The 72089-nt window shown below is 43.3% G+C and overlaps 2 protein-coding genes and 1 pseudogene across 7 annotated transcripts; all 3 read left to right on the top strand.

Annotated features, from left to right (window-relative positions):
* Nucleotides 1–43091: 43091 nt before the first annotated feature.
* LOC125544330 (tryptophan aminotransferase-related protein 3) lies at nucleotides 43092–49762 on the top strand. Of its 2 annotated transcripts, none has more exons than XM_087547351.1 (5): nucleotides 43092–43457; nucleotides 48085–48382; nucleotides 48476–48771; nucleotides 48842–49128; nucleotides 49202–49762. In XM_087547351.1, the coding sequence occupies exons 1-5, from the start codon at nucleotides 43117–43119 to the stop codon at nucleotides 49420–49422; spliced, it is 1443 nt and encodes a 480-aa protein (XP_087403477.1). In that variant the 5' UTR covers nucleotides 43092–43116; the 3' UTR covers nucleotides 49423–49762. The 2 variants fall into 2 exon arrangements, with proteins under 2 accessions (XP_087403477.1, XP_087403478.1); XM_087547352.1 differs by lacking the exon at nucleotides 43092–43457 and adding an exon at nucleotides 47710–47839.
* A 9537-nt stretch (nucleotides 49763–59299) lies between these two features.
* On the top strand, nucleotides 59300–62743 carry LOC125544331 (uncharacterized). 5 transcript variants are annotated; one of them, XM_048707978.2, is made up of 5 exons: nucleotides 59300–60908; nucleotides 60998–61404; nucleotides 61522–61587; nucleotides 61678–62455; nucleotides 62539–62743. In XM_048707978.2, the coding sequence occupies exons 1-2, from the start codon at nucleotides 59839–59841 to the stop codon at nucleotides 61137–61139; spliced, it is 1212 nt and encodes a 403-aa protein (XP_048563935.1). In that variant the 5' UTR covers nucleotides 59300–59838; the 3' UTR covers nucleotides 61140–61404; nucleotides 61522–61587; nucleotides 61678–62455; nucleotides 62539–62743. The 5 variants fall into 5 exon arrangements, with proteins under 5 accessions (XP_048563935.1, XP_048563931.1, XP_048563933.1 ...); XM_048707974.2 differs by having other exon boundaries at nucleotides 59300–59670; nucleotides 59837–60908; nucleotides 60998–62455; XM_048707976.2 differs by having other exon boundaries at nucleotides 61522–62455.
* LOC147980078 (uncharacterized) lies at nucleotides 61509–62453 on the top strand (annotated as a pseudogene).
* Nucleotides 62744–72089: the final 9346 nt, after the last annotated feature.

Below are 72089 nucleotides of genomic sequence, written 5' to 3'. Positions count from 1 at the left end.
TAATAAGTTGCCCCGTCGATGTCGCATATGTTTCAGTCGACTCAATTCCATGCTTCTGAGGCATTCTAACGGAGTCTGGTAATCATGCTGAGGCTTCAACCTTGTTTCAGTCGCCTTTATCAATTCATAGGTCGTCGAGTGAATTATGCTGATAATCTTCGAGTGTTGTTCTGGCACGAAACCTTTGGCGCGATTGGTTGCTCTGCGGTTCCCGGATCTCACGGGATTCGAAATTTTGGAGAAGCACGCGGGACGGAGCTTGCCGCATTAATTGGAGCGGGTGGACAAGGGTGCCTCGATCCCCGCGCCGCCTTTTTCGCCACGTATCGGGTGAGTGACTGTTGTGGGATACGACATGATTTCTTGGGCCCACGGGTCAGCCACTCGGAAGCAGGCCCATAAAAGGCGTCGAGGCCGATGTGATGCACAGTGTGCCTCCTTCAATCTTCTTCTGCTGCTTCTCCACCGCGTCCTCTCCTCTCTCTACACCTCCGCTCAGCCTATCCGCATTCCGCCTCCATGGGGAAGGACAAGACGGCGACCTTGGAACGCACAAAGAAGGCGACGGCGATGGTGAAAGGCAAGAAGACGGCTCGGGGGACAACGTCGCGGTCCGGTCTGCCGCCGGGTTGGATCCAGGGGGACTGGATCTGCTCCACAGTTGAGCGGAATGACCCAGAGGGGCTCGTTGAGGACGGCATGATCGACGTTGGATCTTGGAGGCTGTCGGGGGAGGAAACTGAGCCCCAGCCGCGCGAGGGTGAGCGTGTCCTCCACACCACTCATGTCGACCGAGGTCTTTCTCTTCCTTCACATCCGTTCCTTAGGGGTTTCCTGAACTTTTTCGGTGCTCAGATTCATCATTTCCCTCTAAACACAATCACGTATCTTGCTGCTTTAATCTCGTTGTGTGAAAATTTCTTGGGCTGTCAACCACACTGGGGTTTGTTCAAACACATATTCACTTGCCGCTCTTAGTCGGTGAAGAAGGCACATTCGACTGATGGGAAGACGCATGTGATCCAGATGTGTGGGGGTTTAGGAATCCAAACTAGGGGTAGGAGCACTTTTCCTTCCATGACCCTTCCCGAGTCAGTTCGGGGATGGCAGTCGACCTGGTTCTACTACAAAGATGTCCCGACTCCTGGTCAGTCGACCGGTCTCCCCCCTTTCACTATGGAGAGACTCCGTCAACCTTCTTCATTGACTGTGACCCCAGAGGAGAAAGGCGAGGTGTCTCTTTTAGTCTACCGGGTTGTTGACTTAGTCCGGGAGGGTGTGACTGGCATGGACCCGTTGAAGGTGTTCCTCAGTCGACGCATCTAGCCTCTCCAAGCCCGAGACCACCCGATGTGGATGTACTCAGGCCCTGGAGACACCGCTCGGGTCCACCCAAAGGAGGTCGCCAAGGATACGGTGGCTCAGTGGCTGCGAAGCATCACCGGAAACAAGGATAACCCCAGGGGGTCCAGGAGAGTTCGGCCATTCGATACCAACCACGAGCTGGAAGAGGTCAGGCTCAAAATGCCGAGTATTTTCTTATTTCAATCTGCAATTGCTCTTGAATATGATTAACTCTTATTGACTTGTGCCTTGCAGATTTGCACCAAGATGTACTCGATGCCGCACGAGGAACAACTCCAAGAGGGAGAGTGAAGGAAATATGCCCTAGAGGCAATAATAAAGTTGTTATTTATATTTCCTTATATCAAGATACATGTTTATTATTCATGCTAGAATTGTGTTAATCGAAAACATAGTACATGTGTGAATACATAGACAAAACTGAGTGTCCCTAGTATGCCTCTACTTGACTAGCTCGTTAATCAAAGATGGTTAAGTTTCCTAACCATAGACATGTGTTGTCATTTGATGAACGGGATCACATCGTTAGAGAATGATGTGATGGACAAGACCCATCCGTTAGCTTAGCATAATGATCCTATGACTATGAGATTATGCAACTCCTGAATACCAGAGGAACACCTTGTGTGCTATCAAATGTCACAACGTAACTGGGTGATTATAAAGATGCTCTACAGGTGTCTCCGATGGTGTTTGTTGAGTTGGCATAAATCGGGATTAGGATTTGTCACTCCGTATATCGGAGAGGTACCTCTGGGCCCTCTCGGTAATACACATCACTATGAGCCTTGCAAGCAATGTGACCAATGAATTAGTCACGGGATGATGTATTATGGAACGAGTAAAGAGACTTGCTGGTAATGAGATTGAGCTAGGTATGATGATACCGACGATCGAATCTCTGGCAAGTAACATACCGATGATAAAGGGAACAACATATGTTGTTATGCGGTTTGACCGATAAAAGATCTTCGAAGAATATGTAGGAGGCAATATGAGCATCCAGTTTCCACTATTGGTTATTGACCGGAGATGTGCCTCGATCATGTCTACATAGTTCTCAAACCCGTAGGGTCCGCACGCTTAACGCTCGATGATGATTTGTATTATGAGTTATCTGATTTGATGACCGAAGTTTGTTTGGAGTCCCGGATGAGATCACGGATATGACGAGGAGTCTCGAAATGGTCGAGAGGTAAAGATTCATACATTAGAAGGTTACATTCGGACACCGGAATGGTTCGGGTTGATTCAGATGAGTTTCGGAGTACTGAGGGTTGCCGAACCCCCTCGGGAGGTTAATGGGCCACCATGGGCCTTAGTGGAGAAGAGAGAGGGCCGGCCAGGAGGTGGCACGCGCCCCCCTTGCCAATCCGAATTGGGCAAGGGGTGGGGGCGGTGCCCCCCTTTCCCTCTCCTCCTCCTCCTCTTCCCCCCTTTTTGCTACTCCAGAAAAGGAAAAAGGAGAGGGGAATCCTACTAGGACTAGGAAGTCCTAGTAGGACTCCCCACACTTGGCGCGCCCCAAGGGGGCCGGCCTCCTCCCCTCCCACATTTATATACGGAGGTGGGGGTCACCCCAAAGACACACCAAGTCTTCTCTTAGCCATGTGCAGTGCCCCCCTCCACAGTTACACACCTCGGTCATATCGTCGTAGTGCTTAGGCGAAGCCCTGTGCCGGTAAATTCATCATCACCGTCGCCACACCGTCGTGCTGACGGAACTCTCCCTCGTCCTCAACTAGATCAAGAGCTCGAGGGACATCCTTGTGCTAAACGTGTGCTGAACACGGAGGTGCCGTACATTCGGTGCTTGGATCGGTTGGATCGCGAAGATGTTTGACTACATCAACTGCGTTACTAAACGCTTCCGTTTTCGGTCTACGAGGGTACGTAGACACATTATTGCCTCTCGTTGTTATGCATCTCCTAGATAGATCTTGCGTGATCGTAGGAATTTTTTTGAAATACTGCGTTCCCCTACAGTGGCATCCAAGCCAGCTCTATGCGTAGATGTTATATGCACGAGTAGAACACAAAGTGTTGTGGGCGATAATAGTCATACTGCTTACCAGAAACGTCTTACTTTGATTCGGGGGTATTGTTGGATGAAGCGGCCCGGACCGACATTACATGACCGCATTCATGAGACTGGTTCTACCGCACACATGTGGCTGGCGGGTGTCTGTTTCTCCAACTTTAGTTGAATCGAGTTTGACTACGCCCGGTCCTTGTTGAAGGTTAAAACAACACACTTGACGAAAAATCGTTGTGGTTTTGATGCGTAGGTAAGAACGGTTCTTGCTAGAAGCCCGTAGGAGCCACGTAAAACTTGCAACAACAAAGTAGAGGCCGTCTAACTTGTTTTGGCATAGCATGTTGTGATGTGATATGGTCAAGACGTGATGAGATATAAATTGTTGTATGAGATGATCATGTTTTGTAAAATTTATCGGCAACTGGCAGGAGCTGTATGGTTGTCGCTTTATTGTATGAAATGCAATTGCCATGCAATTGCTTTACTTTATCACTAAGCAGTAGCAATAGTGGTAGAAGCAATAGTTGGCGAGATGACAACGATGCTACGATGGAGATCAAGGTGTCAAGGCGGTCACGATGGTGATCATGACGGTGCTTTGAAGATGGAGATCAAAGGCATAAGATGATGATGGCCATATCGTATCACTTATTTTGATTGCATGTGATGTTTATCCCTTATGCATCTTATTTTGCTTAGTACGGCGGTAGCATTATAAGATGATCCCTCACTAAATTTCAAGGTATAAGTGTTCTCCCTGAGTATGCACCGTTGCTACAGTTTGTCGTGCCGAGACAAGACGTGATGAACGAGTGTGATAAGCTCTACGTTCACATACAACGGGTGCAAGCCAGTTTTGCACATGCAGAATACTCAGGTTAAACTTGACGAGCCTAGCATATGCAGATATGGCCTCGGAACACTGAGACCGAAAGGTCGAACATGAATCATATAGTAGATATGATCAACATAGTGATGTTTACCGTTGAAAGCTACTCCATCTCACGTGATGATCGGACATGGTTTAGTTGATATGGATCACGTGATCATTTAGATGACTAGAGGGATGTCTATCTAAGTGGGAGTTCTTAAGTAATTTGATTAATTGAACTTTAATTTATCATGAACTTAGTACCAGATAGTATTTTGCATGTCTATGTTGTTGTAGATCAATGGTCCATGCTACCGTTCCCTTGAATTTTAATGCGTTCCTAGAGAAAGCTAAGTTGAAAGATGATGGTAGCAACTACACGGACTGGGTCCGTAACTTGAGGATTATCCTCATTGCTGCACACAAGAATTACGTGCTGGAAGCACCGCTAAGTGCAAAACCGCTGCAGGAGCAACTCCGGACGTTATGAACGTCTGGCAGAGCAAAGCCGATGACTACTCGATAGTTCAGTGTGCCATGCTTTATGGCTTAGAATCGGGACTTCAAAAACGTTTTGAACATCAAGGAGCATATGAGATGTTCCAAGAGTTGAAGTTAATATTTCAAGGAAATGCCCGAATTGAGAGATATGAAGTCTCCAATCAGTTCTTTAGCTGCAAGACGGAGGAGAATAGTTCTGTCAGTGAACATATACTAAGAATGTCTGGGTACCACAACTACTTAACTCAACTGGTAGTTAATCTTCCTGATGGTAGTGTCATTGATAGAGTTCTTCAATCACTGCCACCAAGCTACAAAAGATTCGTGATGAACTATAGTATGCAAGGGATGGATAAGACAATTCCCGAGCTCTTCGCAATGCGAAAGGCTATGGAGGTAGAAATCAAGAAGGAGCATCAAGTGTTGATGGTTAACAAGACCACTAGTTTCAAGAAAAAGGGCAAAGGGAAGAAGGGGAACTTCAAGAAGAACGTCAAGCAAGTTTCTGCTCAAGTGAATTGTATTAATCAGAAACTTAGTACATGTGTGAATACATACATAGACAAAATGAGTGTCCCTAGTATGCCTCTACTTGACTAGCTCGTTAATCAAAGATGGTTAAGTTTTCTAACCATAGACATGTGTTGTCATTTGATGAACATGATCACATCATTAGAGAATGATGTGCTGGACAAGACCCATCCGTTAGCTTAGCATAATGATCGTTTAGTTTTATTGCTATTGCTTTCTTCATGACTTATACATGTTCCTATGACTATGAGATTATGCAACCCCCGAATACCAGAGGAACACCTTGTGTGCTATCAAACGTCACAACGTAATTGGGTGATTACAAAGATGCTCTACAGATGTCTCTGATGTTGTTTGTTGAGTTGGCATAAATCAAGATTATGATTTGTTACTCCGTATATCGGAGAGGTATCTCTGGGCCCTCTCGGTAATATACATCACTATGAGCCTTGCAAGCAATGTGACTAATGAGTTAGTCACAGGATGATATATTACATAACGAGTAAAGAGACTTGCCGGCAACGAGATTGAGCTAGGTATGATGATATCGACGATCGAATCTCGGGCAAGTAACATACCGATGACAAAGGGAACAACGTATGTTGTTATGCGGTTTGACCGATAAAAGATCTACGAAGAATATGTAGGAGCCAATATGAGCATCCAGGTTCCGCTATTGGTTATTGACCGAAGATGTGTCTCGTTCATGTCTACATAGTTCTCGAACCTGCAGGGTCCGCACACTGAACGTTCAATGACGATTTGTATTATGAGTTATGCGATTTGATGATCGAAGTTTGTTCGGAGTCCTGGATGAGATCACAGACATGACGAGGAGTCTAGAAATGGTCGAGATGTAAAGATTAATATATTGGAAGGTTATATTCATACACCAGAATGGTTCAGGTTGATTCAGATGAGTTTCGGAGTACCGGGGGTTACCGGACCCCCCGGGAGGTTAATGGGCCACCATGGGCCTTAGTGGAGAAGAGAGAGGGCCGTCCGAATTGGACAAGGGGTGGGGGCGGCGCCCCCCCTTTCCCTCTCCTACCCCTCCTCTCTTTCCCCCTTTTTTCTACTCCGGAAAAGGAAAAAGGAGAGGGGAATCCTACTAGGACTTGGGAGTCCTAGTATGACTCCCCACACTTGGCGCGCCCCAAGGGGGCCGGCCTCCTCTCCTCCCCTCTTTATACACAGGGGCGGGGGGGGCACCCCAAAGATACACCAAGTCTTCTCTTAGCCGTGTGCGGTGCCCCCATCCACAGTTACACACCTCGATCATATCGTCGTAGTGCTTAGGCGAAGCCCTGCATCGGCAACTTCATCATCATTGTCACCATGCCGTCATGCTGACGGAACTCTCCCTCGTCCTCAACTAGATCAAGAGCTCGAGGGACGTCATCGTGCTGAACGTGTGCTAAACACAGAGGTACCGTACGTTCGGTGCTTGAATCGGTTGGATCGCGAATACGTTCGACTACATCAACCGCGTTACTAAACGCTTCCGCTTTCGGTCTACGAGGGTACGTAGACACACTCTCCTCTCTCGTTGCTATGCATCTCCTAGATAGATCTTGCGTGATAGTAGGAATTTTTTTTGAAATACTGCGTTCCCCTACAGAGAGAAGAGCGCAGACGAAAGCACCGACTGGCAATCCAGAGATGATAGTGAAGATGCCAGTGACGACTCGGGCAGTAGCTAGGAGGTCGACTCACCGCCCCGTTCGGAGCATCGTTTCAAACAATCCCAAGACCCTGCGGGTGGACGTAGCAAAGCAGCTCCACCAAGCATGCAAGTGTCAAAGCGCACTCAGACTTCGACTCCAGATCCATCGGAGAAGGCTGCTAAGCAGCCCAAGGTTGTCCAAACAAAGCCTCGGAAGGCCCTGCCCAAGATCAAGGTGGATGTCCCTGTTGCTTCTGCGTAAGTGTTTGTTTCTTCTCTTTGTCTTCTATGTTATTTTCGACTCATCAGCTTGCTTGACCGAGTGAGTTTTGGAACTTTCAGTGCTGCTACTTCTGGGATGTCCATGGATATCGACAAGGAGCAAGATGACGAGGAGACTGCAGATGTGGCCACTTCTCGAGCAGGTACAACTCCACAGCCATGCTCTTACTTTGCCAATTGTCCTGTCGGTCGACTGAATTCTTATGGTCGAATGTTTTGTAGAGCCACCAAATGTTATTGAACTTCCATATGACGATGACCATGAAGACGTGCCACGGAAGAACACAGGGAGAAGGGGTAGGACTTCGAGCAAGAAGGTGTCTGCCAGCAAAGTGTCTCACTCAACCTCAGCACCAGAACCAGTAGTTCAGCAATCCAGAGATCCAATTCAGACTTCTGTTTCTTTTGCTGATCCCGTGTCGACTGATCAACCTTCGGCGTCGACTGCTCAAGCCCTTGCTTCGACTGTGCAACTCGATGCTTTAGATCCCCTGGCTGCCTCGTCTGTTCTACCAACTACACTCTTTGTTACCCATCATGTCCTGGAGGACCAGGTAGGCGCTGCTAAGGAAGCCATCGCATGCCTCACCCACCGAATGAAGGTGGTGTACGAGGCCAGCAAGGATGCCTATGATGCTAGCTCTGCCCTTCAAACTAACGTCCAGGTAAGTGGGATTGTAAGTTGATTTCCGACTAGCTTTCAGTTTGATCTTTGCTCTGTTAGGATATGGTACTTGAAAGCTGTTGTTTTACTATTTGTAAGATATCCGTGGATGAGCGTTTTCAAACCTTATATGCATCTATCATGAATTTGCACTTTGCATTTGTTCACCCGCTGGGTGCCTTCTTTTTCTTCGTAGATTTTTCAGTTGAATCGACTAGGTTGTGTCGAGTGAACTCTTGAACCAGCGGGGGCATGCTAAGTGCACCCACTGGGTGTAATCCCCGAGACCGCTGTCGAATGTTTGATTTGGCGGGGGTCTTTTCCAAAGTGTTATTTCACCACGGGAGCCTTAGAACTTGTTTGTTTGTAGTACATTCACTCGGTCATAGACGGATCGTGTCGAGTGAACTTTGAGCCAGTGGGGGCACGCTAAGTGCACCCACTGGGTGTAGTCCCCGAGACAGTGGTCGACTGCGGGCAGTCGGCGGTGGTCTTAGAACAAATGTTGCTGTTGTTTTACTCCTTCCACTCGGGCTGGACGGGCCATGGCGAGTGGGAAATCAAACCAGTGGGGGCACGGAAAGTGCACCCACTAGGTGTAGTCCCTGAGACTGATGTTGAATGTTTGATTCGGCAGTAGTCTTAGAACTCTTTTTGTCGTAATAACTTGAACTTGTATCTTATCACTCGGAAGCAACCGATCTTTGTTTCTGTCGACTGACGTGTCTTGTTCATTGGCTGTAGAAATCTTGTGAGCTTGGGGCCCAGTTTGTTGAATTGTAGAGGAAACAGATTCAACTCAACCTCGATCTGGAGCTGGCCAAGGAGAACTTAAAGAAGGCCCAAGACGAAGCAGCCATTATGGGAGGTAACAATTATGTCGACTGTTAGTCTTGCCATCTTTTCTTTTCAACCTTTAAACCAAGTGATTCCACTCGAATAGATGTGCATAGTGAAAATCGTCAACTCCAAGCTCGTTTGAAGAATCTTATTTCTTTAGACAAAATGAAGCAGGCCCTGGAGCAGAAGGACCTTGACCTCGCCGCAGCACAGAAGACAACGCGGGAGAAAACTGAACTTGCCGACAAAAAGTTGGCTTTAGTCGGCAAGTTAGAAGAAGAGAACGCCAAGTTGAAAACCGCTGTCGATGAAGCCAAGAAGGAAGTCATGCGGCTGAAGGAGGAGAAGGTGGCCTTGACAAACAGAGTCGGCGATCTCACTCGGAAGAGGGACGAGCTGAAAACTTATCTGGGAGGTCTTGCCAAGAAGATGTTCCTCATGCTTGAAGGCACCTTTCTTTATCTGACTGACTGCAAAGAACTTTTCCATTCTGTCTCTGTCATTTCAACACCTTTTTTTGTGTGCATAATTCTGTCATAACTTTGAGGAAGAAACCGGGCGGATCGAGACAAGCTTAGACCCCATCAACTCCCCATCAAGGACGAAGCCGCTATGAATGTACTGTTGGGCAACGTAGTAATTTCAAAAATTTCCTACGCACACGCAAGATCATGGTCATGCATAGCAACGAGAGAGGAGAGTGTTGTCTACGTACCCTCATAGACCGAAAGCGGAAGCGTTAGCATAACGCGGTTGATGTAGTCGTACGTCTTCACGGCCCGACCGATCAAGCACCGAAACTACGGCACCTCCGAGTTCTAGCACACGTTCAACTTGATGACGATCCCCGAACTCCGATCTAGCAGAATGTCGGGGAAGAGTTCCGTCAGCACGACGGTGTGGTGACGATCTTGATGTTCTACCGTCGCAGGGCTTCGCCTAAGCACCGCTACAATATTATCGAGGATTATGGTGGAGGGGGGCACCGCACACGGCTAAGAGATCAATGATCAATTGTTGTCACTATGGGGTGCCCCCTGCCCCCGTATATAAAGGAGAAAGGGAGGGAGGCGGCTGGCCTAGGAGGAGGGCGCGCCAAGGGGGGAGTCCTACTCCCACCGGGAGTAGGACTCCTCCTTCCCTTGTTGGAGTAGGAGAGAAGGAAAGACGGGGAGAGGAACAAGGAAAAGTGGGCTGCACCCCTTGTCCAATTCGGACCAGAGGGGGGGGCACGTGCCTCCTTCCTTTTGTCCTCTCTCCTCTATTCCCGTATGGCCCAATAAGGCCCATATACTCCCCGGCGAATTCCCGTAACTCTCCGGTACTCCGAAAAATACCCGAATCACTTGGAACCTTTCCGATGTCCGAATATAGTCGTCCAATATATCAATTTTTACGTCTCAACCATTTCGAGACTCCTCGTCATGTTCCCGATATCATCCGGGACTCTGAACTCCTTCGGTACATCAAAACTCATAAACTCATAATATAACTGTCATCGAAACCTTAAGCGTGCGGACCCTACGGTTCGAGAACAATGTAGACATGACCGAGACACATCTCCGGTCAATAACCAATAGCGGAACCTGGATGCTCATATTGGCTCCCACATATTCTACGAAGATCTTTATCGGTCAGACCGCATAACAACATACGTTGTTCCCTTTGGCATCGGTATGTTACTTGCCCGAGATTCGATCGTCGGTATCTCAATACCTAGTTCAATCTCATTACCTGCAAGTCTCTTTACTTGTTCCGTAATACATCATCCTGCAACTAACTCATTAGTTGCAATGCTTGCAAGGCTTAAGTGATGTGCATTACCGAGAGGGCCCAGAGATACCTCTCCGACAATCGGAGTGACAAATCCTAATCTCGAAATACGCCAACCCAACAAGTACCTTCGGAGATGCCTGTAGAGCACCTTTATAATCACCCAGTTATGTTGTGACGTTTTGTGGCACACAAAGTGTTCCTCCGGTAAACGGGAGTTGTGTAATCTCATAGTCATAGGAACATGTATAAGTCATGAAGAAAGCAATAGCAACAAACTAAACGATCAAGTGCTATGCTAACGGAATGGGTCAAGTCAATCACATCATTCTCCTAATGATGTGATCCCGTTAATCAAATGACAACTCATGTCTATGGTTAGGAAACATAACCATCTTTGATCAACGAGCTAGTCAAGTAGAGGCATACTAGTGACACTCTGTCTGTTTATGTATTCACACATGTATTATGTTTCCGGTAAATACAATTCTAGCATGAATAATAAACATTTATCATGATATAAGGAAATAAATAATAACTTTATTATTGCCTCTAGGGCATATTTCCTTCAGTCTCCCACTTGCACTAGAGTCAATAATCTAGTTCACATCGCCATGTAATTTAATATCAATAGTTCACATCACCATGTGATTAACACCCATAGTTCACATCGACATGTGACCAACACCCAAAGGGTTTACTAGAGTCAATAATCTAGTTCACATCGCTATGTGATTAACACCCAAAGAGTACTAAGGTGTGATCATGTTTTGCTTGTGAGAGAAGTTTAGTCAACGGGTCTGCCACATTCAGATCCGTACGTATTTTGCAAATTTCTATGTCAACAATGCTCTGCACGGAGCTACTCTAGCTAATTGCTCCCACTTTCAATATGTATCCAGATTGAGACTTAGAGTCATCTGGATCAGTGTCAAAACTTGTATCGACGTAACCCTTTACGACGAACCTTTTGTCACCTCCATAATCTAGAAACATGTCCTTATTCCATTAAGGATAATTTTGACCAATGTCCAGTGATGTACTCCTAGATCACTATTGTACTCCCTTGCCAAACTCAGGGCAGGGTATACAATAGGTCTGGTACACAGCATGGCATGCTTTATAGAACCTATGGCTAAGGCATAGGGAATGACTTTCATTCTCTCTCTATCTTCTGCCGTGGTCGGATTTTGAGTCTTACTCAACTTCACACCTTGTAACACAGGCACGAACTCCTTCTTTGACTGTTCCATTTTGATCTACTTCAAAATCTTATCAAGGTATGTACTCATTGAAAAACTTATCAAGCATCTTGATCTATCTCTATAGATCTTGATGCTCAATATGTAAGCAGCTTCACCGAGGTCTTTCTTTGAAAAACTCCTTTCAAACATTCCTTTATGCTTTGCAGAATAATTCTACATTATCTCCGATCAACAATATGTCATTCACATATACTTATCAGAAATGTTGTAGTGCTCCCACTCACTTTCTTGTAAATACAGGCTTCACCGCAAGTCTGTATAAAACTATATGCTTTGATCAACTTATCAAAGCGTATATTCCAACTCCGAGATGCTTGCACCAGTCCATAGATGGATCGCTGGAGCTTGCATATTTTGTTAGTACCTTTAGGATCGAAAAAACCTTCCGGTTGCATCATATATAACTCTTCTTTAATAAATCATATTAAGGAATGCAGTTTTGTTTATCCATTTTCCAGATTTCATAAAATGCGGCAATAGCTAACATGATTCAGACAGATTTAAGCATAGACAAGTGAGAAATTCTCATCGTGGTCAACACCTTGAACTTGTCAAAAACCTTTTTGCGACAATTCTAGCTTTGTAGATAGTAACACTACTATCAGCGTCCGTCTTCCTCTTGAAGATCCATTTAATCTCAATGGCTCGCCGATCTTTGGGAAAGTCAATCAAAGTTCATACTTTGTTCTTATACATGGATCTCATCTCAGATTTCATGGCCTCAAGCCATTTCGCGGAATCTGGGCTCATCATCACTTCCTCATAGTTTGTAGGTTCGTCATGGTCAAGTAACATGACCTCCAAAACAGGATTACCGTACCACTCTGGTGCGGATCTCACTCTGGTTTACCTACGAGGTTCGGTAGCAACTTGATCTGAAGATACATGATCATCATCATTAGCTTCCTCACTAATTGGTGTAGTAGTCACAGGAACATATTTCTGTGATGAACTACTTTCCAATAAGGGAGCAGGTACAGTTACCTCATCAAGTTCTACTTTCCTCCCACTAACTTCTTTCGAGAGAAACTCCTTCTCTAGAAAGGATCCATTCTCAGCAACGAATATCTTGCCTTCGGATTTGTGATAGAAGGTGTACCCAAAATTTTCTTTTGGGTATTCTATGAAGATTTACTTCTCCAATTTGGGTTCGAGTTTATCATGTTGAAACTTTTTCACATAAGCATCGCAGTCCCAAACTTTAAGAAACGACAGCTTAGGTTTCTCGCCAAACCACAGTTCATATGGTGTCGTCTCAACGGATTTAGATGGTGCCCTATTTAACGTGAATGTAGTTGTCTCTAATGCATAACCCCAAAACGATAGCGGTAAATCAGTAAGAGACGTCATAGATCGCGCCATATCTAATAAAGCACAGTTACAATGTTCGGACACACCATTACACTGTGGTGTTCCAGGTGGCGTGAGTAGTGAAACTATTTCACATTGTTTTAACTGAAGGCCAAACTCGTAACTCAAATATTTTACTTTTGCGATCATATCGTAGAAACTTTTATTTTTGTTACGATGATTCTCCACTTTACTCTGAAATTCTTTGAACTTTTCAAAAATGTTTCAGACTTGTGTTTCATCAAGTAGATATACTCATATCTGCTTAAATCATCTATGAAGATCAGAAAAATAATGATACCTGCCGCGAGCCTCAATATTCATCAGACCACATACATCAGTATGTATGATTTCCAACAAATCTGTTGCTCGCTCCATTGTTCCGGAGAACGGAGTCTTAGTCATCTTGCCCATGAGGCATGGTTCGCAAGCATCAACTGATTCATAATCAAATGATTCCAAAAGCCCATCAGCATGGATTTTCTTCATGCGCTTTACACCAATATGACCTAAACGGCAGTGCCACAAATAAGTTGCACTATCATTATTAACTTTGCATCTTTTGGTTTCAATATTATGAATATGTGTATCACTACGATCGAGATCCAACGAACCATTTTCATTGGGTGTGTAACCATATAAGGTTTTATTCATGTAATCAGAACAACAATTTATTCTCTTACTTAAATGAATAACCATATTGCAATAAACATGATCAAATCATATTCATGCTCAACGCAAACACCAAATAACACTTATTTAGGTTCAACACTAATCTCGAAAGTATAGGGAGTGTGCGACGATGATCATATCAATCTTGGAAGGACTTCCAACACACATCGTCACTTCACCCTTAACTAGTCTCTCTTCATTCTGCAACTCCCGTTTCGAGTTACTACTCTTAGCAACTGAACCAGTATCAAATACCGAGGGGTTGCTACGAACACTAGTAAAATACATATCAATAATCTGTATATCAAATATACCTTTGTTCACTTTGCCATCCTTCTTATCTGCCAAATACTTGGGGTAGTTCCGCTTCCAGTGACCAGTCCCTTTGCAGTAGAAGCACTTAGTCTCAGGCTTAGGACCAGACTTGGGCTTCTTCACTTGAGGAGCAACTTGCTTGCCGTTCTTCTTGAAGTTCCCCTTCTTCCCTTTGCCCTTTCTCTTGAAACTAGTGGTCTTGTTAACCATCAACACTTGATGCTTTTCTTGATTTCTACCTTCGTCGATTTCAGCATCACGAAGAGCTTGGGAATCATTTCTGTTATCCCTTGCATATTATAGTTCATCATGAAGTTCTAGCAACTTGGTGATAGTGACTAGAGAACTCTGTCAATCACTATCTTATCTGGAAGATTAACTCCCACTTCATTCAAGTGATTGTAGTACTCAGACATTTTGAGCACATGCTCACTAGCTGAGCAATTCTCCTCCATCTTGTAGGCAAAGTACTGTCAGAGGTCTCATACCTCTTGACACGGGCATGAGTATGAAATACCAATTTCAACTCTTAGAACATCTTATATGCTCTGTGGCGTTCAAATTTTTTTTGAAGTCCCGGTTCTAAGCCGTAAAGCATGGTGCACTAAACTATCAAGTAGTCATCATACCGAGCTAGCCAAACGTTCATAACGTCTGCATCTACTCCTGCAATAGATCTGTTACCTAGTGGTGCATCAAAGACATAATTCTTCTGTGCAGCAATGAGGATAATCCTCAGATCACGGATCCAATCCGCATCATTGCTACTAACATTTTTCAACATAATTTTTCTCTAGGAACATAATAAACTGGGAGCAACATCGCGAGCTATTGATCTACAACATAGATATGCTAATACTATCAGGACTAAGTTCATGATAAATTTAAGTTCAATTAATCATATTACTTAAGAACTCCCACTTAGAAAGATATCCCTCTAATCCTCTAAGTGATCACGTGATCCAAATCAACTAAACCATGTCCGATCATCACGTGAGATGGAGTAGTATCAATGGTGAACATCAATATGTTGATCATATCTACTATATGATTCACGCTCGACCTTTCGGCCTCTGTGTTCCGAGGCCATATCTGTTATATGCTAGGCTCTTCAAGTTTAACCTGAGTATTCCGCGTGTGCAACTGTTTTGCACCCGTTGTATTTGAACGTAGAGCCTATCACACCCGATCATCACGTGGTGTCTCAGCACGAAGAACTTTCGCAACGGTGCATACTCAGGGAGAACACTTATACTTTGATAATTTAGTGAGGGATCATCTTATAATGCTACCGTCAATCAAAGCAAGATAAGATGCATAAACGATAAACATCACATGCAATCAATATAAGTGATATGATATGGCCATCATCATCTTGTACTTGTGATCTCCATCTCCGAAGTACCGTCATGATCACCATCGTCACCGGTGCGACACCTTGATCTCCATCGTAGCATTGTTGTCGTCTCGCCAATCTTATGCTTCCACGACTATCGCTACCGTTAGTGATAAAGTAAAGCATTACAGCGCGATTGCATTGCATACAATAAAGCGACAACCATATGGCTCCTGCCAGTTGCCGATAACTTGGTTACAAAACATGATCATCTCATACAATAAAATTTAGCATCATGTCTTGACCATATCACATCACAACATGCCCCGCAAAAACAAGTTAGACGTCCTCTACTTTGTTGTTGCAAGTTTTGCGTGGCTGCTACGGGCTTAGCAAGAACCGTTCTTACCTACGCATCAAAACCATAACGATAGTTTGTCAAGTTGGTGCTGTTTTAACCTTCGCAAGGACCGGGCGTAGCCACACTTGGTTCAACTAAAGTTGGAGAAACTGACACCCGCCAACCACCTGTGTGCAAAGCACGTCGGTAGAACCAGTCTCGCGTAAGTGTACGCGTAATGTCGGTCCGTGCCGCTTCATCCAACAATACCGCCGAACTAAAGTATGACATGCTGGTAAGCAGTATGACTTATATCGCCCACAACTCACTTGTGTTCTACTCGTGCACAACATCAACACATAAAACCTAGGCTCAGATGCCACTGTTGGGCAACGTAGTAATTTCAAAAATTTCCTACGCACACGCAAGATCATGGTGATGCATAGCAACGAGAGAGGAGACTGTTGTCTACGTACCCTCGTAGACCGAAAGCGGAAGCGTTAGCACAACGCGGTTGATGTAGTCGTACGTCTTCACGGCCCGACCGATCAAGCACCGAAACTACGACACCTCCGAGTTCTAGCACACGTTCAGCTCGATGACGATTCCCGGACTCCGATCCAGCAGAATGTCGGGGAAGAGTTCCGTCAGCACGACAGCGTGGTGACGATCTTGATGTTCTACCGTCGCAGGGCTTCGCCTAAGCACCGCTACAATATTATCGAGGATTATGGTGGAGGGGGGCACCGCACACGGCTAAGAGATCAATGATCAATTGTTGTCACTATGGGGTGCCCCCTGCCCCCGTATATAAAGGAGCAAGGGAGGAAGGCAGCCGGCCTAGGAGGAGGGCGCGCCAAGGGGGGAGTCCTACTCCCACCGGGAGTAGGACTCCTCCTTACCTTGTTGGAGTAGGAGAGAAGGAAAGAGGGGCAGAGGAACAAGGAAAAGTGGGCTGCACCCCTTGTCCAATTCGGACTAGAGGGGGGGCGCGCGCCTCCTTCCTTTTGGCCTCTCTCCTCGATTCCCGTATGGCCCAATAAGGCCCATATACTCCCCGGCGAATTCCCGTAACTCTCCGGTACTCCGAAAAATACCCGAATCACTTGGAACCTTTCCGATGTCCGAATATAGTCATCCAATATATCGATTTTTACATCTCAACCATTTCGAGACTCCTCGTCATGTCCCCGATCTCATCCGGGACTCCGAACTCCTTCGATACATCAAAACTCATAAACTCATAATATAACTGTCATCGAAACCTTAAGCGTGCGGACCCTACGGGTTCGAGAACAATGTAGACATGACCGAGACACGTCTCCGGTCAATAACCAATAGCGGAACCTGGATGCTCATATTGGCTCCCACATATTCTACGAAGATCTTTATCGGTCAGACCGCATAACAACATACGTTGTTCCCTTTGTCATCGGTATGTTACTTGCCCGAGATTCGATCGTCGGTATCTCAATACCTAGTTCAATCTCATTACCTGCAAGTCTCTTTACTCATTCCGTAATACATCATCCTGCAACTAACTCATTAGTTGCAATGCTTGCAAGGCTTAAGTGATGTGCATTACCGAGAGGGCCCAGAGATACCTCTCCGACAATCGGAGTGACAAATCCTAATCTCGGAATACACCAACCCAACAAGTACCTTCGGAGACGCCTGTAGAGCACCTTTATAATCACCCAGTTACGTTGTGACGTTTTGTAGCACACAAAGTGTTCCTTCGATAAATGGGAGTTGCGTAATCTCATAGTCATAGGAACATGTATAAGTCATGAAGAAAGCAATAGCAACAAACTAAACGATCAAGTGCTATGCTAATGGAATGGGTCAAGTCAATCACATCATTCTCCTATTGATGTGATCCCATTAATCAAATGACAACTCATGTCTATGGTTAGGAAACATAACCATCTTTGATCAACGAGCTAGTCAAGTAGAGGCATACTAGTGACACTCTGTTTGTTTATGTATTCACACATGTATTATGTTTCCGGTTAATACAATTCTAGCATGAATAATAAACATTTATCATGATATAAGGAAATAAATAATAACTTTATTATTGCCTCTAGGGCATATTTCATTCATGTACTATGACTGGAATCTCGTCTCGCTAGTGTTTTGGACTACCTTGGCCGACTGAAAGTAACGGTGTCGCAAATCGACACGGAGCTCTGGCCTGGTGTGACATTCTAGAATGACCTCGAGTCACTGATGACTCAACTCAATGGCATCCCTGAACGAGTGCATACGTGGAAGAAGTCATCTGCTCACTACGGTGCTGACGTGGCTCTGTCGCTGGTCCAGGTCCATTGCAAGGAAGTTAAAGAAGAGAAGTTGGCGGCTCTCAAGGTTGCCAACACAAAGAAGCTTCAATTCCAATCTTTCATGGAGACCTTCTTCGATGCTGCAACTCGTATTGTAGATGGCATCGACCTTGACATTTTCGTCGAGCCAGCAAGTCCTATTCCTGCCAAGTGAAAACTTGATAACTTGATTTTATTTGACTCGGAATGCCGAGTGATCCTATAATCATTAAAACTCTTTCAGGCTTGACGCTCGAGTACTTCTGCCGGTGGTTCTGAACCTTCATGGATTAATTCGAACTTGGTTTTTCTTTTGAATGCGGTTGCTTTGTCTTTATCACCTTCAGATTTCTTGACTCGAGCGAATTGGGAATCATAACTGAATCTTTGAGTCAAAGGGTCGTTCCCCACTCGGAGTTGACATTGTACTTGTGGCGCAGCTCCGAGTGCAACCATATGTTGTACTTGTGGTGCAGCTCTGAGTGCAACCAGACGTTGTACTTGCGGAGCAGCTCCGAGTGCAGTCGAACGTTGTACTTGTGGTGCAGTTCCAAGAGCAGCCAGACGTTGTACTTGTGGCGCAGCTGCGAGTGCGACCAGACGTTGTACTTGTGGCACAGCTCTGAGTGTAGCTAGACATTGTACTTGTGGCGTAGCTCAAGGTGCGCGGTCGAGCTTCCGAGTGAGAAGGTTGTTCTTTACCCAAAGTATATTTTGAAACTTAGGCGAGTACGGGGTCGTAGGTAAGCTCGCGAGTGGGAGGATTACTCTCCACTCGGAGTACTTTTGTAACTTAGGCGAGTACGCGATTGCAGCTAAGCCCCCGAGTGGGAGGATTGCTCTCCACTCGGAGTAGTTTTGTAACTTAGGTGAATACGGGATCGCGGCTAAGCCCCCGAGTGGGAGGATTGCTCTCCACCCGTAGTAGTTTTGTAACTTAGCGAATACGGGATCGCGGCTAAGCCCCTGAGTGGGAGGATTGCTCTCCACTCGGAGTAGTTTTGTAAGTTAGGCGAATACGGGATCGCAGCTAAGCCCCCGAGTGGGAGGATTGCTCTTCACTCAGAGTAGTTTTGTAACTTAGGCGAATACGAGATCGCAGCTAAGCCCCCGAGTGGGAGGATTGCTCTCCACTCGGAGTAGTTTTGTAACTTAGGCGAATACGGGATTGCGGCTAAGCCCCCGAGTGGGAGGATTTCTCTCCACTCGGAGTAGTTTTGTAACTTAGGCGAATACGGGATCGCGGCTAAGCCCCCGAGTGGGAGGATTGCTCTCCACTCGGAGTAGTTTTGTAACTTAGGCGAATACGGGATCGCAGCTAAGCCCCGGAGTGAGAGGATTGCTCTCCACTCGGAGTAGTTTTGTAACTTAGGAGAAGACGAGATCGCAACTGATAACCCACAAGTATAGGGGGTCGCAACAGTTTTCGAGGGTAGAGTATTCAACCCAAATTTATTGATTCGACACAAGGGGAGCCAAAGAATATTCTCAAGTATTAGCAGCTGAGTTGTCAATTCAACCACACGTGGAAACTTAATATCTGCAGCAAAGTATTTAGTAGCAAAGTAATATGATAGTAGCAGTAACGGCAGCGAAAGTAATAGTTTTGGTTTTATAGTGATTATAACAGTAGCAACAGAAAAAGTAAATAAGCGAAGAACAATATGTGAAAAGCTCATAGGCAATGGATCTGTGATGGATAATTATGTCAGATGCGATTCCTCATGCAATAGTTATAACATAGGGTGACACAGGACTAGCTCCAGTTCATCAATGTAATGTAGGCATGTATTCCGAATATAGTCATACGTGCTTATGGAAAAAAAAACTTGCATGACATCTTTTGTCCAACCCTCCTGTGGCAGTGGGGTCCTATTGGGAAACTAGGGGATATTAAGGCCTCCTTTTAATAGAGTACCGGACCAAAGCATTAACACCTAATGAATACATGAACTCCTCAAACTACGATCATCGCCGGTAAGTATCCCGATCATTGTCACTTCGGGGGTAACGGATCATAACACATAATAGGTGACTATAGACTTGTAAGATAGGATCAAGAACTCACATATATTCATGAAAACATAATAGGTTCAGATATGAAATCATAGCACTCGGGCCCTAGTGACAAGCATTAAGCATAGCAAAGTCATAGCAACATCAATCTCAGAACATAATGGATAGTAGGGATCAAACCCTAACAAAACTAACTCGATTACATGATAAATCTCATCCAACCCATCACTGTCTAGCAAGCCTATGATGGAATTACTCACGCATGGCGGTGAGCATCATGAAATTGGTGATGGAGGAAGGTTGATGATGACGATGGCGACGGATTCCCCTCTCCGGAGCCCCAAATGGACTCCAGATCAGCCCTCTCGAGAGAGATTAGGGCTTGGCGGCGGCTTCGTATAGTAAAACGCGATGAATCCTTCTCCCTGATTTTTTTCTTCCCGAACGTGAATATATAGAGTTGGAATTGAGGTCGGTGGAGCACCAGGGGGCCCATGAGGCAGGGGGGCGCGCCTAGGGGGGTAGGCGCGCCCCCACCCTCGTGGACAGGGTGTGGGACCCCTGGCCTTGATTCTTTCGCCAGTATTTTTTATATATTTCAAAAATATTCTTCGTTGATTTTCAGGTCATTCCAAGAACTTTTATTTTTGCACAAAAATAACACCCTGACAATTCTGCTGAAAACAGCGTCAGTCCGGGTTAGTTCCGTTCAGATCATGCAAGTTAGAGTCCAAAACAAGGGCAAAAGTGTTTGAAAAAGTAGATACGATGGAGACGTATCAACTCCCCCAAGGTTAAACCTTTGCTTGTCCTCAAGCAATTTAGTTGATAAACTGAAAGTGATAAAGAAAAACTTTTACAAACTTTGTTTGCTCTTATAGTTGTAAATATGTAAAACCAGCATTCAAGTTTTCAGCAAAGATTATGAACTAACCATATTCACAATAACATTTAGGTCTCATGTTTACTCTTATCAATGGCATAATCAACTAGCGAGCAATAATAGTAAATCTCGGATGACAACACTTTCTCAAAACAATCATAATATGATATAACAAGATGGTATCTTGCTAGCCCTTTCTGAGACCGCAAAACATAAATGCAGAGCACCCCTGAAGATCAAGGGCTGACTAGAAATTGTAATTCATGGTAAAGGAGATCCAGTCAAGTCATACTCAATGTAAACTAACAATAATACATGCAAATGACAGCGGTGCTCTCCAACTGGTGCTTTTTAATAAGAGGATGATAACTCAACATAAAAGTAAATAGATAGGCCCTTCGCAGAGGGAAGCAGGGATTTGTAGAGGTGCCAGAGCTCGGTTTTGAAATAGAGATGAATAATATTTTGAGCAGTATACTTTCGTGTCAACATAACAACTGAGAGATCTCGATCTCTTCCATGCCACACACATTATAGGCGGTTCCCAAGCAGAATGGTAAAGTTTATACTCCCCCACCACCAACAAGCATCAATCCATGGCTTGCCCAAAACAACGGGTGCCTCCAACTAACAACAATCCCAGGGGAGTTTTGTTTGCAATTATTTTGATTTGATTTGAGCATGGGACTGGGCATCCCGGTGACCAGTTATTTTCTTGTGAGTGAGGAGCGGAGTCCACTCCTCTTGAGAATAACCCGCCTAGCATGGAAGATATAGACAACCCTAGTTGATACATGAGCTATTCGAGTACACAAAATAGAATTTCATTTCAAGGTTTAGAGTTTGGCACATACAAATTTACTTGGAACGGCAGGTATATACCGCATATAGGAAGGTATGGTGGACTCATATGGAATAACTTTTGGGGTTTATGGAGTGGGTGCACAAGCAGTATTCTCGCTGTAGCAACCAAACCTCAAACGGTCCAATCTCTGTGCTCAGGTGTCATCCCTGGATCATTAATGCTAACACCACACAGTACTTGAAGGATTTATAACAAAGTAGCAATCACACACTTATTACATCGAAAGTCTCAAAAGAGAACTTATTACAATAAATATGGCTTAAGGCCATCTAATAACGATAACATCGGAAGGCTTGGAAGATAAGTGAGTCCATCAACTCCAACGGCATCACTGAGTATAGAACCACGACCTAAAAACTCCTTAATCGTCGTCTGAAAAGTCTGCAACATTAACGTTGTAGCCCGAAACGGGTCAGCACATGGAATATGCTGGCAAAGTAACACATAGAGAGTAATGGAATGAAACAGGCTATTCTACATGCATATTTGGCTGGTGGAAAGCTCTATGGTTACAGTTTTTCGTAAAGCCAATTTTTCCCTACTGCAAAGGAATAAATTTTATTTAACTATCATGGTAATTGTTAAACATTGAGAATGGTTGACAGCATTATCAATCCCAATTAAGCATCATCATTAATCAAAACCCAACAAAATTAATTTTAGAGTAACATGTTGAGATTCACATGATAATCCAGGTACTAGATACTCAAGTTGTCCATAACCGAGGACACGGTAATCATGATTAGCTTATACACTCTGCAGAGGTGTGCGCACTTTTCCCCACAAGACTCGATCGCCTCCGTTTGGTTTCTCGCACTGCATGGTGTTTGAGAAGAAGGATGACCGAGACATAGTCTTTCAGAAGCGCTAGCACCTTACGATCGGGTAGACCGAAACACCTACTTTCCCCTACATCTGCTAGTCTACCACTGTAAGAGTTCACACAACTTAATCAACGATGCTAGAGCCCATAATAGCTTGTGGCTACACACGGAAGTTTCTAGCATGAATAGTCTCATGATCCCTTTGAGCCTGGGTGGCGGTCCAAAAGAAAAACAGGCAATCGCTGGAATACCCAGGTGCTTCAATCCACACAGATGTGTGTTTAAGTTGCCACCTTAAATAAACCATTAATTAACAATCTCACATCTGTCATGGATACACTCACCCAATCCACGTCTACTTGCATAGCATGGCATAATAAGCAAACGTAGAAGTAACTCCCAAAGGTTTGATAATAAATAGGTAATAGGTTCTACCTCATCTACTTCCCAAACCCACAATTTAATTAGATCCTAATCATGCAATGTGTGAGGATTGATCTAATGCAATAAAACTGGGTAATGGGAAAGCATGATCAAAGTGTTACTTGCCTTGCTGATGATCCGAGAAACCTAGCGATTCGAAGTAGCAAGCGGCGCACTCCGGGTACTCTATCGCAAACAAACAAGCATACAATAAGTACTCAACTAATGCACAGGTAAAACTCAAATAAGAGGTCTAACCAGAAAGTTCAACTTAAGAACTCCGGTTGGCAAAAAGAATCAAACGAACGAAGCAACGAAAGACAAACGACAAAAGAAACAGGCTTCGTTTACTATTCTGGATCTAGGGCAATTTTTACAGTGGTAAAAACTTGTTTGAGTTGGTTAAACTGAAAGAGGGTTTCGAGACGAAACTCCAGGCGCTTGAATCGCCTGATTCTGATAAACGAGCGAAAAGTTAGACTAAAACAAAAATCGGATCAGAAATCGCGATCAGAAAAATCGCGGATTTAATCTGAGAAAAAGAAAAACGACGAACGTTTGTTAAAATGAACGAACGGACGAATGCTTGCTAATTAAATAAACCGTAAAAACCGATCTATTTAAAAAAACCGAAACTAAAAATAAACGAACAAAACCGTTGGAAAACCGAACGGTTTTTCGGGAAAAACCGGCGGCGGCGAGGTCTACCTCCGGCGACGAATCCGGCGGGCGGCGGAGGGCGGCGGCGGCGCGGGCGCAGTGGTGGTGGCACAACGCGGCGGCGGCAAAGGCGGCGGCGGTGCGGGGCTAGGATGGCTAAGGTTTGAGGGGGGGTCCGGCTGGGCCTCCCCGGCTTATAAAGCCGGACGGGCCTAGTGCCCGGGTCGGACACGGCCCGTTAGGTCGGTTGCGTTTTTTTAAATAGTTACGCTCAGGAAAAAAACAAAAGGAATACTAAACGGACTCCAAAAATCCCGAAATAAATTTTCCCCGGCTTCTAAAATCAAGCCGCACAGGATGAACATTTATTTGGGGCCTAAATGCAATTTTGAAAAACACGCATTTTTCCTAAATTCAAATAAAATAGCAAATAAAACCAAAATAATATCTTAATTGATTTTTTTATTAAATCCTCAATATTTCTTTATTTTGGGAAAGTCATTTTATTCCCTCTCTCATATTTTTGTAATAGAAATAATCGAAGATAAAATAAATAAAATCAAATGATCCTATTTTCAAAATTTGAGACAACTCAATTATGAAAATAACGAAATCCCCAACTCTCTTTGAGGGTCCTTGAGTTGCATAAAATTTCTAGGATCAACCAAAATGCAATAAATATGATATGCAATGATGATCTAGTGTATAACATTCCAAATTGAAAATTTGGGATGTTACAAACCTACCCCCCTTAAGATGAATCTCGCCCTCGAGATTCGGGTTGGCTAGAAAATAGGTGAGGGTGGTCCTTCAGCAAATCTTCCTCTCGTTCTCAGGTGGCTTCATCCTCCGTGTGGTGGCTCCACTGAACCTTGCAAAACTTGATAACCTTGCTGCGGGTGACTCGACTGGCATACTCTAAAATCTTGATTGGTTTCTCCTCATAGGTCAAATCACTGTCCAACTGAATTGCTTCCAGTGGTACCATATCTCTCAGTGGTATATCAGTCATCTCTGCGTGGCACTTCTTCAACTGGGAAACGTGGAACACGTCGTGAACTCCTGACAATCCTTCGGGCAATTCCAATTTATAGGCAACTTCTCCCATACGCTCCAAAACCTTGTATGGGCCTACAAAACGTGGCGCTAATTTTCCCTTAACTCCAAAGCGCTTAACTCCTCGAAGTGGTGATACTCGAAGATAAACTCTGTCTCCAACTTCATAAACTGTCTCCTTGCGTTTAGAATCTGCATAGCTCTTCTGCCTGGACTGGGCTACCTTGAGCCTATCACGAATCAATTTCACTTTCTGTTCCGACTCCTTAATCAGATCCGGTCCAAACAACTGGCGGTCTCCAACTTCATCCCACTACAATGGGGTCCTGCACCTCCTTCCGTACAAGGCTTCGAAAGGGGCCATCTTCAAACTGGACTGATAGCTGTTGTTGTAAGAGAACTCTGCATACGGCAAATTCTCGTCCCAACTAGATCCGTAATCTAGCGCGCAAGCTCTTAGCATATCCTCCAAAATCTAATTGACTCTCTCAGTCTGTCCATTAGTCTGTGGGTGGAAAGTTGTGCTAAACTCCAGTCTGGTTCCCAAAGTTTCATGCAATTGATTCCAGAACTTTGGGGTAAATTGGGTTCCTCTATCTGATACTATGCTCATTGGGACTCCATGCAGACAAACGATTCTAGTCATGTATATCTTTGCCAACTTTGCACTGGTATAGGTAGTTTTCACTGGAATGAAATGAGCTACCTTTGTCAAACGATCGACTACAACCCATATCGAGTCATAGCCTGAACGTGTTCTGGGCAATCCTGTAATAAAATCCATGCCTAACTTATCCCACTTCCATTCGGGTATCGGCAATGGTTGTAGCAATCCTGCTGGCTTCTGATGCTCTACCTTTACTCTCTGACATACATCACAAACCACTACATATTCTGAAATATCCTTCTTCATTCCGATCCACCAGAAAATATCCTTCAAATCCAAATACATCTTGGTATTTCCTGGGTGAATCGAATATGGTGAATCATGGGCCTCTTATAAAATTAACTTCCTGATCTTCGAATCATTTGGTACATAGACACGGTCTTCAAACCATAAGGTATCATGCTCATCCTCACGAAATCCCTTAGCTTTTCCTTTTCTCATTTTTTCCTTAATAGAAGCAATCTCCTTGTCAGTCTTTTGAGCTTCTCTGATCTTATCCATCAAGGTAGACTGAATCTCCAATGCGGCTACATGGCCTCTTGGAACTATTTCCAAACATAGCTCTCGAAGATTTTCGGCTAACTCCCTTGGTAAATCTCCCATCATTAGGGTGTTGACATGGCTCTTACGGCTTCACGCGTTAGCTACTACATTAGCCTTTCCGGGGTGATAATGCAATTTCATATCATAATCCTTGATGAGCTCCAACCATCTCCTTTGTCTGAGGTTCAACTCCTTCTGTGTGAAAATATACTTCAAACTCTTATGATCCGTGTACACCTCGCAACGGTTTCCAATCAGAAAATGTCTCCAAGTCTTCAATGCATGCACTACGTCTGCTAACTCCAAATCATGCGTAGCATAATTCAACTCATGAGACATAAGCTCTCGTGAGGCGTAGGAAACAACTCTTCCTTCCTGCATAAGCACTGCTCCAAGTCCTCGACGTGAAGCGTCACAATACACCTCATAATCCTTGGTCTGATCCGATAAAATCAACACTGGTGTGGTAACCAAACGTTTCTTCAACTCCTGGAAACTAGCCTCACATTCCTCAGTCCATATGAACTTGGTATCCTTCTTCAATAACTCCGTCATAGGCTTCGCAATCTTTGAGAAATTCTCAATAAACCTTCGGTAGTATCCTGCGAGTCCAAGAAAACTCCGGATCCCTCCAACTGTTGTTGGCGCTTCCCACTTGGTCACAGTATCAACTTTAGTGGGATCTACTGCTATACCTTCTCCGGATATAATGTGTCCGAGAAATCCAACTTCTTTCAACCAAAACTCACATTTGCTAAATTTGGCATATAATTGATGTTCTCTGAGCTTACCAAGTACCAAACGCAAATGCTCCTTATGCTCCTCTTCATTCTTTGAGTAAACCAGGATATCATCAATGAACACTACGACAAATTTATCCAAAAACTCCATAAATACTTTGTTCATCATGTTCATAAAATATGCAGGCGCGTTAGTCAGACCAAATGACATAACGGTATACTCATACAGCCCATACCTGGTGGTAAAAGTTGTCTTAGGTATATCCTATTCTCGAATCTTCAACTGGTGGTATCCTGATCGTAGATCGATCTTGGAAAATACCTTAGCTCCTTGCAATCGATCAAACAGATCATTGATCATGGGTAGAGGGTACTTGTTCTTGATGGTTACTTCATTCAAACATCGATAATCAACAACCATCCTTAAAGATCCATCCTTCTTCTCCACTAGAAGTACTGGTGATCCCTAAGGTGATGAACTTGGGTGAATATATCCTTTATCCAGTAACTCCTTAATCTGCTTCATGATTTCCACCAAATCCTTTGCGGGCATCCTATATGGTCTCTTTGATATTGGCCCTGTGCCTGGCAAAAGCTCAATCAAAAACTCAATATCTCTATCCGGTGGCATGCCTGGCAACTCTTCCGGAAATACATCGGGGAAATCCTTCACTACTAGTACTTCCTCCTGCACAACTCCTGTTAGACAATTTACTTGAGTCCTCTTCGGCACATGCCGGGATACATACTTGATCCATCTTCCTTCTGGGGTGGTAAGCAAGATCGACTTACTGGCGCAATCGATGTTTCCTCCATACATCGACAACCAATCCATACCCAGAATTACATCCAAACCTTGTGATTCTAATATTATCAAATCCAAGGGAAATACATGGCTACCTATACTTAATGGCACTTGAAAACATCCTTGGCTAGCCATATACTCCGCTCCTGGTGAGCTTACTAACATAGGTGTTCTAAGAACTTTGGTGGGCAGGTTATACTTATCCACAAACCCCCTTGATATGTATGAATGCGATGCACCGGTATCGAAAAGAACGAGTGCAGTAAATGACTTAACCAAAAACTTACCGATTACTGCATCCGGCTGCTCTTCAACCTCCTCCACGTTAACGTGGTTCACTTGTCCCCTGTTGAAAGGGTTCGGCTTCTTCCCAGAGCTTCCATTGCCATTTCCATTCTGGGATTCAGGACATTCATTGGCATAATGTCCGGTCTTTTGGCACTTAAAACAAGTGACTTGGCTCAGGTCTCTCTTGGCTGGGGTCGATGGGTTGGTGCGGTTTTGGCCGTTGCTTCCTCCATTCCCATTACCATTCTTGGTGCCATTGTGATTGTGCGAGCTACCTCCTCCATGGGTATGCTGAAAATGTCCTCCCGGTCTAGGGGTAAAACGTGGCTTCTACTGAGCTCCTGAATTGTGCTTCCCTTGTCCATACTTTCTCTTGCGATTCTCAATCTGCTGTTGCTTCCCTTCAATCATGAGAGCACGATCTACCAACTCCTGGTAGTTGTTGAAGGTTGCTACCATCAACTGAATGCTCAACTCATCATTCAGTCCTTCTAGAAACTTCTCCTGCTTGGCTGCATCCGTAACAACATCATCTGGGGCATAACGTGCTAGTTTACTAAAGTCCTCCACATACTGGCCAACTGTCCGTCCTCCTTGGCGCAAATTGCGAAACTCTCGCTTCTTCATGGCCATAGCTCCTGCTGAAACATGGGCAGTTCGAAAAGCCTGCTGAAACTGGTCCCATGTGACAGTGTCGACAGGGAAAGTGGCTGTGAAATTCTCCCACCATGATGCTGCGGGTCCTTCAAGCTGATGTGCGGCAAACTTCACCTTTTCCGCATCGGTGCATCCTGTTGTGGTCAAATCCCTTGCTGTCTTGCGGAGCCAATCATCTGCTACTATCGGCTCGGTGCTACTGGAAAACACCGGCAGATTCAGCCTAAGAAAACGAGCTAAGTGATCAAGATGTGGTGGTGGTGGTGGTGGTGGGTTGTTGTTGTTGTTCCCCTGATTCTGATTCTGGACTAACAACTGCATCAATGTGTTCTGCTGCTGGATCAACTGGGTGAGCTCTGGTGGAAAGGTAAATCCGGGGTCACGTCTCGGAGGCATCTGAGGGTTTAGAAAAGATGAGATTTAAGAATAGAGGGGGTCTAAAGAGAAAACACTACCCATATGCACATGAGGCAAAAGCAAACAATTCACTTCATTCAATCAATCAAACAAGGGCATACAAACGATCTAACTATCGCAAAAGTGATCGGACTACTATATTTACATGGTGGACTACTACTACTGATGAGGTGGTCTACTAGAAATATTCCTCGGTTGCAGACTCCATGATATCTGCTCCAGCTTCATACACATAGTCATCATCGCTATCATCTGGATCCGAGTCGGTGTCGTTGATGATGATGTAGTCTTCCGGACGAATCTCCTTGGGTTCTTCATCTTCTTCTACCGGTGTAGGGCCTCCCATGAATATTCCGATCTTCATTGTTAGGTCGGCATTCTTGTCCACTAGTACTTCGATTTCCTCTTCATAATCTTCACGAGTAGCCTTGAGTTCTTCCTCTAGTTCTTTGATTTTTGTCTTTGCCTTCTTCAGATCTATCATGTCGGCGCACATCTGGTTCTCCTGACGTCGAATGTGCTGGTTTAACTCCTGGATAAAAGCCGCAATGGATCTATCCTTCCTGGTACTGATCATCTCCCAGTGCTCATCTCGGCGCCCATAAATTTGGTAGATAGTATCCTTGAGATCATTGCGGTAGACTTCTCCAATGCGTCCCATGGCGATGTGAGCTGCCATGCTCTTTCCTACACTCCAAGTTGGTGCATCAAAAAAAAACTCTAAGGGCTCAGTGACTGGCATGAACGTCCTTCCTGGAACTTGAACTTGAATCATCCAACGCTCTTCTTCAGGTAAAGTGGCGTTGTAGGTTCCGGTGAAGCTTGATACTCCTATGTTCAGATATCTAGTGACTTCCTTCAAGTGACGTCCAAAGGGTGTATCTTCATCCGGTTGCGTGAACTTGTTCGTTGCATCCGCCATCCTAAAAGAGTAGAAATGATAAGAAGTCAGAAGGAGAAGAGAGTGAGTAGTGATCTAGGTCTTTAGCTTAGTGGTCGTGTCCTACAGTCAGCGTAGCCTCTGATACCATCTTGTAGCGACCAGATCTCAAACGGTCCAATCTCTGTGCTCAGGTGTCATCCCTAGATCAGTAATGCTGACACCACACAATACTTGAAGGATTTATAACAGAGTAGCAATCACACACTTATTACATCAAAAGTCTCAAAAGAGAACTTATTACAATAAATATGGCTTAAGGCCATCTAATAACGATAACAGCGGAAGGCTTGGAAGATAAGTGAGTCCATCAACTCCAACGGCATCACTGAGTATAGAACCACGACCTCAAAACTCCTTAATCGTCATATGAAAAGTCTGCAACATTAATGTTGCAGCCCGAAATGGGTTAGCACATGGAATATGCTGGCAAAGTAACACATAGAGAGTAATGGAATGAAACAGGCTATTCTACATGCATATTTGGCTGGTGGAAAGCTCTATGGTTACAGTTTTGTGTAAAGCCAATTTTTCCCTACTGCAAAGGAATAAATTTTATTTAACTATCATGGTAGTTGTTAAACATTGAGAATGGTTGAGAGCATTCTCAATCCCAATTAAGCATCATCATTAATCAAAACCCAACAAAATTAATTTTAGAGTAACATGTTGAGATTCACATGAAATCCAGGTACTAGATACTCAAGTTGTCCATAACCGGGGACACGGCTAATCATGATTAGTTTATACACTCTGCAGAGGTTTGCGCACTTTTCCCCATAAGACTCGATGGCCCCTGTTTGGTTTCTCGCACTGCATGGTGTTTGAGAAGACGGATGACCGAGACATAGTCTTTCAGAAGCGCTAGCACCTTACGATCGGGTAGACCGTTACACCTACTTTCCCCTACATCTGCTAGTCTAACACTATAAGAGTTCGCACAACTTAATCAACGATGCTAGAGCCCATGATAGCTTGTGGCTGCACATGGAAGTTTCTAGCATGAATAATCTCATGATCCCTTTGATCCTGGGTGGCGGTCCAAAAGAAAAACAGGCAATCGCTGGAATACCCAGGTGCTTCAATCCACACAGATGTGTGTTTAAGTTGCCACCTTAAATAAACCATTAATTAACAATCTCACATCTGTCATGGATACACTCACCCAATCCACGTCTACTTGCATAGCATGGCATAATAAGCAGACGTAGAAGTAACTCCCAAAGGTTTGATAATAAACAGGTAATAGGTTCTACCTCATCTACTTCCCAAACCCACAATTTAATTAGATCCTAATCATGCAATGTGTGAGGATTGATCTAATGCAATAAAACTGGGTAGTGGGAAAGCATGATCAAAGTATTACTTGCCTTGCTGATGATCCGGGAAACCTAGCGATTCGAAGTAGCAAGCGGCGCACTCCGGGTACTCTATCGCAAACTAACAAGCATACAATAAGTACTCAACTAATGCACAGGTAAAACTCAAATAAGAGGTCTAACCAGAAAGTTCAACTTAAGAACTCCGGTTGGCAAAAAGAATCAAACCAAACGAAGCAACGAAAAACAAACGGCAAAAGAAACAGGCTTCATTTACTATTCTGGATCTAGGGCAATTTTTACAGTGGCAAAAACTTGTTTGAGTTGGTTAAACGGAAAGAGGGTTTCGAGACGAAACTCCAGGCGCTTGAATCGCCTGATTCCGATAAACGAGCGAAAAGTTAGACTAAAACGAAAATTGGATCAGAAATCGCGATCAGAAAAATCGCAGATTAAATCCGAGAAAAAGAAAAACGACGAACGTTCGTTAAATCGAACGAACGGACGAACGCTCCCTAATTAAATAAACCGGAAAACCCGATCCATCTAAAAAACCGAAACTAAAAAAAACGAACAAAACCGTCGAAAAAACCGAATGGTTTTTCGGGAAAAACCGGCAGCGGCGAGGTCTACCTCCGACGACGAATCCGGCGGGCGGCGGCGGTGCTTCGGTGGTGGTGGGGCGCAGCGGCGAGGGGCAGCGGCGCAGCGCGGCGGCTGCGGCAAAGGCGGCGGCGGCGCGGGGCTAGGGCGGCTAGGGTTTGAGGGGGGTCCGGCTGGGCCTCCCTGGCTTATAAAGCCGGACGGGCCTAGTGTCCGGGTCGGACACGGCCCGTTAGGTCGGTTGCGTTTTTTAAATAGTTACGCTCAGAAAAGAAAACAAAAGGAGTACTAAACGGACTTCAAAAATCCCGAAATAAAATTTCCCCGGCTTCTAAAATCGAGCCGCACAGGATGAACATTTATTTGGGGCCTAAATACAATTTTGAAAAACGCGCATTTTTCCTAAATTCAAATAAAATAGCAAATAAAACCAAAATAAAATCTTAATTGATTTTTTTATTAAATCCTCAATATTTTTTTATTTTGGGAAAGTCATTTTATTCCCGCTCTCATATTTTTGTAATAGAAATAATCAAAGATAAAATAAATAAAATCAAATGATCCTATTTTCAAAATTTGAGACAACTCAATTATGAAAATAACGACATCCCCAACTCTCTCCGAGGGTCCTTGAGTTGTGTAAAATTTCTAGGATCAACCAAAATGCAATAAATATGATATGCAATGATGATCTAGTGTATAACATTCCAAATTGAAAATTTGGGATGTTACACCCGCTTAGTACAAGTGAAGGCTAGAAAGAGACTGGGAAGCGACCAGCTAGAGAGCGACAATAGTCATGAACATGCATTAAAATTAATCAACACTAAGTGCAAGCATGAGTAGGATATAATTCAACATGAACATAAATATCATGGAGGCTATGCTGATTTTGTTTCAACTACATGCGTGAACATGTGCCAAGTCAAGCCACTCGAATCGTTCAAAGGAGGATACCACCCTATCATACCACATCACAACCATTTTAGCATGTTGGCACGCAAGGTGAACCATTATAAACTCCTAGCTAATTAAGCATGACATGAGCAACTATAATCTCTAATTGTCATTGCAAAAATGTTTCATTCATAATAGGCTGAATGAGGAACGGTGAACTAATCATATTTACAAAAACAAAATAGGTCAAGTTCATGCCAGCTTCTCTCATCTCAATCAGTCCATCATATATCGTCATTATTGCCTTTTACTTGCACGACCGAACGGTGTGGATAATAATAACAGTGCACGTGCATTGGACTAAGCTGGAATATACAAGCATTCAATTCAAGGGAGAAGACAAGGTAATATGGGCTCTTTGGTAGATCAACAATAATGCATATGAGAGCCACTCAACATTTTCATTGTGGTCTTCTCCTCTCGACCCCCAAAGAAAAGAAAGGAAATAAAACTATTTACACGAGAAAGGTCCCAACAAGCAAAAGAAGAACGAGAAATCTTTTTGGGTTTTATTTTAATTATTACTACTACAAGCATGTAAAGTAAACTAGCTAAAAGCTACAACTAATTTTTTTGTTTTTCTTAAGGTTTTTCAAACACACAAGAAGAAAGCTTAAAACAGAAAATAAACTAGCATGGATGACATAATGAAAAAGTATGAGCACCGACAACTGGCATGAGCGTGTGAACATGAATGTAATGTCGATGAGAGATACGCACTCCCCCAAGCTTAGGCTTTTGGCCTAAGTTGGTCTATGCCCATGGATCGAAGCTGCCCTCTCTGGTGTACTGAGGAGGGTCCTCGGGTTGCCACTGGTTGGCGATCTCCTCCGGGTCCCATTGATAAACAGACTGGCGGTGGGGATCAGATAGTGGCTCCGGCTCTGGAGCTAATGTCAGGCTCTGGTATGCCTGAACGGCCTCTGACAAAACAAGGTACGTGCCTGAAAATATGTTGAACAAGGAGGGAGCAGACAAGGTAATAGTCTCAAAGTAATTCTTATCAAATATTAGTCTATAGTTAAGCAGCTTCTTCTTATTCTTAACAATAAAATCATGTGCTACCATACTCTTATAATCTAGAAAAATATGAGGCATCAACTTTTCCTCTTTCTCATAATGCCTAATAGGTATGTTAAAGTGTGCAGCAAGGCGCGAGGCGAAGATGCCTCCCAAGACGGGACCCTTTATATGGTTCAGATTTAACCGTTTAGCAACAATAGCACCTAAACTAAAAGTGGTATCACGAAACAAAGCATGGCGCAAAATAACAATATCAGGGGCACTACGATTTCCACAGTTCTCGCGACCAATTAAGCATCTACTAGCAAATATTGCAAAGTAACGTAGAACAGGAAAATGTATGCTAGTGATTCTTGCATCGGAAACTTTCCTCGTTTCCCCTACAACAATCATATCAATAAATTCCTCCACATCATTACGATGTGGTTCCTCTATGCTGCCCTCAAAGGGTATCCTACAAACCCGGCAAAAATCATAAAGTGACATATCCTTATGCTCATCATATAAATAAAATTCCATCGAAGGTGGCGATCTCCTAGTATGGAAATGAAAATTTTGCACAAAAATACTGGTGAGTAAGAGATATTGTTCACGCTGGTCGTGGAGGAAGTCAGTGAGGCCTGAATTCTCAGCCAAATAATAAAAATATTCATAAATCCCGGCTTCTCTCAAGAACTCATCACAAGGCCATTCACACGGCCGAACCTTCGCAGTACGAGGGAGATTATACTTGGGCTTCTTATTCTCTTCATTTTTCTTATCCTTCGAGCTTCGGCTCGATGAGCCCCTCAAAAATCTCTTCGTCTTTTTCTGAAAATTTCTGAAATTTTTAGTAACTTGAAATAAAAGTGAACCAAACTCAACAAAATTAATAACAACTACTCCTACAAGTGCCTAGAGGCTATATCATGCATTAAAACTACTTTTGACCACATAAATTTGACATGCAAGCTCAAGAATAGGGTCACCTAAGCAGTAATTTTTTTACAATAAATAAAGCACTAGAACAAAAACTAATTGGACCATTGGAGGAGTCACATACCAAACAACAATCCCCCAAAGCAGTTTTGTGAATGGAGCTTTGAGCAAGGAGATCGAAAATGACAGCAAGATGAGCTAGAACACGGGTTTGAGCTCGTGGATGATTTTTTCTGGAGGAAGACGAAGTGTGTGGGTGCAAGAATAAGTGAAGGAGACCCACGTGGGGTCCACGAGGCACGGGGCGCGCCCAGGGGGTGGGCGCGCCCTCCACCCTCGTGGGGACATGGTGGGCCCCCCTGGTGTGTTCTCAGTGCCAATAATTCTCAAATATTCTGAAAAATCATATTAAATTTTCAGGGCATTTGGAGAACTTTTATTTTCAGGGTATTTTTTTATTGCAAGGGTAATTCAGAAAACAGATAGAAAATACTATTTTTACTTTATTTAATATAAATAGCAGAAAGTAAAAAGAGGGTACAGAAGGTTGTGCTTTCTCACTTCATCCATCTCATGCTCATCAAAAGGAATTCACTAACAAGGTTGATCAAGTCTTGTTAACAAACTCATTCCGAATTGCATGAAACAGGAGAAATTTCGAATAACACTAGGTTACCTCAATTGGGATATGCACATCCCCAACAATAAGAATATCATATTTATTCTTGGTAGTAGGAAGAGGAAATTCAAAACCTCCGATAGTAATTGTTGAAATTTTTCCAATAGAATTGATACTGTGGACTTGAGGTTGTTTCCTCGGAAAGTGTACCGTATGCTCATTACCATTAACATGAAAAGTGACATTGCCTTTGTTGCAATCAATAACAGCCCCTGCAGTATTCAGAAAGGGTCGACATACTATCGTCCTCGGGAATATCAAGAATAACAAAGTCCGTTAAAATAGTAACGTTTGCAACCATAACAGGCACATCCTCACAAATACCGATAAGTATAGCAGTTGATTTATCAGCCATTTGCAAAGTTATTTCAGTAGGTGTCAACTTATTCAAATTAAGTCTACGATATAAAGAGAGAGGCATAACACTAACACCGGCTCCAAGATCACATAAAGCAGTTTTAACATAGTTTCTTTTAATGGAGCATGGTATAGTTGGTACTCCTGGATCTCCAAGTTTCTTTGGTATTCCACCCTTAAAAGTATAATTAGCAAGCATGGTGAAAATTTCAGCTTCCGGTATCTTTCTTTTATTAGTAACAATATCTTTCATGTACTTAGCATAAGGATTCATTTTAAGCATATCAGTCAAACGCATACGAAAAAGGATAGGTCTAATCATTTCAGCAAAGCACTCAAAATCCTCATCATCCTTTTTCTTGGATGGTGTAGGAGGCAAAGGCATGGGTTTCTAACCCCTCGAACTTCTTCTCTAGTTTCCTTACTGCATTGCAGTAACCAGTCATAGATGGGCTCCCGATATCCTACTCCTTCATCACTTGATTGTCCACCAAGTCTGAGTCGCCGTAGACCATCAGGCGACGAACATCGAGTGAGATGGCCATACGCAACCCACACAGAAGTGCTTCATACTCAGCTTCATTGTTTGAAGAATCGAAGCGAATCTGGAGGACATAACTGAGATTGTCACCTCTTGGGGATACCAGCACCAAAGCCATTCAACATTTTGGATCCATCAAAGAACATAGTCCAATGTTCCGAGTGAATCTGAGTCGGTTGCTGCTGTTCGATCCACTCGACCAGGAAATCTGCTATTGCCTGAGACTTGATCGCCTTTTTTGCCTCGAACTTGATATCCAAAGGGAGGAATTCAATCGCCCACTTGGCCACTCAACCGGTTGCATCTCGATTGTTCAGGATTTTCGATAACGGAGCATCGCTGACGACTGAAATCGAGTGGTCTGTGAAGTAATGTGCAACTTTCTTCATGGTCAGACAAATCCCATAGACAAGCTTCTGATAATGCGGATACCTTTGCTTGGACGGGGTCAAGACTTGAGAGATATAGTACACTGGGCGCTGAAATTTATACGCTTTGCTTTCTTCCTCCCACTCGACTATGAGCACTGTGCTGACAACTTGTCCTATGGCTGTAATGTACAGCAGTAGAGGCTCTTTGCCGACCGGAGCAGCAAGCACCGGCTGGGTGGAAAGCACGGCTTTGAGATCTACAAACGCTGCTTCGGCTTCAGGAGTCCACTCGAATTTGTCAGATTTCTTCATCAGTCGGTAAAGAGGCAATGCATTTTCACCAAGACGCGAGATGAATCGACTCAGTGCAGCCAAACAACCAGTAAGCTTCTGAACATCATGCACATGCACAAGACGTTTCATTCAGAGAATTGCTCCAATCTTCTCTGGGTTTGTGTCGATTCCTTGTTCGGAAACGAGAAAACCAAGTAACTTTCCACCTGGGACTCCGAAAGTGCATTTTGACGGATTGAGCTCGATGTCATATCTTCTTAAGTCGGCAAATGTTTCGGTGAGGTCAGTCAGCAGGTCGAAACCTTTGCATGACTTGACCACGATATCATCCATGTATGCTTCCACATTCCGATTGATTTGAGTGAGCAAGCACTTCTGAATCATGCGCGTGAATGTGGCACCAGCATTCTTAATACCAAAGGACATGGTGACATAGCGAAAGCACCCGAATGGGGTGATGAAGGCTGTTTTTATTTCATCGGGTCCATACAGTCGGATCTGATGGTACCCGGAATACGCATCCAAAAAGGACAAATGCTCACACCCCGCAGTTGAGTCGATGATCTGGTCGATGCGGGGGAGAGGGAAATGATCTTTCGGGCAGGCCCGATTGATGTGTTTGAAATCGGTACACATACAAAGTGAATCATCTTTCTTGGGGACCATAACAACATTGGTGAGCCACTCGAAGTGGTATATCTCGCGGATGAACTTAGCTGCCAAAACCCGAGCCACCTCTTCGCCAATTGCCTTTCTCTTCTCCACGGCGGGCTGATGGAGATGTTCTTTTACATGTTTTACTTTTGGGTCGACTCGCTAACGGTGCTCAACCAGTTCCCTGGTACACCCGGCATGTCAGATGGTTTCCATGCGAAGATGTCCCAGTTCTTACGGAGGAACTGAATGAGCGCTTCTTCCTATTTGCTATCGAGTGTTATTGAGATGTGGGTCGAAGCAGCATTGGGGTCAGTCGAGTGAATATGAACAGGCTTTGTCTCACCGACCGACTGAAATGCGGACTCTGAAGCAGGCTTTTTGGCTCACAACAAATCACTCGGATCTGCACTTTTGCTGTATTCTTCCATCTCAACTGCTGCCATCTGTTCATCAGCAATTTTTGAACCCTTCTTGAGGCACTCTTCCGCTCTTTGCCGATTCCCTGTGACTATGATCACACCTCTAGGACCAAGCATCTTCAACTTGAGGTATACATAACACGGTCGAGCCATGAAACGAGCATATGCGGGTCTGTCTAGAATTGCATGGTAGGCACTGTGAAAATCCACCACCTCAAACGTCAACTTTTCCTTGCGGTAATTCTTTGAATCATTGAAAACCACTTCAATAGTGATCTGACCAAGTGAATCTGCTTTATTTCCTGGGATGACTCCGTGAAACCGCATATTACTCTCACTAAGCTTGGACATCGGAATGCCCATCCCTCGGAGGGTCTCAGCATATAGAATGTTCAAACAACTACCGCCATCCATTAGAACCTTGGTCAGTCGGGTGCCCCCAACGACTGGGTTGACCACCAACGCTTGCCTCCCAGGGGTAGCAACGTGTGCTAGGTGATCATACTGGTCGAATGTAATGGGTGTTTTTGACCACTTCAAATACGTTGTAGTTGCCGGAGCAACCATGTTCACTTCTCTATTGATAATTTTCAGTCGACTGTTGCTCTCAATGTCAGAAAAAATCACCAAAGTAGCATTGACATTGGGGTAACCCTCATCTTCCTCTTTATCCTCGTCCTTATCAAACTCTTTTTCCTTCTCACTGGGCTAGAGACATGTCACCCGACCGACCGAATTTCAGGTTTAGCTCTTTGTATCAAATGCTCTCTTTGAAGGCGCAAACTGCTTGGTGCTCTGACACATTTTCCACAGTATGATGAAGAGTAGTCCATCTCTGGATGAAGTCTCTCAAAGTCTCGTTCTGCTTCTGAACACAGTGTTGCAATTCAGTTAGTCCAGGAGGTCACTTACAGGTGCCCTCAAATGTTTTAATAAACACTCGGGAAAATTCTTCCCAACCGAAAATACTTCCAGGGGCCAACTGATTTAACCAAGCTCTTGCTGAACCCTCGAGCATCAGGGGGAGGTGCTTCATGGCCGCATCATCGTTGCCTCCACCAATCTACACTGCCACTCAGTAATCTTCCAGCCAAGTGTCGGGCTTCGACTCACCGGTGAACTTACTCACACCCTCGCCAATCTGAAGTTTGGAGGGATCTCTGCAGCACAGATGGCTCTACTGAAACATTCTGGTCCAGAAACATGTACTCTGCTTCCACTCGGATGGTTTCTGTCTTGTCCTTCTTTGTGTGCCCAGCCCTTGTCGACCAGGCCTTGTACAAGAACACATCTCACATCAAAACCAGGCTCTTTGGGGTCGATTGGAACTCTCCGCTTATCACCATACGGTCGCATGTCATCATACCGCCGGGGCGCGTACGACCTGCCCCTCGGAGGGGGCATAGGCACTCGACGGTGGTCATCGCGGGTGAACCAGTGGCCTCGATCCAGGTATTGATCCTGGCGATGCCCACGATTGTCATGCCGCGGGGGTGATCTTGGGCTGTGTGCCGACTGCACTGTGTCCGTGATCACAGATCTACTATGGATCATGTTGCGCGACTGAGAAACAGCTGAGTTTTGTTCACCCGCCGCTCGAAGCAGCACGCGGATCTGCAGCAACCCTCTACCAGCTTCTGAACGAGACGGCTGAATTGACTTTACTATTTGTGTTGTGGCTGCAAGATTCTGGACTGGAGTACGGTATACCTGAGGTTCAGGCGGAAACAATTGCCGAGGCCGTCGACTGGATTCGGGGATCTGCCGACGGGCGCGCTCATCGAGTGAATGTTGGAGATTCTCCAGTCATGCACGTTCAGCTAAGGTGGCCAGACGCACAGCCTCCAAGGCCCGAGCCTCGGAGGTCTCCCCATGATGGGGGAGTGGAGTGCCTCCATGTTGCGATGATGCAGCTCGTCCCTCTGCTCCGAAGTGAGGGCTTCAGGATGATATTCGTCATGACCATGCGATGGGCCGCCGCCGCTATCGCCACCGCCACTACGACGGAACCCGGGTGGGCTATGCGGCGTGTTGACCATGAGGACTTCCGCCGCAAGGTCGCTACTTCCGCACTCGGAAAGAGTCTCCGCGGAACCAGTCGAACGATCCGTAGAGAGATTCGTCGGGCTCGATTGCCGCGAGTTGAGGGGTGGTTGCCTGTTGAGCCACCTCATGCCTCACCCACCGCTGAAGCCGCGACCGACTGGATCGCTTGCGTTGGCGTACAACGGGGAGAGTGGATGACGCGGGAGCCGACTGATACTGGGTCGACGACTGCCGCAAGAGGACGCCGCATGCACTCGCTTGGAAATGCGCCGCCCCGCGGATTGGAAGGGCCTCGACGTCAAGGGGGGCCTCTTGGAGCCAGGCGGAGTCATCGGCAACGAAAATGAGTGCGCCGAGACGGATCTCGCGGCCTAAAGTCAAACCGCTGTCGAAAACCATGTTGATGAAGATCGGAAAAAACTGCAACCTCACCGGAAGTCGCTAAGACGCCGGCCCCAAGGTGGGCGCCAACTGTCGTGGGAGCAAGTCTGACAATAAGAATAGGGGCTACGTAGGAGGAGGCAAGGTCCTAACTACGGCGAGGTTGTGCATGCAAGATTTATGTGTTCAGGCCCTTCTCGAAAGAAGTAATAGTCCTACGTCTCGGTGCCCAGAGGCTTGATCGATTGGAATATGCGTGAAAGTTACAGGGGGTTGTGAACCCTTGTGCCAGAGGGGAGGGGTGGCTTATATAGAGTGCGCCACCTCTCCACAAGCCTCAATTACACAAGGTTTAATGTAGGTTAAGACAGAGATGTTACTGGAAATGCCTGCTATAATGTCTATTAATGACCTTTAAGGCTACGGAGTGAACGCCTGACAGCTGCCATCCAGAGGTGGCTTTAGATCTTCTGTGCTCCGAGTGATTCTCCGTACGATCGAGTGACTCTATCTTGGTTGAATGAAATTGGGGTATCCGAGTGGGATAGCTGGTCGAGTGGATTGTATTCTAAGGTGATTTCAGTCGGTATCTTCTGTTGTCCTTTGAATGTTCTTGACTCTAGGGCAGTGTCCTCGGGTAGGATGTCTAGGACAGGCCTATGACCCTACCCTAGGTACATATCATCGTCAAATCATCCGTGAAAGGCAGATGGGATATAGGTGGTGCCCGCCGGCAAATTTTCATCGGTTCTAATCCATCCTCGACTATTGCCCTATTCACCAAGGCAAACAAGGCATCATCAACAAACAAAAATAGGAATGGGGATAATGGATCACCATGTTTAAGACCTCTGGATGGAGATAAGGATCCCAATAACTTGCCATTGAACTTAACAGAAAATTTAACCAATCGCACGCAAGCAATCACATGAGAAAGTCATTGCTGAGAGAAGCCCCATTTGAGGAGGGCCTTCTCTTAGAAATTCCAATCAACTCGGTCATAAGCTTTAGATAGGTCCAACTTGTAAAAATCATGGCCCCCCTCCTTCAGTGACTAAATATAATGAATGCACTCGAAAGCTATAATTGAGTTGTCAGAAATAAGTCGCCCGGGAACGAAAGCACTTTGATTTTCAGAAATGAGATCGCACAAAAAAGGCCGCATCCTATTAACCATACACTTTGACATGACTTTGTAAATCACATTGCACAGGCTGATTGGTCGAAAATCGTTTAGGCAAACCGGGTGTTGCACCTTTGGAATTAACACAATAGCCGTATCATAAACTCCAGCCGGCATAGATCCTATTTGAAAGAAACTTAGTACTGCAACAATGGCGTCTTCCTTTAAGACTACCCAGTTTCGCTGAATAAATCGCGTCGGAAACCCATCGGGGCCCAAGTGCTTTCAACGGTCCTATTTAAAACAAAGCATCAGAAACTTCCTTCCCAATAAAAGGAGCCCCAAGTTTAATGCTCATCTGCTCAGTAACCTAGGGCACAATACAACCTAGAACAGCCTCAGGCTGTAGGGTGGGATCCTTGGTATATACCTCCTTGAAATAGGATGAGGCCATCCGTTCCATGTCAGAGGGGGCAGAACACTAGGACCCGTCTTCTTTCTTCAGGCGTTGGATATAATTCTTCGAGCCCGCCAGACTGCTCGACGGTGAAGGTACTTTGTGTTCCTCTCACCCTCTTTCAACCAAGTCACACGGGAACATTGAAGCTACATCATCTCCTCCCGATAAAGGAGCTCATCAAGTTGAAACATTTTATTACGGATAGTTGCATGGTCAGCACTCCCCTGTTGGAGCACGTCCAACTCACCCTTTAATTTCTTGATCTCTTTCAACACATTACCAAACTTGTTCCTACTCCATTCTTTCGGATCATACATCAACTCCTCTAAGGACAACGCAACAGTACCCATGTCACCATGTGGATGTTTAGTTGCCCACACATGTGCTACCACCTCCGGGAGTGAGGGATCCCTCTCCCACATTATTTCGTACCGAGGGCAAGCCCGACGTCGCTGGTTATTTACTTCAGGAACCAATTGCACTACAACGGGTAAGTGATTTGAGCATGGAGATGCAAGAAGCAAACACTCGAGCAAAAGGAAACACCTCCTTCCATGCCTCGTCCGCACAAGCACGATCGAGTCTCACGCGAACATTTGCATTACCTCATCCGTAGAAGTATATTGAAGAAAACTATCAACATCTCCAATACAAAATTAGTACTATTTAGATTTGTTTTGAAATTAGACGCAAACACAGTTGGATGGCTGACTTCCGCATCAGCTATCATGCCGTTTTGGGGTCCGCGTTGGAGTTGCATTAGCTAGCTTCATAGCAAATCTGAATCTGAAAATATAAGTCATGTTGACTGCTTACACATTAGGCCTAGAAATGGTAGGGGCGCTTAGCTGCTTACCTACCTCGACATCAAATCTGAATCTGAAAATACTTAAGAAGGCGTTGGGTACTGAACTAGATGAATTATTGAGAAATTGAGGGAGGGGGTGAAAATCAAGCCCATATTAAAGCTGGGCCACACGCCCCACGGGTGCGCACGCTATAAACATGCCTGCCACCCCGGGTCCCGGCTGGAACACAGCCAAACAAAACAATGGAGTCCGCCTTTCCAACAGCTGCACGGCTCGGGCTCCATGTCCTCCTCTACTCATCGCTGCTCCTCAACGCCCTCTTCCTCGTGCACCACTTCCTCTCCGCCCCGCCGGCGCCGTCCCCGCTTCTCAGCGAGGCCAACAACGGCGGTGCGCTGAGCTGGGCGCTAAGGGCGGCCAGGGATGCCGAGTCCGTGGCCGCGGCGGGATGCTCTGGCCACGGCCGCGTGCTCCTGGATGGCATCGTCGGCGAGGACGGGCGGCCCGGGTGCGAGTGCAACACCTGCTTCGAAGGGCCGGACTGCTCCGCCCGGACGCCCGACTGCACCGTCGACGCCGACAGGTGACCACTCCTCGCTCTTGATATGCATGCTTCGATTTCTCCCTCGCGCCTCAGCTCGCCTTCCTTCGTTGTCATGCATGATGGGCGCGCGTTGCTCACCTTGTTGCGAAGTTTTTGGAAGGACACCGTTAGATGCACAGTAATTATCTCCGGTTAATGCTGATGTTGCACTGTTCCGTTCAGTCTCCATAAGTCACAAGCACGCCGTTAAACGCATGGTTCTAATTAGATACCAACACGCAACAATTGATCGGGTATCAGTGGCCAAGTCGGGAAGAATCGTCAAAAAATAATGCGTTAGGTACTCGCTTCATCCACTACTGAATTAACTATAGAGGACGTACGCACCATTTGATTGTTTACACATATGCACCTTAGCTTTTAGTTGACGCGACTGGGGGGGGGGGGGGGGGGGGGTCAACTTCCATGTCGCATTCAGGCAAGGAAAAAAAATCCATGTTATATCCGTGGGGGCGGATATTTCAAATGAGTTTCACGTCACGTCTAGTAATTATTATCTGACAGGTACGTTCCCCCCTCTGATACTGAGAAAAAATTATCAACCACTAACTTATTCACAAAATTATAAACTAGTCCCTCCTTTTCAAAATACACAATTATTTTGAAATGGAGGGAGTACAATGAAGCATCAAAGTGATACTATAAATTTGTAATAGTTTATGTAACAACATGAGACACACATGCACGACTGATACAATCAAAATATAAGAAGGGAAAATCATTTTTTAAGAAACACAAGCAAATCAAGATGCTCGTATACAATACATGCGCACACCCTATCTCAACGAGCACTCTCGAGAGACTGAGCGGACACATTTTAAGATTTACGAATTCACCATAGATGCCTCGTAGTTGACATGAATGTTGTTTCTCACCAGACAAACATCACCCCTCTCTTTATGTTGTTAACCAAAAATAAAAAGCTGGATACCAGTTTGTTTTATGAAATTTAGAATGTTATCGAATGAAATTTACGAGAATATTAGGAATCAAACAAAAACAAACATCTAACACGGACCATTTTGAATTATTATCAAAATATATGTTTTCCTGTTATATATTTTTGAATTCTATGCATTTTCCTAAAACTTTAGTAATTTTCATGGATTTTTTTGCTTTTCATATAATTTCTGATTTTTCTCTGAAATGTCATGGACTAAAATGGTTTAGCAAGGCAAAGGACGACCAAATCTACACAGATTTTGGAAATATGGTAAACAAAATATCAAATATAGGTTTGAGAACGAATCTTAGAATTTCAGAATACTTGGGGGAGCAAAATGTTTTTATTCTCATAATAGTAAATATAATGCACAAGAATGTTGTCCCATGGCCTGCTAGTTTGCTATTTGGACCATGCATAATATATTCCGTTCAACGAATTAATGTAGAGGGTGTGTTTAACATTGGCGAAACATTTTTTTAGTAAATACTCCCTCCGTTCCTAAATATAAGTCTTTTAGAGATTCTAATATGGACTACATACGAAGCAAAATGAGTGAATCTACATTCCAAAATATGCCTATATACATCCATATGTAGTTCGTATTGGAATATCTAAAAAGACTTATATTTAAGAACGGAGGGAATAGTTGTTGCTTCTTTTATTTTGCGGGGAACAAATGGTTATTGCTTGTTGAAATAGAACACATCAGAACAAAGACATTGAAATAAACATATATACAACAAAAGTTGTTGATAAAACTAAAAAATACAACATTGATAAAATACATCATTATTTTTCCCTGGAAAAAGATGCTTTAAAGTGTTCGTCTCTAGCTTCAATTTTTTCTCTGGACTTTCCTCCATTATTGCAGCATTTTTTTATGTTTATCACTTCAAAAGTAAACACATGTGGCCAGTGGCCGCACAGCTATACCATCCAGTTTGAATATTCTGCGGTTAGTTTGATATAATAATGTAGTTTACCTAGGGCTCAATCCAACCTAACCAGCACACACACACACATACGTTGTTTTATTCTCAGCACTTTCACGTGTTTCTTAAAAAACTCTAGCGACAGAGCCTAACCATTACCATCTTAATTAATTTGGCCCCGCTCGTGGGTCCTGGCCTCAATGCAGACCACAATGCATGTAGTGTCCAGAGTGGCCCAGTATTACAGCGATTTTGCATGGTCGTGTCGTCCATTCATAGTGTTTGCCGCATCCGATGGGATCAGAGCAACTCGAACGCAGCGATTCATTTCGTCTGTCACCGACCGTTTGGGTTGTTGTGGACAAAAATGATGGCTCAAGGCGCTGATCATTTTTAAAACGTGTCCGCTTCACATGTAGACCCATTTTCGAAATAAATTTAAGCTCGGAATGCGCTGGCGCGAACGCGCCGCGCGTCCTCTCGGTGTCCGCCATGTCTCAACATGGCGGCTAGTCAACTACCTCTGGCGTCTTTATTAACGCCGACCGCCGACCGGGGGCCACACGTCAGCAACACCGGGCAACCTTTTTTAATCCGGGCATGCGGGGGAGGAGGACGTCCTCATCCTCTTCCAGACGCCCGTCCACATCTAGCCACGCCGCTGCCCCCATCGGCGACAACCCTAGCCACCATAGGCTTCCTCTCCGACAAGAACAAGGGCAAGGCCCCGACGGCCCTTCGCGCACGCACCCCCGCCCCGCCGGTCTCAGCAGTGGGTTAGCGTCCCAGTGCACCAGCCGAAGTGGCACTGGGAGCACCGCATCCCCCTACCCCGACGTCACGCTGCCACATGACTGGCACTTGGATCCGAAGAGGATCCTAATGCTGGAGGATCCCAGTGCCGGTGGTGCCGCGGTCGGCCTTTGTGGTCGGCATTAATGTTTATTTAACTTTTTTATTTTCAAGATATTTGCGGTATTTTTTTCACGCGATCTCAAAAATGGGTCTTGAGAGTGTCGTCGTAGCATGAAGAGTCTTCAAAACCCGTCTGAGTCGCCAAAGGGGATAACGAAGAGATAGCACATAAGAGAAAGACACCGCATCAATAGAAGATACAAAAGAAGTATCAAAAGAAGATGGGTTGTCGAAAGAAGATGGCACATCAAGAGAAGAAGCATTGCTTAAAGAATCATGGCCCATGAAAACCGACGGCGAAAGAAGCTCGGCGGTAAGAGAATGGGTTTAGATCAACAATGCAAAAAGAGACCATAGAAATCCTATAAAGAGGACAATGATCAGAAAAAGGCTGACGGACAAAAGTTTAATGGACTCGCATGACATGAGAAGCACAAAATATCAACGAATTTGATGGACGCAACAGAAATTACAGAAAACTAGGAAGCTAAAAAGCACACATGAACTAGATGCGATAGGAGCAAAAGAAAATGGTGGAGACAAGGCCAAAAGCAGCAGAATAGCAGCAAAGTAGCAAGCAAGCAGAGGGGTAGGAGTAGCACGCTAGCAGTAGAAAGTAGCTAGCTAGCACCCAATAACAACAGGAAGCAGCTAGCATGTAGGCAAGCACGTGGGTCTAGAGGAGCATACGCGGGCAGAGAGCAGAGCTGAACTAGGCGACTCCAATTTGGCCTGCAACGCGGTTACCGATCGGGCGCACTGGTGTGAACGTGGTATGTCACATCTAAGTTGACGTCTACTCTATTTTTGTCTATTTTTTCCTAGTTTTTTTTTCTTGTTGCTACATTGTATACTTGTGGGAGCTTAAATGTGACATCTTTAAAAAAATCTAGATGTGAATTGGACAATTTTTTTAAAAAATCTAGTGGATTGTAAGGACGAGTTGCGGTGTCCGGAGACCCAAATCTAGACTCTAATGCCATGCTAGGAAAGCAACTTAATTTTATTGAAGGCCCAAGAGACATATATATATATATATATATATATATATATATATATATATATATATATATATATATATATATATATATACTATCTCCGTTTCAGTTTACAAGTCCTACGCGTATACCTAGATTGTCAATTTTATCACCTTAATATAAACTATATAACACAAAAATTATACGGTTTGAAAATAGAACATCTAAAGTTTATATTGATATATTTTTTGTAATATATGACTTGTATTAGGTTGGTCAAATTGACGATCTAGGAACACGCGCACACCCTGTAAACTGAGAGAAAGGTAGTATTACACATAATTTGAGGTGCAAGAAAATAAACATAGACTAATAAAGACTCCTAAACTAATACTAATACTCCTTAACACTTCTAGGCCGAGCTCGCAACTCAGGTGCGGGCGGCTAGTGGCCATGGCCAAGTGGGTGGTATGGTGGCTACCGTCTCGACGTTCTACGCCGGTGGGCTGTTGTGTTCTTGCCTGACCCACCAAGTCGAAGGCGGAGTTTGCGTGCCGGGGTGAAAACCCTATCTGGTTTGGCCAGACACAGGTGCCCCCATCTTCCTGAAGTTCTCCGTTGTGATTGCTCTGTTCCTTTATTGCGCTCCGGATGAAAATCTGATATTTCAATCGAATGATAATGACGCTGTTGTGTTGTGTCCTTTCCGAAGGCGCCGTCTTAAAACTTCATCTCTTCGCGATATTTTCATAGCAAGGGCGCCGTCGGCTGTGTAGTGATGCTTTTCTCTCAACGTGCTAATGTCAGGGTACTGGTTTTCTTAATAATTTGCGCAGCGGGGACCCGATGTTCCTGGAGCCATACTGGATGCGGCACGCGGAGGCCAGCGCCGTGGTGGTCTCCGGGTGGCACCGCATGAGCTACAGAGCCACCGACGGTCTCTTCCAGTCCGTCGAGCTCGAGCGCTGCATCAGGCGGCTGCACAGGGCCGTCGGCAACGCCGTCGCCGACGACAAGCAAATCGTCTTCGCCACCGGCTCCATGCAGCTGATCAACGCGCTGGTGTACGCCCTGTCCCCAGACAGCAACTCCGGCTCGACGGCCAACGTGGTCGCCACCACGCCGTACTACCCGGTCAGTGCTGTTATTTTATGTGTGCCTTTTTCTAGATTATTAGCCACGGATCGATCTAATCTACTCTGTTTGTTGATTTGATACATCATGCAGGCTTACAGAACGCAGATCGTGTTGTTCGACAGCCGGGAGTACAAATGGGCCGGGAACACCTCCATGTGGGCGAAAGCGTCGGGGAACTCCACCACCAAGGAGGACGTCATCGAGTTCGTGACGTCGCCGAACAACCCCGACGCCCTGCTCCACCAGCCCGTCGTCGTCGGCTCGTCGGCGATCTTCGACCACGCCTACTTCTGGCCGCACTTCACGCACATCCCCGCGCCCTCCGACGCGGACGTCATGCTCTTCACCACCTCCAAGCTCTCCGGCCATGCCAGCAGTCGATTCGGGTACGCACACGCACCCACGCGGAAAACAATAGACATACTGCACACACATATAATGTGTTGCACTGCGCAGGTGGGCGCTGATAAGGGACGAGAAGGTGGCCAAGAGGGTCAATGACTACATTATGCAGAACACCATGGGCGCGTCCCGCGACACCCAGCTCCGGATGCTTGCCATCTTCAAGACCATACTGGCCAACCTGCACGGCAAGGAGGACATCTTCGCCTTCGGGCACGACGTGATGACGGCCAAATGGCGCAAGCTTAGCGCCGTCGTGTCGCGCTCCCGCCGGATCTCGCTGCAGAACATCCCTCCCCAGTACTGCACCTACTTCGACAAGATCAGGGAGCCATCCCCAGGTGACGCATCGACTTGCTGAAACACGTTCAGATTTTGAAACTATGGTTGATGTTTGATTCGGTTGGCATGCAGCTTATGCGTGGGTCAAGTGTGAGAGGGAGGAAGACAGTGACTGCTCCGACGTGCTGCTCAAGGCCAAGATAATCACACGGTCCGGCGTCTGGAACGACGCCAGCAGCCGGTACACGAGGATAAGCCTCATCAAGTCCCAGGACGACTTCGACCTGCTCCTCGAGAGGATCACAGAATTTGTCGATGCCGAGCTCACCGCTGCTGGTTCCAACTCCATGTGATGCCCCATGTTAATATACAGAAACGGGTCAAGGAAATGTGAGTACACAGAAGGTATGTATTTGGTTAGGACGGGTACCAAAAGTGCGACGTCCAGATGTCAGCTACGTGTTGGTTGTGTCCCAGACTCCCGGGCTAGGTGATGATCGAGGAGCACGCGTTGTGAATGGACACTGAACATTACTCGAATGATCAGCTATGCGTTGATTGTTCTCACTGTGTGTTACTTATTAGATAAGAAAAATGTTTCCATGCTGTATTGAGTGGAGGATTAAGGAGCACATGCAAAGCTCAGAAGCTGGTACATTAATGCTAGTTTGTCCGAATCATAATTTTCTTTTCTTTTTTGTGTGGGAACTCAGGGAGTTTTTATTGAATAGTGATGCTCAGATAGTGAGGATGAAAAAACCTTTAGTGTTTATGATACCCTGGAAAGAGCTAAGTTATACTCCCTCCGTCCCATAATATAAGAGTGTTTTTTTTTACACGGGAATAGCATCCAGTTGGTAAAATCCTTAAAGTTGTGTTCAGGGTTGAGCTAGCTAAAAAAGGGGAGGACAAAGGATCAGTTACGTCAGGAATCTTCTGGAATTGCATGAGTTTGGGGCGCCCTGAGGCTGGTTGTAATGAGGAGTATCATATACTAGTATCATGGATATGCGAAATTGCTGGATAGCACACGGCGACCACCTTCACCGGAATCTGCCCCACTCATTTGCATCGGGATTCCAACCACTATATTAGTCAGGTTGTATTCCATGATTCACACATCATGTATGTCCCTCTAAATATTTCCATATAAATCTCAACAGCTATAATGACCTGACTAGTGGCAGAGAAGCAGACCCATCATCTCCAACGGTCACTCCCCAACCACCCGTCAAAACTTAAACGCCACCCGTTGTTCCTATTTGTAAAAGTGGGAAAAATATATTATTTCAACCTAAAACTTGCCTTAAAGTAAATGCTGGGTTTCATGATTGTTACCATTGTTCGGGAATTCGGTAACTGGTAACTGCTCGGTCGACTACTCATTAGTGATTAATCGGTTAATCAGCCATTTAATTGTATTAATCGGCTACACATGAGAATATATTGGCAACATGCAACTAGTTTTTCACGTATTGTACACCATATAATCCAATGCTCACATGTACGTATTATACATTTATACTAAAATATGAGAAAACAGCCCCACAATAGGTAGAATTGTTACCTGGACGGTTTGGTCATGATGCATCCAAACCGAAAGGCAACAAACCTGCAGAATTGATGATAGAAGATAGATATGCATTTGTATATGCTCTAAACTTGTCAAGATAAATGAGTAAACGACAGCCATACATGTGACAACAAGCAGCCACACATGAGACATGATAAGATAAATTAAAATGGCAGCCACACAACTTGGCAATATGCAGCCACACATAACAAGCTAAATAGCAGCCACACATGTGAACATGGAATAATTCACCAGCATAACAGGTATTAGGTAATAAGGTTCATAGACCACAAATACTCAAATAGTTACCTGACCCATCACCGATTAATCGGTTTGACAACCAGTTAATCGTCTGACAACTGATTAAATGCCAGTTAATCGGCTTGACCATTTAATGAACCGAGTATGTGCTATTCGCCTCAGTTAGGCATTGAGTAGCGATTAAATGGGCATTTAAATGGTAACTCGGTCGAGTTCTTGAACAATGATTGTTACTATTTTCAATTAGTAAATTTATATTTTCAAGGTGGTACTATTTCCTCGTTTCATGTTACAAATTCCATGGTATTACTTATTTCTAGGAAAACCAAGATTTTATGATACTTAGTTAGAAAATAGAGATAATTATAATGATATTATATGTTGTTTTTCATCTCTGATGAAAAACCAAGAACTTCACGATAATAATGCCAGTAAATTTTGTTATATTAATCTCGATATTATCCTCTTCTAAAATAAGTGAGAATTTGATGATACTAACTTTGGAGACGAAAGGCATAAAAGTATAATTAACCATCATAGTTTTATCAATATAGTAAATGCCTGACACGCACGGGAGACAATTCAACCTCTTTGGCAATCAATGCTTGACATGGGACCCCACGGTAATATCACTGCATGCATGGTCATAATGAGTATGCATTAATAGTACATATTATGTCGTGTAATTTTGTACGACTGAAAAAATAGTAGTGCTTATTGCTAGAGATATGGTATTCTGGACATATTTAAGGTTTGTATTACTTAATTTGTATTATCAACCACTCAACCTTGATCATGTAATTTTATATGTACACTTAATCACACGTTATTTGTACTAAGTCTTTGTAGCTACATCTTCTAATTTACCTTTTACCATTTTACCTTTCCACTGTAAGTTGCCTGGCAAGTTCACATTCCTTCATTTTCAATCAACTCCCGTTTGAAAACTTGGATCACTTTATCGCTCACTGCGGCAATTAAATGCACTGTCCAATAAATTTAATGAGTATGGACAACTTTTTACTGTTGGTATATATGCAAAGCAAAGCGTTGTATTGTGAAATTGATGTCAATTTATTGAAAAGTTGCACTAATCCCCACGAGTGGCTTCGATTCTGGTGGGTGTCGTCGCCATGTGCTCTTCGTCTGCATCCCATGCATATGGTACTATTGTATGATGGGTTGGTCGTCATGGTAGTATCATAAATAGTATCATGCATGCCAACTAGGCAAATTTGATGAGGTGACATAAAATTAAATGAAGAAAGAGAGAGTTGAGTATCATATCATGATACTGTATCGTATTAAATGGTGTGCTACTATGTGTCATGCATGACAATAAATGAAGTTAGCTATGATACTAACTTATAATACTATGCACTATGGATGTGGTATCGTCCTCCCTCCGTCCGGTGAAGAGTGTACATCTAGAAATTTTAGGAAAAGTTATGGAGTTAGTAAAAATGCATTAGAAAGGTGCAAGCCACCATCTCTCTCCTCTTTAATTACCCAACCCCCAATGAGCTAAGTGCATGCAAAAATTAAAAATACCATGTGTAGATTGCTATTGGTCTTGATTACCGTGTGATGAGAGAGAAGTATTTTTTTCTACTTGAAAGTGCATTGAAAAGCTAGAAGTACACTCTTTTGTGGACAAATTTTAAAGTTAGATGCACACTACCGGACGGAGGGAGTGTGCATGATAGTAGTATATGATACTCGCCATTACGATCATAGTATCATGTATTACTATCATGTAGTATTCTATTTATTGTCATGCATGACACAAAGTAGCATGGCATTTATTATGATACGGTATCATGATATGATACTCCACCCTCTCTTTCTTCATTTAATGCTATGACACTTCATCAAAATTGCCTAGTTGGCATGCATGATACTAGCTATGATATTATCATTACGACCAACCTGCCAAACAGACTATGAATACATGGCTTCAATAATGATTGGATCTGACAATTTTTTGGTCATAAGAACTTCTTTTGGCGACGCCTTGATCCTACTGTTAGGGCAAGTGGCTTTTTATTGGGTATAGATGCAGACAAGAATGAGGTAGTTGGCTCTGAAGTAGAAAAGCACTACATCAGTATGCAAGTTAAGGGGGAAAACTTCTTGGACTAGCAATTGGTTGTGTTTTATGGCCTAGCCCGCAACAAAAGTAAAGATGAGTTCCTAGTTGAGCTTGCTAGTGTATGCAACAAATGCAAGGGGGTTGTAGTTATGGAGGTGATTTATTTATTATAAGGAAAACTAGTGAGGAAAACAATCCTCATGTCCTACCCAAATGGAGACACACTTTTAATTCAACTAGCAAGAGGCCTCTACATTGCACGGAACATCAATATGCATTTTTTTTACAAAACACCTATTGTGATTGACCCATGTGGAAGTAATCCCATGTGTAAAACCTAATAATATATCGAGAAAGAGGATAGATAAGGTGAGGAGGAGTGGGAAGTGGTGGTGATTGGTGGTCGGACTGAACGGAGGCATGGGGATGGACGGCGCCGACAGTGGCCACCATTCCAGATTGTTCCAGAGGCTTCCTTTTTTAATTGCTCAACAATGAGGTTGTAGGAGATAAATATGAACGAGGGAAGGATTTATCTACAAATGTGGAGAGAGGTGCGGGTATCTTTTTGCAAAATTACCATAGTTTGCTTTCTATCCGTCTGATATAGATTGGACGGTCTATATTGCAAGATGGCAGGCACACCACATCACCAACTCGTTTTTTTATAAGAGTAGAGATCATTGAAGTTGGTTTGAAAGAAGTGCAGCTACATGGAAGATTATGCACATGGGCCAAGAACTTGGAGGTGCCCATTTTGAGAACTAGATATAAGGTGTTGATAGCATAAAAAAAGATAAGGTGTTGGTTTCCTAAGAATGGTATCTTGCCTATCCATTAGCAAATGGTTTTTTAAGGTGTTAGCAACTGTTGTTGGGTTGAATATAGAGCTTTCCGATCATGTACCATTGCATTTGAGTATTGGGGTTCCAACTCCTTAGTGGTATTTTTTTATTCGAAACTTGTTTGTTAGAGAAAGAAGGGTTCCAAGACACGATGCAGAAGAGCTGGCATGCATCAACTTTTTGTATGTATGACTTGGACAAACAGAAAGACAAGGCTAGAAGGTTGAGGATGCATCTCAATGTTGGCATATAAAAGTTGACGGGGTTTATAGAAATCTTAGAGTGGAGATTTTAAGTAAACTTGATGGGCTAGTCAAAAGGAGTGAGGTTAGTGTTCTATCCCGTGGACAAAGGGAGCTTAGATTGATTTTAGATGCCAATTTAAAAAACTCTTAAAGGATGAGGAAACGAAATGGAGGCAGAGGCTAAGGAAAGAGATTTATTAGAAGGAATGGAAATACCAAATACTTTCATTTGAAAGCAAGTGGTAGAAAAAACATATTGCAGTGCTACATAGAGATGGAGTTGAGATTGTAGAAGATGTTGAGCTTGTGAAGCACATTACAAAGTTCTATAAGGCACTAGTAGAAAACGGAGCTTTAAACCGGTTCGTAAGGGCCTTTAGTGCCGGTTTTGTAACCGGCACTAAAGTGTGGGCACTAAAGGCCCCCCTTTAGTACCGGTTCGGCACGAACCGCCACTAAAGGCCCACCACGTGGCGTGAGCTCGCATCGTGGCATGGGGGACCTTTAGTACCGGTTGGTGTTACCAACCGGTACTAAAGGTTTTTTTTATTTTTATTTTTTGAAAATTTTGAAAAAAATTGATTTTTTTATTTTCAATTTCCTAAATTTAATTATTTGATGATTTAGTCTCTAATCACCCCTCTTGACTGCTCAAGTGTGGATCACTCATTCCAAATCGTCTAACTTCCCGGTCGGTCACCCATCCTCTCACTCCCCCAGCATGAGCACGCTTAACTTCGGAGTTCTATTCCCCCTACTTTCCAAGTCTGCACTTGTTGTTTTCCTGACAAATGTAAGCTGTCAATCCTATTAACCCTCAGCAGTTTAGCTTGAGCATTAGGTCACTCGTTTCACCATTTGAGTTTGAAACTATTATTCTAAAAAACAGTAATTATTTAGTAACACTAATATTTCTTGAATAAGTTTGACCATAGTTTGACCACAGTTTGACCATAGTTTGACCAGATTTGACCAAAATTCAAAAAATTGAAATAATTATTTAGTAACACTAATATTCTTGAATAATTATGTAGTAAGATTAATACTTCTTGAATAAGTAGTTTGACCAAAATTAAAAAAACTGAAATTTGAGCATATCTTTTTTCCTTTTGGAATTTGAGGATTCTAAAAAATTGCAAACAGGCCGTAGGCGGTCTTCATCGAATGCGGATTTTCGTGCTGAATTTTTTGATATATTATACGTTTTTTCCCGACATCGTATGCAAAAGTTATAGTCATTTTACATTTTCCCTACACTTTTTGCAAAACATGTCCAAATTTAAGTTTTCAAATTTTCATAACTAGTAGGTGTAGTAATATAACTACCTCTCGAAGGATTTTATTTTCTGAAGTTTTTATCATTTTCTTTTGATTTTTTCAAAACTGAAATGGCGATACACGGGGGGGGGGGGGGGGGTAGAGTTTGAAAATTGTCCTATAGTCCCGGTTTGTGTCTCCAACCGGGACTATAGGTCAGATCCCTTTAGTCCTGGTTCATGGCACGAACCGGTACTAAAGGTGATCATAGGGCCCCGGCCTGACGCCAGCCTGCCACCACCCCTTTAGCACCGGTTCCTGGCACGAACCGGTACTAAAGGTTCAACACGAACCGGCATTAATGCATAGCCGTTCGAACCGGCACTAATGGTGGCATTAGTACCGGGCCAAAATCGAACTGGGACTAATGTGTCTCACATTAGGTCCTTTTTCTACTAGTGAGGATTTGGCTGATGCTCCTAAGTAACCTCCATTGAATTGCATGGTTTTCCATGCAATCAGTTGTCTAAAGAGGGTAGAAAATTTCTGACTAACGAAGTTGTACTGGAGGACATCAAGGACTTTGCATTGGTTCGAGGCACAATAAGGCTACATGTCCTGATGTATTGCATGCAGAGTTTTCAGAGGTTTTTGGGATGATATAAAATATGACTTGGAAAAGCTCTTTGATGTTTCTCATCAGGGAGGGTTGAAAGTTGATAGCTTGAATCAAGGTACTATTGCACTGATTTCAAAGGTGCCTCATGCCGAGGTTGTTCAGAAGTTCAAACCCATATATCTGCTAAATGTCAGTAATAAAATACTGGCTAAGATTTTAGCAGTTATATTGGGATTGGGAATTGATGGGTCGATTTATGCAAGACATAGCCTTTATTAAAGACCGGTATATCATGGAAGGTGTGGTGCTAATACATGAAATTATCCACGAGACCTAGTAAACAAAATATTAGGGGTGTTTCCGAAGATTTATTTTTCAGAAAGCATCTGACAAGGTGAAATGGCCTTTTTATATTAGATGATGCAGGCCAAGGGTTTTGCCAAAAAGTGGTGTGACTGGATTATGAAAATTGGCATATGACAGAGAGTAGCTATCAAGGTGAATGATCTTATTGGTCCTTATTTCCATAATTCAAGGGGGTCAAACAATGCGATCTTCTATCTCCTTTGCTATTTAATATTGGTGCTGATGGGTTGGCCTTGCTGGCGAAGAAAGATCAAAATCAGGGTTTCTTCTCTGATTTGGTGGACGGTGGCTGGCATTATTACAATATGCTAATGACACCATACTCCTATTTGCAAGATGATTTCGGTAATGCAAGGAACCTAAAGTTTATTCTTTGCATATTTGAGCAAGTTTCTGGGCTAAAGATTAATTTACACGAGAGGGGGATATATTGTCTAGGTGAAGTTGTTATTGGAGAGAAGGATTACAGAGAAACTTTCTCTTGTAATTTTTGGACTTTGCATTTAAAATATCTAGGGATGCATGTGGATGCTAAGATACTCAACAATTCTTAAGGGATCACGGTGGAGAAGAAGATAGCGAAAAAAATAGTTGCCTGGAAAGAGAACTTGCTATCTAACGTAGACATGGTTACCGTAGTGAATTTTTCTCCAAGTGACATCCCTTTGTTCATGCTATCTTTCCTGGAAGCTTCGGAAGGGGTCTAGAGGAACTTGAATTCTAGCATAACACAGATGGTTTGGCAAGAATCCAACAACAAAAAGAAGTATCATTTGGTAAATTGGCCTACTGTGTGTGTGCCAAAAAGTTGTTGGAATCTAGGAGTTTTTGATCCAGAGGTTTATTAACCAACGCATGCTTAGAAAATGGCTTTGGAAACTTGAAAATACTAAATGAATGTGGTAGTCTAGTGAGAAACAGTAAGACATAGCAAGCTATGCCTCTTCACAACGACTAGGCACAACCATCTGTTTGATTCAGACATGCACAACCGTCTTGCCCCATTTTTACTGCGAATGTTCGCTAGTCCGCTGAGGCCAACGTCACAGTGTTGTTGCTCCTAAAGTTAACATGTACGCCTTATCGTTAATTTGGGCGGCAGGAGACTGACTGTGTGGAGCACAGTCCTCTCAGTGGAATTAGATTTATTAGCCCATATGTTCCATTGTGAAACGTTTGGTCCATGAGTCCATCCACCCAAAATGTAACAATAGAGGAAATCCATGATAGCTAATGTGTTTTTAAAACCCAGGTGGCTACTCCGAAAACCGATCTGGGTGATGAATTTAAATGCCCGCCTGTTGCAAAATCCTTCTTTCATGTAATTTACCCATAGTTCAATGCATCGGCGAGCTTTTGTTGATCTACTTTACAACTCAAAAATATTTAGAGTTGATGATAAAGATAAATGAAGTTCTTTTAAAAAAATATACCCTACTATCGCATCAACGTAACATAACCCAAATTGTTCATATTCTACCATACATGCATCTAAAGGATTTTTCATATTTGTATCATTACTTTTGGATAATTGTTTTCAAAATTTTATCATTATTTTTTGGAATGGGCGGGTGCGGCAACGCGCGCTTTTATGTTCTAGATATCAAGGAAATATGTAAGTAAACAAACTCTCTCAGAGTGGAGAGATGGTGTTGGTGGCTCTCACTTTTTGTGAAGTCTCATGAATGTTTTTTTTTGCGAAGAAAAGTCTTGTGAGTGTTAGCCATACATTTCAGACTTTTGCCAAAATAGAATTGGGAGATGGGGTGAAAACATTATTCAGGATGTTGTGGGACTAGGAGATAAATCTCTAGCTGGTCAATTTCCTAGATTATGTAACCCCACCTTCACCCAAATAGTGGGTGTGCAGTTTATTATAAACAATGGGATTGATGGAGTGGAGTTTAGAAGAAATCTACATGATGAAAGTTCAGATCCATGCGAAGATTTGATACATATGGTAGATATGGCGGAGTTGAAAGGTTGCGAGGACGGAGTGATTTGGACTCTAAACAACAAAAATATGTTTGTGGTGAAGGACATCTACTTACACTTGAAAACTTCTACAGTGGTTTGGTAGTGTCCTATCCATATAAAATAACAAGTTTGCCATGGTTGATGCTTAGAAATAGCATATTAACCAAGGACAACTTGTTGGAGAGGGGTTGGACTTGGAATCATCTTTCTTTTAATGTAGTGTTGCTAAATTGGTTTGGTATGTGTGCTTTTGCATTGTGGATTTAAATATTTCGTAAAAAATAACGAATGCTAGTTGGGGGGGGGGGATTGCTAGACTATTTGAAAACTACAAATAGTGCATGTTTTGATAAGAGGTTTCTTGTAATATACAACTTGTGCTATTATCTTAAAAGCAGGAGTATTTTTGCAGAAACACTACGGTAGAGGAAGTACTTAATAAGGCGCGGAGACAATAAAAAAAGTTCTTGACGAGATTTATGATAGAAGCCATGAATAGAATTTTTTGGTTAGGAGAATTGTGATGGATTGAAAATTGCTACATCTTAGTGGATGTTCTCTTGCTACGGGGATATCCTGATTCTTGCTAGATGGTGTGGTTTTAGTAACTGCATGTCTAGTGTTAAACTATTGGATTTTCTGACCCATTTGTTTGTGGGGACCCTGTCATTTTTAACACGATACAATTGCAAATGCTCACATACATGCATACACAATCATCCATATGAACACACATACACACCCTGCCCGTATGAGCACCTTCAAGACACTAAGTTGACACAACCTCCTGAGATTGACAAAGTCAACATAGGCGCTTCATAGTCGACGGAAACGTCTGCTCCTAGTGGCGAGTTCACCAGGCAGGCTTCGATAGGCTTGAGCCTACCCTCCAAATTCGCGGATTTTTTTACTACTAGGCTTCAAAATATTTCTTAGGCCCAGCCCAGAAAAAATGGTCCAGTAGGCAGCCCATCTAAGAGTCGGTGACTAACCCAGCCTCCCGCACGCTCGCACGCGCACGAAGCACATCAGGCGCACGAGCAGCGGCCACCCAATAACCTAGCCACTGGCCGCCAGACGCCACCTCCTAGTCCGGCGGCGCCTCCCCGCCTCCTCGCCGTCGCCGCGTCCTCGCCGAGCGCCGCCTCCCCGCCGGACGCCGTCATCAGCTGAGCGCCCGAGCCTGCACGAGGGGCGGGGCCACGGGGGGAGCCGGGATGCGCCTGTCGGGGAGCTCGTCGCCCACGACGCCCAGGGCTCTCTGCAGGTCGCCGGATCCACCGACTCCCCACTGGACGCCGGACGCCTCTCTATAGGTCGCCGGTCGCCGGACACCAGAGTCCTGGTCCAGAGCAGATCGAAATAGGTTGTATGTTGTCTCTGTCTGACTCTGTTTGATTCTTCTTAGTTTAGTTGATAGCAGTTGCTAGTTTAGTTAATTCTAGTCAGTGCGTAGTTTGATTCTAGTCAGTACTGGTTCTAGTAACAATTAATTCATGAACTAATTTATGTCCTTGTTTATTTTTTTATAGAAATGAAGAGAAAGAGGACTATGCATAGTTGGTTTGCAAGTAGTTCAAATACACTTCCTATTGTTCCTGAATCCAATGTTGCCCCAATTAATGTTATTGTTCAGCCTACCCCCATAGAGAACATAATCCCTGATGATCCAACAAACGAGAGCACTAATCCCTCGGTTGATGAGAGCACCAATCCCACTTCAAATGAGAGAACCAATCCCCCAACCGATGAGAGCACAAACCAACCAGCACCACCAACACAATATATATTAGAATTTCATCCAAGTCAGATTTTTGGTGATCCGGCGGATCGAATACCAATAGAAGATTATGCCCCTAAAATTCGAAGTGAAGTGAGAAGAGCTTATTTGTTGAAAGAGCGAAACAAAGCAAGTGGGCATAAATTTGAAGTCACATTGGACGGTAAAATTTGGAGATCTTTTCAACCACAATGGCTAGATAGGTTTGTTTGGTTGGAATATAGTGTCGCAAAGGAGGCTGCCTTTTGCTTCCCTTGTTTTCTTTTCATGAAACCATCACATGCTGCTACATTTGGAAATGACGTATTTACCATAGATGGTTACAAACGCTGGAAAACAGCTTTCGCAAGTTTTCAAAAACATGTTGGTGGTCCATCTAGTTACCACAACATTGCTAGAGGCTCGTGTGATGATTTCAAGAATCAAAGGGCCAATGTGGCTACCAAATTCCGAGCACATACTAAAGAATCTGAAATAAAATATAAAATCCGTTTGACTGCATCATTAGATTGTGCAAGGTATCTCATAGCTCAAGGGGAAGCTTTTCGTGGACATGATGAGTCCTCCGATTCCGTAAACAAAGGCAATTTCACGGAGTTCTTGGATTGGTACAAAGATAAGAATAAAGATGTGAAAGATGCATTTGACAATGGGCAAGGTAATGCACTTATGATATGTTCACAGATTCAAAAGGACCTTGCTACATGTTGTGCTTTGGAGGTAACCAAAGTCATCAAGAATGAGCTTGAAGATAAGAATTTTGTGATACTTGTTCATGAGGCTAGAGATTGCTCAATGAAGGAGCAAATGGCAATAATTTTGAGGTAGCTCAATGGTTTACAAAGGCTAATTCTTTTATTTTATGTTGTTATTTGTTTCTTTTCCTATAACTTGTAGCTCTCCAAATGTGCAGATTTTTGGATGATAGTGGGGAGCTTCAGGAGAGATTTCTTGCTATTAAGCACATCACAGATTGCACATCTGCCGGAATTAAAGAAGCATTGTTTTATGTCTCAAAGTACCATGGCTTGTCTAATAATAGGCTACGTGGATAGGGTTATGATGGGGCTTCAAACATGAGAGGAGAATTCATTGGTTTGCAAAAGCTAATTCGTGATGAGAGTCCATATGCTTTCTATGTTCACTGTTTTGCCAATCAATTGCAACTAGTGGTTGTCACAGTGGCTCAATGTTGTCCGGTTATTGCTGATTTTTTCAACTGTCTTCCTTTGATAGTGACTCCGGAGGGTTCATCCTGCAAAAGAAAAGATTCATTGCTTGCAAAGCATCAAGATGACTTGATAGAGATGATGGAGAATTGTAAGATATCATCTGGAACTGGTTTACATTAAGAAACTAACCTAGCTAGACCAGGAGCTACTCGTTGGGGCTCACATCTTAGAACCTTGCTTCGTGTTTACACAATGTGGAATGCAGTGGTGGATGTGCTTGCAATTGTGATTGAGGATGCCCAGGAACACACTTCTCAAGGTGGAGCTTCAGGTTTGTTGGTACAGATGGAATGCTTCCAATTTGTGTTCATCATGATATTCTTAATAAACTTGTTGAACATCACAAATATGCTATCACAAGCTTGAAGCCATGCGTTTGATCTTGGATGTGAAAGAAGCTTTGCAAACTATGAAGGACAATGGGTATGAGCCATATGCGAGCAAGCAAAAAACTTTTGTGAGGAACATGGCATTGACGTGTCAAATATGGATGATCTCGTTGGAGCTATGGGGCAATCTGCTCGAAGCAGGAATAAGGTGACTCGAGATCATTATTTCAGGGTGAGCATATTCAATGTTGCGATTGGTGCAACTCTCACTGAGATGAACCACCGATTCAATGAAGTTAACACCGAGTTAGTGGATTGCATGTCTTGTCTTAATCCAGCTAACAACTTCTCAAAGTTTAATGATGAGAAACTTATTCGGCTTGCTAAAATTTATGTTGAAGATTTTACACAAGCTGAACGGTTGTTGCTAAGATACGAGCTTCCAACATTCCTTACAAATATTAGGAGAAGTGAGGAATTTAATGGATGTCCGGATATTTCTACTCTTGCTCGTTTGATGGTTCAAACAATGAAACATAGAACTTTCCAATTGGTATATCACCTTATCGAGTTGACATTGATTCTTCCAGTGGCAACTTCGTCGGTTGAGCGAATATTTTCAGCAATGAAGGTCATCAAAACCGATTTGCGCAATAAGATATCAGATGATTGGCTCAATGATTTAATGGTATGCTACCGTGAGAAAAGGATATTCAAAAGTATTCCACATGATCAAATTATGATACGATTTCAGAAAAAGAAAAATCGCAAATGACATTTGCCTCCTGAGTATGATGTTATTTCTTAGAGGTATATCTCTATTTTAGTACTAGTGTCGATAGTTAGTTGAGGGTACTTTACCATGTCACTAACATTTGTGCCAATTTGGACAGATGGCTTGCAGTTTGTCACTTGCATTTTGGTGTGGAGGAGATCTACAACTACAATATTGTTAGTATGAAGCAACACCAGTGTCTTGTCTTTGCCTTATTTTGGTTGATTCTCTAGTACTTGATGTATTGGTGTGCAGATTGTATGAAACTTTGCTGTTGGTCAATCATGCTACTAGTATTTATCTTGAGAATCATGTCCATTTGAGCACTGTTTGGCACATATTGTCTCTATAAATTGGTAAAACCATTTTTCTTTCAAAATTCCAGAAAAAATCAGTAAATACTACATGCTTCCAGTAGTAGGCTGGGAAATTTTGAGCTTATTTGGCCAAGAGGATTAGGATATAATGGCCATTTTAGTCACCTGATTCAAAATTTGGTTCAAAATTTGATATTTTCTAAAAAATCCAGAAAAATTCTAGTATATAGTACGTGTTTCCAGTATTAATCTGGGAAAGTTTCAATTTATTTGTACAAAAGGACTAGGAGATAAGCAGCTTTTTCTTCAAAAGAGCGTTCGATTTTCTCGGCTTAAACTTTGAGCCCACCCTCCGTTTTTTCTCTAGATTCGCCACTGTCTGCTCCTACTGAATGAACATCACCAAAAAGTCTGGAACAAATCCAGGAAATAGCGAGCATCAATGACAATTTTTGGACTTGAACTCTGGTGGGCTAATTTCACCACAAGGAAGCAAACCATCTACGCTATGCTCAGTTCACACCCTGTCATTTTCTTGGGTTGTGTTGGTTGGGCCTAAAATAATTTTGCCATGTTGATAATCCTTGATCGCTGATCTTATGGTGTTCATGTCTAGAGCTGTGTTTTGCGCAGTTAGTTTACTATTAGGTTATTACTTCCTGTTCCTTTTCATTTATGATTCCTTGTTGCTTCCTAAAAATCATATGGTGATTTCTGTAGCGGAAATCGATGACAAGGCATGTCATTAATATATTAAGTAAAAAAGAAAAACAGTAATGAGGACTATTTTCCTTGATCAAAATATCACCTGAAAGGGGAAAGCGCGTGAAAATGAGAAAAACAATTGATAGCCTTTGCCCGTTGATCTTATGGTGTTCAGGTCTAGAGTTGTGTTCTGTGTGGCAAGTTTACTATTACGTTGTTGTTTCTGATTCCTTTTCATTTATGTTTTAGTTGTTGCTTTGTAAAATTATATAATGTTTCTTTAATGGAGGGAAATCAATTGAAAGACTCATTAAATTTAAAAAGCGAAGAATGAGAACTATTTTCTTAACTAAAATATCACACAAAAGGGAAATCGCATGGAAAACATAAAACATTCCGTGGCCAGTTTACTAGTATTAAGTTGTCGCTTCTAGTTTCTTTTCATTTTTGCTTTGTTTGTTAATTTGTAAAATTTATATGGAAATTTATTTAATGAAAGGAAATCAGTGAAAAGGTTCTTTTACATTAAAAACCCGAAGATTAATGAGGACTAGTTTTCTTGACCGAAATATCACATGAAAGGGAATGCACATGGAGAGTGGGAAACAGAAAATTTAAAATTCCACGGAAAACAGGAAATGTTGCGTGACCAGTTTACTACTCTCTCCATCCCAAAATAAGTGTCATGAATTTAGTACAAAGTTTTTTATTTGATTTAGTACAAAGTTAACAGAGGTAGTAGTATTAAGTTGTTCCTTATGGTTCCTTTTCATTTATATTTTGGTTGATGATTTGTAAGGAAATCAGTGAGAAGGCTTTGTTATTTTTTTTAGAAAAAACAATGATTCACGAACACTATTTTTCTTGACCGTAATATCACATGTAAGGGAAAGCGTATGGAAAACAGGAAACGTTGCGTGGCCACTTTAGTATTAAGTTGTTGCTTCTGATTCCTTTTCATTTATGTTTTGGTTGCTGCTTTGTAAAGAGTATATTGTGATCTCTTTAATGGAAATCGACGAAGAGGTGCATGAGTAAATAAAGAAGGCAAAGATGAATGAGGATTATTTTTCTTGACCAAAATATCACATGAAAGAGGAGGGAAAAGCCCATGAAAAACAAGAAACTGAAAAGAATTGATAGCCTTTGCTCGTTGATCTTATGGTGTTCAAGTCTAGAATTGTGTTCTGCGTGGTCAGTTTACTCCCTCCATCCCAAAATAAGTGTCTTAACATCATTTTATTTATGTTTTAGTCGTTGCTTTGTAAAAATTATATATTTTTTCTTTAATGTAAGGAAATAAATGGAAGGCAGATCGAGCGCATCAGCACCCTCCATCATTGCAAGATAGGTCTTGTTACAGAAAATTTCTGCAACAGTGATCTTGTTGCATAATTTTTTGTTGCTGAGGTTTTGTTGTAGATCTTTTTTGCAACAAAGTCCTTGTTGCAGATTTTTTTGCGCAATGAAGACTTTGTTGCGGATTTTTTTTGTCTTCATTTTCTTTATAACAAAGCTGATGTTAGCCACATAGCTGATGTTAGCCAGGAGCACGTCACGTGAGACACGTGTTATGCAAGCGAGGCGGCGAACGGAGCCAAGAAATCAGCTAGTCGAGGGGAATCATTTCCCTTTTCAAATTAAAAAAGCAAAGAATGGGAATCATTTCCCTTTTCAAATTAAAAAAAGCAAAGAATGAGGACGACTATTCTTAACTAAATATCACACAAAAGGGAAATCACATGGAAATCATGAAACGCCGCGTCTAGTATTAAGTTGTTGCTTCTTATTCCTTTTCATTTACGAAACTACTTCACAGCCGATACTTCATGGACGTTTCATGCACGATTGATGCTTAGGTGGCCGTGCTGCACTTCATTCAATAATTTGATGGCTGGATGTGTAGAATCGTGAGTGTCGTGTGTGTGGCAGCGTTGATTCATTTACGTTTTGGTTATTGCTTTGTAAAAAGTAATATAGCGATTTCTTTAATGGAAATAATAACTGAGAATGCTTTGTTAAATCAAAAGTACCAAGATTAGTGAGGACTATTTTTCGACATATGACATGACAGCGAATGCCCATGGAAAACAGGAAGCCCTCCATCATTGCAAGATAGGTCTTGTTACAAAAAATTTCTGCAACAGTGATCTTGTTGCATAATTTTTTGTAGCTGAGGTTTTGTTGTAGATCTTTTTTGCAACAAAGTCCTTGTTGCAGATTTTTTTTGTGCAATGAAGACTTTGTTGCGGATTTTTTTCGTCTTCATTTTCTTTATAACATAGCTGATGTTTGAAGGAAATATGCCCTAGAGGCAATAATAAAGTTATTATTTATTTCCTTATTTCATGATGAATGTTTATTATTCATGCTAGAATTGTATTAACCGGAAACATAATACATGTGTGAATACATAGACAACCAGAGTGTCACTAGTATGCCTCTACTTGACTAGCTCGTTAATCAAAGATGGTTATGTTTCCTAACCATGAACAAAGTGTTGTTATTTGATTAACGAGGTCACATCATTAGTTGAATGATCTGATTGACATGACCCATTCCATTATCTTAGCACCCGATCGTTTAGTATGTTGCTATTGCTTTCTTCATAACTTATACATGTTCCTATGACTATGAGATTATGCAACTCCCGTTTGCCGGAGGAACACTTTGGGTGCTACCAAACGTCACAACGTAACTGGATGATTATAAAGGAGCATTACAGGTGTCTCCAAAGGGAGATGTTGGGTTGGCGTATGTCGAGATTAGGATTTGTCACTCCGATTGTCGGAGAGGTATCTCTGGGCCCTCTCGGTAATGCACATCACTTAAGCCTTGCAAGCATTGCAACTAAATGAGTTAGTTGCGGGATGATGTATTACAGAACGAGTAAAGAGACTTGCCGGTAACGAGATTGAACTAGGTATTGGATACCGACGATCAAATCTCGGGCAAGTAACATACCGATGACAAAGGGAACAACGTATGTTGTTATGCGGTCTGACCGATAAAGATCTTCATAGAATATGTAGGAGCCAATATGGACATCCAGGTCCTGCTATTGGTTATTGACCGGAGACGTGTCTCGGTCATGTCTACATTGTTCTCGAACCCGTAGGGTCCGCACGCTTAAGGTTACGATGACAGTTATATTATGAGTTTACATGTTTTGATGTACCGAAGGAGTTTGGAGTCCCGGATGAGATCGGGGACATGACGAGGAGTCTCGAAATGGTCGAGACGTAAAGATTCATATATTGGATGATATGGTTAGGCCAAGGGGTCAAGCCCATGAGGCTTTAGGTCGGTGCAAAAGGAGTTTTGCGGAGGCCAGGGGGCCAAACGCCGGAGACCCTGGCGTCTGGCCCTGGGCCAGACGCCGAGGCCCATGGCGTCTGGGCCAGACACCAAGGATTGTGGCGTTTGGTCCTGGAGTCCGAGTGGGACTCTTGCCTTTCGGGCAAAACCGACTTTGAGGAGGCTTTTGCTCCAAGTTTCGACCCCGGGGCTCAACATATAAATAGAGGGGCAGGGCTAGCACCAAAGAAACAACAAGTTGATCCACGTGATCTATTCCTTAGCCGTGTGCGGTGCCCCCAGCCACCATATTCCTCGATAATACTATAGCGGAGTTTAGGCGAAGCCCTGCTGCTGTAGTGCATCAAGATCGTCACCACGCCGTCGTGCTGACGGAACTCTTCCCCGACACTTTGCTGGATCAGAGTCCGGGGATCGTCATCGAGCTGAACGTGTGCTCGAACTCGGAGGTGCCGTAGTTTCGGTACTTGATCGGTTGGATCGTGAAGACGTACGACTACTTCCTCTACGTTGTGTCAACGCTTCCGCAGTCGGTCTGCGTGGGTACGTAGACAACACTCTCCCCTCTCGTTGCTATGCATCACATGATCTTGCGTGTGCGTAGGAATTTTTTTGAAATTACTACGAAACCCAACAGTGGCATCCGAGCCTAGGTTATTTATGTTGATGTTATATGCATGAGTAGAACACAAGTGAGTTGTGGGCGATATAAGTCATACTGCCTACCAGCATGTCATACTTTGGTTCGGCGGCATTGTTGGATGAGACGACCCGGACCAACATTACGCGTATGCTTACGCGAGACCGGTTCCCCCGACGTGCTTTGCACATAGGTGGCTTGCGGGCGACAGTCTCTCCAACTTTAGTTGAACCAAGTGTGGCTACGCCCGGTCCTTGCGAAGGTTAAAACGGAGTCTATTTGACAAACTATCGTTGTGGTTTTGATGCGTAGGTGAGATTGGTTCTTGCTTAAGCCCGTAGCAGCCACGTAAAACTTGCAACAACAAAGTAGAGGACGTCTAACTTGTTTTTGCAGGGCATGTTGTGATGTGATATGGTTAAGGTATGATACTGAATTTTATTGTATGAGATGATCATGTTTTGTAACCGAGTTATCGGCAACTGGCAGGAGCCATATGGTTGTCGTTTTATTGTATGCAATGCAATCGTGATGTAATGCTTTACTTTTATCACTAAGCGGTAGCGATAGTCGTAGAAGCATAAACTTGGCGAGACGACAACGATGCTATGATGGAGATCAAGGTGTCACGCCGGTGACGATGGTGATCACGACGGTGCTTCGGAGATGGAGATCACAAGCACAAGATGATGATGGACATATCATATCACTTATATTGATTGCATGTGATGTTTATCCTTTTATGCATCTTATCTTGCTTTGATTGACGGTAGCATTATAAGATGATCTCTCACTAAATTATCAAGAAGTGTTCTCCCTGAGTATGCATCGTTGCGAAACTTCTTCGTGCTGAGACACCACGTGATGATCGGGTGTGATAGGTTCTACGTTCAAATACAACGGGTGCAAAACAGTTGCACACGCGGAGTACTCAGGTTATACTTGACGAGCCAAGCATATACAGATATGGCCTCGGAACACGGAGACCGAAAGGTCGAGCATGAATCATATAGTAGATATGATCAACATAACGATGTTCACCATTGAAAACTACTCCATCTCACGTGATGATCGGACATGGTTTAGTTGATTTGGATCACGTGATCACTTAGAGGATTAGAGGGATGTCTATCTAAGTGGGAGTTCTTAAGTAATATGATTAGATTGAACTTAAATTTATCATGAACTTAGTCCTGGTAGTATTTTGCAAATTTTGTTATAGATCAATAGCTCGCGTTGTTGCTTCCCTGTGTTTATTTTGATATGTTCCTAGAGAAAATTGTGTTGAAAGATGTTAGTAGCAAAGATGCGGATTGGATCCGTGATCTGAGGTTTATCCTCATTGCTGCACAGAAGAATTATGTCCTTGATGCACCGCTAGGTGACGGACCTATTGCAGGAGCAGATGCAGACATTATGAACGTTTGGCTAGCTCAATATGATGACTACTTGATAGTTTAGTGCACCATGCTTAATGGCTTAGAATCGGGACTTCAAAGACGTTTTGAACGTCATGGAGCATATGAGATGTTCCAGGAGTTGAAGTTAATATTTCAAGCAAATACCCGAGTTGAGAGATATGAAGTCTCTAACAAGTTCTATAGCTAAAAGATGGAGGAGAATCGCTCAACTAGTGAGCATGTGCCCAGATTGTCTGGGTACTACAATCGCTTGAATCAAGTGGGAGTTAATCTTCCAGATAAGATAGTGATTGACAGAATTCTCTAGTCACCATCACCAAGTTAGTAGAACTTCGTGATGAACTATAATATGCAAGGGATAACGGAAACAACTCCCAAGCTCTTCGTGATGCTGAAATCAACGAAGGTAGAAATCAAGGAAAACATCAAGTGTTGATGGTTGACAAGATCACTAGTTTCAAGAAAAGGGCATAGGGAAGAAGGGGAACTTCAAGAAGAACGGCAAGCAAGTTGCTGCTCAAGTGAAGAAGCCCAAGTCTGGTCCTAAGCCTGAGACTAAGTGCTTCTACTGCAAAGGGACTGGTTACTGGAAGCGGAACTACCCCAAGTGATTGGCGGATAAGAAGGATGGCAAAGTGAACATAAGTATATTTGATATACATGTTATTGATGTGTACTTTACTAGTGTTTATAGCAAACCCTCAGTATTTGATACTAGTTTAGTTGCTAAGATTAGTAACTCGAAACGGGAGTTGCAGAATAAATAGAGACTAGTTAAGGGTGAAGTGACGATGTGTGTTGGAAGTGGTTCCAAGATTGATATGATCATCATCGCACACTCCCCTATACTTTCGGGATTAGTGTTGAACCTAAATAAGTGTTATTTGGTTTTTGCGTTGAGCATGAATATGATTTGATCATGTTTATTGCAATACGGTTATTCATTAAAGTCAGAGAATAATTGTTGTTCTGTTTACATGAATAAAACCTTATATGGTTACACACCCAATGGAAATAGTTTGTTGGATCTCGATCGTAGTGATACACATAATCATAATATTGAAACCAAAAGATGCAAAGTTAATAATGATAGTGCAACTTATTTGTGGCACTACCGTCTAGGTCATATTGGTGTAAAGCGCATGAAGAAACTCCATGCTGATGGACTTTTGGAATCACTTGATTATGAATCAGTTGATGCTTGCGAACCATGCCTCATGGGCAAGATGACTAAGACTCCGTTCTTTGGAACAATAGAGCGAGCAACAGATTTGTTGGAAATCATACATACTGATGTATGTGGTCCGATGAATATTGAGGCTCGCGACAAGTATCATTATTTTCTGATCTTCATAGATGATTTGAGCAGATATGAGTATATCTACTTGATGAAACATAAGTCTGAAACATTTGAAAAGTTCAAAGAATTTCAGAGTGAAGTGAAAAATCATCGTAACAAGAAAATAAAGTTTCTACGATCTGATCGTAGAGAAGAGTATTTGAGTTACGAGTTTGGCCTTCAGTTAAAAACAATGTGAAATAGTTTCACTACTCATGCCACCTGGAACACCATAATGTAATGGTGTGTCCGAACGTCATAACCGTACTTTATTGGATATAGTGCAATCTATGATGTATCTTACCGATCTACCACTATCGTTTTGGGGTTATGCATTAGAGACAGCTGCATTCACGTTAAATAGGGCACCATCAAAATCCGTTGAGACGACGCCTTATGAACTGTGGTTTGGCAAGAAACCAAAGTTGTCGTTTCTGAAAGTTTGGGGCTGCGATGCTTATGTGAAAAAACTTCAACCTGATAAGCTCGAACCCAAATCGGAGAAATGTGTCTTCATAGGATACCCAAAAGTTACTATTGGGTACACCTTCTATCACAGATCCGAAGGCAAGATTGTTTGCTAAATTTGGAAACTTTCTGGAGAAGGAGTTTCTCTTGAAAGAAGTGAGTGGGAGGAAAGTAGAAAACTTGATAAGGTAATTGTACCTTCTCCTTTATTGGAAAGTAGTTCATCACAATTTGTTCCTGTGACTCCTACACCAATTAGTGAGGAAGCTAATGATGATGATCATGAAACTTCAGATCAAGTTACTACCGAATCTCGTAGGTAAACCAGAGTGAGATCCGCACCAGAGTGGTACGGTAATCCTGTTCTGGAAGTCATGTTACTAGACCATGATGAACTTGCGAACTATGAGGAAGCGATGATGAGCCCAGATTCCGCAAAATGGTTTGAGGCCATGAAATCTGAGATATGATCCATGTATGAGAACAGAGTATGGACTTTGATGGATTTGCCCGATGATCGGCAAGCCATAGAAAATAAATGGATCTTCAAGATGAAGACAGACGCTGATAGTAGTGTTACTATCTACAAAGCTAGAATTGTCGCAAAAAGGTTTTCGACAAGTTCAAGGTGTTGACTACGATGAGAGATTCTCACTCGTATCTATGCTTAAAGTCTGTCTGAATCATGTTAGCAATTGCCGCATTTTATGAAATCTGGCAAATGGATAAACAAAACTGAATTCCTTAATGGATTTAATAAAGAAGAGTTGTATACGATGCAACTAGAAGGTTTTGTCAAATCCGAAAGGTGCTAACAAAATGTGCAAGCTCCAGCGATCCATCTATGGACTGGTGCAAGCATCTCGGAGTTGGAATATACGCTTTGATGAGTTGATCAAAGCATATAGTTTTATACAGACTTGCGGTGAAGCCTGTATTTACAAGAAATGTGAGTGGGAGCACTACAACATTTCTGATAAGTATATGTGATTGACATATTGTTGATCGGAAATAATGTAGAATTATTCTGTAAAGCATAAAGGAGTGTTTGAAAGGAATTTTTCAAAGAAAGACTTCGGTGAAGCTGCTTACATATTGAGCTTCAAGATCTATAGAGATAGATCAAGACGTTTGATAAGTTTTTTCAATGAGTACATACCTTGACAAGATTTTGAAGTAGTTCAAAATGGAGCGGTCAAAGAAAGAGTTCTTGCCTGTATTACAAGGTGTGAAGTCGAGTAAGACTCAAAGCCCGACCACGGTAGAAGATAGAAAGAGAATGAAAGTCATTCCCTATGCCTTGGCCATAGGTTCTATAAAGTATGTCATGCTGTATACCAGATCTATTGTATACCCTACACTGATTTGGCAAGGGAGTACAATAGTGATCTAGGAGTAGATCACTGGACAGCGGTCAGAATTATCCTTAGTAAAATAAGGATATGTTTCTCGATTATGGAC

The sequence above is a fragment of the Triticum urartu genome, chromosome 3A (assembly GCF_056163025.1).
Source record: "Triticum urartu cultivar PI428250 chromosome 3A, HENAU_Tu73, whole genome shotgun sequence".
Taxonomy (NCBI): Eukaryota; Viridiplantae; Streptophyta; class Magnoliopsida; order Poales; family Poaceae; genus Triticum; species Triticum urartu.
The sequence above is the reverse complement of the archived record's forward strand: the minus strand, read 5'-3'. Positions and strand labels throughout refer to the sequence as shown.

What these genes read in the sequence shown, in the direction of transcription:
- LOC125544331 (XM_048707974.2), top strand. Translation starts at nt 59,839, where the DNA reads ATGAAGAGAAAGAGGACTATGCATAGTTGGTTTGCAAGTAGTTCAAAT. An exon ending in CAAATGGCAATAATTTTGAG is followed by an intron (nt 60,909 to 60,997) that starts GTAGCTCAATGG and finishes CCAAATGTGCAG; the next exon opens with ATTTTTGGATGATAGTGGGG.
- LOC125544330 (XM_087547351.1), top strand. Translation starts at nt 43,117, where the DNA reads ATGGAGTCCGCCTTTCCAACAGCTGCACGGCTCGGGCTCCATGTCCTC. An exon ending in CCACCACGCCGTACTACCCG is followed by an intron (nt 48,383 to 48,475) that starts GTCAGTGCTGTT and finishes TACATCATGCAG; the next exon opens with GCTTACAGAACGCAGATCGT. An exon ending in CATGCCAGCAGTCGATTCGG is followed by an intron (nt 48,772 to 48,841) that starts GTACGCACACGC and finishes TGCACTGCGCAG; the next exon opens with GTGGGCGCTGATAAGGGACG.